General features: G+C 36.6%; 2 protein-coding genes across 2 annotated transcripts; both read right to left on the bottom strand.

Moving 5' to 3' along the window:
* Positions 1-14,268: 14,268 nt before the first annotated feature.
* On the bottom strand, positions 14,269-39,424 carry LOC134846254 (40-kDa huntingtin-associated protein-like). Its single transcript, XM_063863530.1, has 6 exons — positions 39,325-39,424; positions 38,953-39,072; positions 23,198-23,348; positions 17,566-17,673; positions 15,128-15,272; positions 14,269-14,735 (listed from the first exon to the last, which is right to left on the bottom strand). The coding sequence occupies exons 1-6, from the start codon at positions 39,381-39,383 to the stop codon at positions 14,407-14,409; spliced, it is 912 nt and encodes a 303-aa protein (XP_063719600.1). The 5' UTR covers positions 39,384-39,424; the 3' UTR covers positions 14,269-14,406.
* An 8,037-nt stretch (positions 39,425-47,461) lies between these two features.
* LOC134846228 (DNA replication licensing factor mcm2-like) lies at positions 47,462-50,643 on the bottom strand. Its single transcript, XM_063863496.1, has 2 exons — positions 50,291-50,643; positions 47,462-50,089 (listed from the first exon to the last, which is right to left on the bottom strand). Exons 1-2 carry the CDS (start codon positions 50,635-50,637, stop codon positions 47,743-47,745), a joined length of 2,694 nt encoding a protein of 897 aa, XP_063719566.1. The 5' UTR covers positions 50,638-50,643; the 3' UTR covers positions 47,462-47,742.
* Positions 50,644-72,089: the final 21,446 nt, after the last annotated feature.

The following is a 72,089-nucleotide window of genomic DNA, read 5'->3' as shown; positions in this document are numbered from 1 at the left end:
TGAAATATGGAGTTTTTGTGAAATAATCCGCATTTCTGTTTTCGTTACTTATTATATTATTTATAGATAATTCTTCATTAAGAATTGTAGATTGGCAAATATCTAGTAATTGGAGTATATTATTTACGCGATAGGCTTTTTCGTGTATTGGTGATATTGTAGCGTTGGTTTCACAATATCCTAAAAGTCCTAAAGGTAATGTTACTTGGTAAGGTGTGTTGTTATAGACATGTAAGGAAATGATATCGGAATTCGAATTTTTCAAATATTTTATGGATGAGATTGTGATTTTGAAAAATTTGTGAATAGGTTTGAATTCAAATTCTGACATATAAAATTTTTGTTTGTTTTGTTCTTTATCATATTGGTGAACTTGTTTGATTGAAAAATTATAGATATTTCCTGATAGTGGTTTTAGGTGTTTTCTTTGTTGGTTAAATATCGGGTAGAATTTTGAAAAGAATGGTGGTTGTTTATTTAATCTTTGAAAAAATGTTAAGGATGTTTCTTTTGTTTTTGTATATTTATCTTTGATTAATATTTTACTATTTAGTATGTTAATTGTTGGTATATACTTCGAAATAAATGGTATTCCAATGATATTATATTTAATATCAGTGATATGGAATATTTGTTTAAATGGCTTATTTAAAATTTTGCTTTGCTCCATTGTTCTGGTGGGGAGGAGAAATAATTGGATTTTTCCGTAGTTTATCAATGTTGATCCTTGTGCTGTTGCTAACTTACTGGAGGTTTCAAGAGGTGTTAGCTTTGGGTGTAAAGTTTTTATTTCATTCCATGTGGGGATGTTTATTATGTTTGATTCTGCTCCTGAATCAATTAAAAAATCTATTTCAAGGTCTGGTGGTTGAAATTCTTTATTTCTTGGGCTTTCTAAGAGAAATGGTATTGTCCAAATTTTTTCTTTGGGTTGTTCTTTTTGTATATTTTGATAAATGTGGTTTGTATTCAAGCATTTTGTTTTGGTATTTTTATTGGTTTGATTTGTAGTGTTAATCTCATTTGTTTCTTGCGTCGTTGGTGTGGAATTTATAGGTGTAGTGTAATAATTTTGAAGAAATTCTGATTGATTTTCATATATGTGTGATGAAAAGGGTTGTTCATATATGACAGATTCATAGTCATTTTCGACTTTTATCATATTGATAGAAAGAGTGTTTTCAGTATCACTTTCTGAATCTGATGATGTACAGTTTATTTGATTGAGTTGTAACGTATCAGTTACTGTGTCATCAATACCTGGAGGGTCTGATGTTGTTTCTGGATTAGATTGTACTTGATTGATTTGTCTTTGATGTTTAGGTGTACTACTTCTGTGGCGATTATTAGAATTATTATAGTTATTATTATTCCGGTGTGGTGATTGGGAATAATTTCTATAACGATTATTATAACTTGAGTGTCGATTCTGTGAATTATTTCGCGATCTGTTTTGGTAATTATTGTTTGGTCTGTTATAGTTCGATCTATTATATGAGTTATTCCTTGATTGATTGTTCGGGTAATTCTGGTTTCGGTTGTTTGAATAACTTCTATTTCGATTATAGGAGTAGTTTCTATTCCTATTGTATGATGAATTTCGTGATTGGTTGTTTGGATAGTAGTTATTTCTTGATTGGGAATTAGATCTAGAAACAAATCGTTGTGTATTTGAATTTGATCTGGAGTAGTTACTTCTACTATTTGGTCTATTGTAGTGATTTTGTGATGAATTATGCGTGTTTCTTCGTTCTGGTGATCTTCCTCTATAACTTGAGTTATATGGTGATTGATTTCTTGTATAATTTGTATTGTTCGGGAGTGGTTTTCCTGAACTGTTGTTGCTGTAGACTGTTTTGTTCGGTAGATTTTGATCTTTTTTCATGTTTTGATAGAATGATTTATTTGGTTCTTTATATTTTTGAGGTTTATTTTGATTGTCTTGCTGTTTTTGTCTACATTCGGAAATACTATGTCCGTATCGTCGGCAATAATTACACCATTTTTTGAAAGATGGTTTGCCTTTAAAGTTTGGGTTCTTTTCGTAAATATTGAGTATTTCAGTGATTTTTTCAACGAGGTCTGTCTCTGATTCCTGTATATTATTAATATTAGTGGGAGTCGTTTCAATTCTGTTAACGTATTGTAATTTCAGATTTTCCGTTTCTTCTAGTTTCATCGTGATTTCTGCTTGTTCTAATTTGTCTACTAGTTTTCGAAAATCTAAATCGGGTTCTCGAATTGAAGAAGGATGGGATGCTCTCTTTTTTATTGCTATTTTCCTTAATTGTGGTGTTAAGGTCATCATTAAGATTTCTGTCATCTTTGTGTTTTTATAGTCGTGTGTATTTAATGAATATGCTTTTCGAACTAGTGTTTCGATTCGTACTGCTATTTGCTTGATGGTTCCGTTTGGTAATCTGCGAATTTCATTACATAAAACTCTTTGTTGTTGTTTGTTTCTTTCGGAGTCAAACATTTTTGAAAATTCCTGTGTAAACCTTTTCCAGTTTGATTTTATTTCTAGGGGTAGTACTGAAAACCATTTTTAGGCTGCGCCATCTAAGGTTGTTTGTATTAACGCTGTGCGTCGATGTATCCAATTTTGATGTAATGGCGTATTAATTGGTTCAGGTCCAATATTTAAAATCAGGTTTGCTGTTACTGCATTTAAATAATCTTCTACAGAGTATTCAGGGTCTGTTCCTGTGAAAACCATTAAAGGTTTGTTTGATGTTATTGATGATCCACCCATAAGGTATGGATTCATTGTCATTTGTAATGATTCTGCTGCATTTGGCATTTGAGAAAAATTTGAAAGTTGGTTTCTTGTTATTTCATGTTGTTGGAGATAATATGGGAGTGGTATTTCATTTTGCATTTGTGATGCTTGATACGAGTGTGCAGTCATTGGATTTTGTTGTTGAATTGGTTGAAAAGATTGTGTATTAATTAGATTTTGTTGTTGAATTGGTTGTTGATGTTGTGCATCTATTGGTTGTGGAGAAAAATTTCTATGATTTGTACGTGTTCTCTGTATTCCTTGTCTACGATATTCTTGAGTATTTGGTGCAAATATATCTGGTTGTAAGAAATCATCATCTGAGGATAAATAATCCATTTGATAAGATGTCTGTTTTTTATTTTTATTTTGTTGAAAAAATGGATAATTTTCACTGTGATCCTGTGGAGGATTTGTTTGGAAATTTATTGAATTAGGTTGGGTCATTGGGTTATCCCAATTTCGAGATCTTGTATATTGGTTAAAATTTCTTTGTGGTTGGTTATATGTTTTTGATGGATGTGTATAATTATAATTATGGTCTGCAAAGTTGTTTTTAGTGAATGTTTTGTGTGTTTTTGATGGTATTGTCATGGTTCTGTATGTTTGGTAATCCATATGTGAATATTTAGGGGCAACCGAAGGTTTAACGGTTGATTGTAAGGTTACCTGTGTTTGTGAAGGATTTGTATTTCTTGGTGTTGTTAAATTTGGGCGTATTGGTGAAATACTTTGTTGTGTAGTTGTTGTGTGTACAATTTCTTCATTTATGAAGTGTGATGGTGTCTGGATATCTTGTTGAGTAAGATTCCTAGTTCCATTGAGGTTTTCATTGTGTATGACTGTAGAGTTTAAACTATTATTTTGTGTATCGGGCAAAAATGTATTATAGTTTAATGGTGTTGCATCAATGGTTAATGGTATTACTTTTACATAATCTCTTATGTAAGATATCGTACTTATTGCTTGACTTGAGATTGATTGTGGGAAGCTTATAAATGCGGGATGAGACCATTCGGGGTCCCAAACATAATCTGATTGTTCTGTGATAGCGGTATCATCGTTCGAGTTTTGGGGTCTAAAATTTTTTCTTGCTTGTGCAATTAAATCAATATTGTGTGTGAAATAATCTATTATGAACCATGCCAAAATTTTTTGTAGATCGTGTTTTGTATGTTGTGAAACGTCGTCTTTCGTGAAATTTTCTTTAATGATGTTTAAATAACTAGAGAGTAGTGTGATTTCATGTCGTACTTTCAAATGTTTAGATGTTTCTGTCGGTGAGACATTTGTTATTGGGATTTCGTTTTCTAATATCGAAATATAACTATATATTATTGCGAAAACTTCATTGGTGAATATGGAGTTTGCTTTTTGTGAGTTATGATATTGGATGCTTTTTATATATTCTGAAAAAACTTTTGAAAATTCTAAATCAAGATCGTCTGTTTGAATTGTATATTTTCTATTATTATGGTTTGGTGAGGTGAATTCTATGGAGTAGATTCCATACTGTTGTGTTATGTTGCATATATCTTTTAAGTAGTGGTCTATGATTTGTCTTTTGATTTTTACATCTGGGAACTCTGTTTTACATGGACTGATTCCGGGTTCAAATAAATTTAATAGTAAATTTTTGCAAAATATATGTTGTCCTCTATCAGTGGTTGCATCTACTATAAAAGGAAAGATTTCATCATCATCTGGACTTTCTTCACCTGGGGTGTGCGTTGAGCTCATTTTTTCGTTCGATGACTGTTAATATGTAATTGTTAATGTGTCGAATTGGTTGATTCCAATTGTATAAATGTACTGGTTTGTGTTTATACTGCTTTTTTATTCTTCTTTTTCCTCTTTTTGATGAATTTGAAGTTGTTTCTGAGTCAGAAAAATATAATTGATCGTGAAGTGGGCAATTTTTATCTATTGATTCTTTTAGTTTGTAAAGTTCGTCTAAACTGTTGGTTTCTGATTCTGAAAATGCGTTTCGATTTTTTGAAAATCTTTTTCGTGTTATTTGTCTTTGTTTCGTTATTATTTTTCTTTTTAGTGTTTGTCGTTTTGTTCGAATGTATCCAACTGTTTGTGTATGAGGTGTGATTACAAGGTCGTATTTTTTGTTATCTATTTCACAATTGTGTAAAACGATTGTTTGTTTATTTCCTAGGTTTTTAAATGACATAAGGTTTAGGATGACGGATGCAAAAGGTTGTTAAATGATTTCTATTTTCTTAAACTGTTAGTTCTTACGATTTTTTGGTTAGCTTAACCTGGGTCTGTTTGTTCAGGGTTGGAGAGAAAAGTATATCGATTCCGAAGAATGATTTTTTACTTTCTCGTGGCTAGTATAAGTTAAGGTGTTAACTTACTTAATCTTACTTAGGGGTAGTGATTGTGTTCAAGGGTTGGAGAATAGTAAATCGATCCACAAGGTTCAGGTATAATTAGAACGCGAGTAGTTCGTTAGATACTATTTTAAACTTACTAAGTCTAAGATTTATCCTGGGTCTGGTAAGAGGGGGGGTCAAGTGAAGGATGAATAACCGAAGTTCTTCACTGTTTATCCTAATTTGAATGATTAGTTTTGTTTAAAAATTTCTATTAGTCTTAGGTCTTTAGAAAGGGTTGGGTAGTGAATCGACGTTTGAGGTCGTTAGACACTAATTAAGTGGGTGGGGGAGAACAAAGTTGTTCTGTTTGATCCAAGGATAAGCCTTGATGATCAAATTTGAAATTTAATTAAGTAGAAAATGATTTAAGATCCAAGGATAAGCCTTGATGATCTGGTTTTAAAATTAAGTGAATTTAAGTTTTAATAAAATTTTAAATGTGTGTAAAGGAAAGATTTAGTGTTTTGATGATATTAGTGGGTTTATGATTGCTGTTATGTTTTAGATGATGGAGCTGGAACAACAGGATGATTTATGATTACTAACCATTTATTGTCATGCTACTAATTTTTATTTTTATTTTTCAATAAATATTTTTCAAACATGTTTTGTATATTACTGCAGAGTTTTAGTAAAACGATCTTAGATCTTTTTATCAATCGTTATTGTATATTAATAATTTTGTTTAGCGCCTGAAATGATTTTGAAGATTAACTTCAAGGTTTTATGTTTGCAAATGAAAATCTAAATTCATTGCTAGTAGTATTCTAAATATAAAAGTTTGTTCTGGTTTTTGCCTAACTATCATATAGCTATATGGCAAGTTTCTACTTTGTCGTATGTCGTCTCTGGTTCGAGGTCTTCTTCCAATTCCGGGTAGTTCTGTTATGGTTCGGAATATTGGCTCTGATCTATTGAGTCGTAGAGACATTTCGATTAAATTATTGTCGTATAACATTTTTTAAATGTTTTTGTCTAATTTCTAATCTATTTTGGTTAATTCTAAGCTATTAAGGTCTTGTTCGAGACTTATGGTCGCACCAGATGAGTTAGGACCGAGTTGGTTAACTCATAGAGTAATTTCGGATAGGGTACACCGTCTGCTCGTCACGCTATCTTATTTTCGGCCGGATAGATTCGTGCAACTTCTTAGTCTAATACCGATCCTAATCTTACTCTTATACTATCTAGTCTCAGGTTGTTTAACTAGTCTCTGCTAGGCTCAATAGATCTAGGGTATACTGGTTTATTGCGGCTGCTGAAGTGCTCGGGAGAGTCCAACTAATTTCTAAGTTAAATTCAAATCTCTCTGGTGCTGAAATTACAAGTAACTTCAGCACTTACAAATAAGTGGGTTGTTAGTTAGATGGATCATGATTGGTTAATATTAAATACTTTACATTGGTAAAATATCTAATTTATCCAATCATAAAATGTAGTTTAGATCAGGTTCCAATAAGTTGTTTTGACATAGTTTGCTTGGTCTGCGACCTACTGCGACCTAGAGATTTTCACGCACTAACCACTCGGCCACAGAGGCCTAATTGATTATCAACACTAGCCTCAAATTTGGCAATCATGATTATAGCAAAAGCGCCACCAAATAAAAGAACACTTTTTACTTTCAATGAACTTTTTTATTTGCGAGTTAGGTTGGAGAAAAAATAAAGTTCGTAGTAAAACACTAATTTCTTGCTAGTGTAAAAATCAGAAACCATTAGACCTGTGTTTTTAGCTCAAGAGATCAAAATGCAAATGAGGACTTTAAAGGCTCTAATATGTTACATGACACGATTCGTCTGACGTTTGATTGGGGTACCTATTTTTGGGTGAAAAAAACACCAACAACAAGGGTTCGTCGAAACAACCAGGTCAGAGGCGGTCGCAAAGGGGGGGCTCTGATAAAACAATGATGGACAAATTTTTTATCTTTTCGATAATAAAATATGACTTGAAGAAAGTTTAAAATTCAATTTACCGCCTAGTGATTAATAACTAATAAGAACAGATCTCTTTTGTTTGTTTATTGAGTTGTCTTTTGTTCTCCATTGATAGAAAATTCAAATAGAAACAAAAAGCAATTATTTCTGCTGTTTTCTTATATTTATTATAATGAAGGTGCTCTCAAACTAAATTAATTCGATTCTACAAAGTCAAAATGCACCGAGTGAAATATCAGAGAACTCTCTTAAAGTAGGTTTAAAATAAAATTGTTTATTCGAGATTCAATGAATAAATGGATTATTTGACGATTATTTGTGAGAAGAAGCTTCAACAGGAATTTTTAGTGTTTTGCTCCGTTTTTTTCTATCAACTTCTCGCTTCTCTAAATTAGATTACATTTATTTAATTTGCATGATATTAGTGCAACGTTTCAGTCAATTAAAATTGTAAACTAAGTCCCGGGTCGAGATCCCGCTCGGAAACGGCTCAAGATTTGAACAGTTTGAGTGGTTTTCCAGCAATATTTGAGCGGCTTGGGCGGTTTTTTGGAAAAAAAACGCTAAAACCGCTCAAATCGCGCTTTAAAAAACCGCTCAAAAGCCGCTCATTTCTTGCGGCTGTTTTTGAACGGTTTTTCACGCAAGATTTGAGCGGTTTTTGAGCGTTTCAATAAAAAAAAATATCAAAAGGCCCGGAAAAGGCAATGTGAAGCACGCCAAGAAGCAGTTGAACTACTTTCTACAATTAAAAAAACCATGCTCGTACGTACTCGACCCAAGCAAGATACTTTTGTGCAGTCTCGAGCACAAAAAATGTACTCGACCGTGCTAGACTCAAGCAAGATATTTTTCGAATGTCTAGACCACAAATAATGTGCTCGATTTTGAAATACCATGCTGTGCTAGAGTGGGCTGCATGCGATTGCTCACATATCAAAATTTATCATTTTTTCTCAGTCCGCTGAACGTTATCAAAAAATTTCGAACCCGATTCATTTTCAGACCTCGCTGCTACAAAAATGATAGAAAGAAAATATATTAGAATTTATTTCTTCATTTATATTTTTGCACAATTTAAAAATGAAATATCACCAGCTTTCGAGACTTGGAGAGGACAAATAACGGGATCTTTATTTGATCCACAAGGTTTTGCCCCCTATACGGTGAAACTTTATAATAACTCAGTTTTGTAATTTCATTTTTCTAAAAAGATTCTACAAGCCGTCTAACATCACATTTTTGAGAGTAAAACATGAAAGAGTACGATATCATTGGGATTACAAAATGTATATACCTGTCTTTAAGTGACGAATTATGTGAAACAGAGAAAAAAGAAATACGAAATTATTATTGTAAGCAGTTTTGCTTAAATTATTCAGCATAAAATTCGGAAGCTTGGAAAAGACAACTTAAAAATAAGTTCCACCAACTCTAGGCAGTTTTTTTTACGTCCGGAGATTAGTTTGAAAAACGAAAAGAAATTGTTTGTCAAAATTACCAAAAAAAATTATTTGGACATAAAATCTCAATATTTTGAAAACATAAAGATTCTGTATGTTCAAATTTACTCAAATTTATTTGTAAGTTCAAAATCCTAACTCCCATAGGGACATCAGTTGGCATTTAACCACCGGATGAAATGAAACAAGAAGAAAAAAATTGGTAATAATAAATAAATCTAACCAATTCGAAATTTTGTATCACATACGATCTTCTTGCTTATCGACAGGCAATAAATCAAAAGTTTTCTGTTTGTTATACGAATTACAAGCTCTATGCAGTATTGTGTATTTTTCAATTTTTCAAGTATAAAAACGTTCCGATAGTGAAAAAACATCGGATTTTCTTGTGGGTTTTTCAACTTTTTCAAAACTAAGCACTTCACTTGAAAACGTTCTAAACGTTATTTATTCATAGACATAAGAACAAAATTTGGAAGCTCAAATAAATTTCAATCATAAACAGGATTCTATGTTTTTATTTAAAAAAACGAGCACGTAGTATCTTATTTTTTTCTGAAAAAGATGATTTTTAAATTGTTCTTTTGTAAAAAAAATGATAGTTTCATAGAAAATAACAACAGCAACTATAAAGTAAAAAGCCAAGCTGTATAATAAAGACAATACATTGCTGCTAATAGTTGGCGCCTTGAAACATAGTGTCTCAGTTTTGATACAATACCACATTGTTTTCCAAGTCTTGATATAACAAATTCAATGTGATTAACGAAAGAAAGAAAACTTACAATCAGCAAAAACAGCCAAAGACTTGCAAACAGCTTTAAAATTTATATTACTAGCGTTTCATATAAAAATTGAAGAAAAAAAAAACACAAGTAGCCCATAGAAGTCAACATATGAGAAAATAACCTTTCTAGACTTAAATTTTGTGTTTATGATCAAAACATGCAGAGGAATTGAATAAAAGGTAACAGTTTTACGTTAAGCAATTTATTTTTTCAATTTACCAGAATATTGAGCTTTGAAAACGAAATGAAACCTTTTTATCTATCCCGCCCCCTATGGTACCTAGTAAAGAATAATCATACCAATTATGAAATCAAACATTAGTTAAATATATGCCTATTTTGTGCCTATTCAACTATTTCCCCCTTTTTTGCAATAGGGGGTGGAGATATTTAAAGAGAACGCGAAAACAATAAAAAAAAAGATAGATTACTTTTATTTTCTTATCCGCTTTCTTGTGTTATTTTCTACTATCGGCTAATTTTCACTCAGTATTAACCCTCAATTTTTACGGATGGCGAGATTAAACGTTTAATTGAAAATAAGAGGAAACTGTTTCATGTTTCTTTTTGAAAGCAAATGAAAGTTTTTGAAGCTGCGTAACTAGATGAGTGTTTTTGAATGTGTTTTTTTTAAGTGTAAAAAAGCCACTAGGTTGTAGATTTATTCGCCTACAAGAAAAAGCTCATTTGAAACATAAATTGCTTTTCTGTCAGCAAAGTTTTCCGACGACATTTTACCAACTGGCAGTTGAGCAGATTAAATTTTAGAGTCAACTTTAATGCATTTGGAATGCAAACTTTGTAGAATTTTCACGAAGCAATGCAAATCTTGTAAAATCTATTACAATTCTTGCACCATTTGTAATTTCAATTCAGGCTTAAAACTTTTCCTTGTTGCAATTAATTTCTATACATGGTCAATTCTCCGTTCTTGTTTTAATGCAGATCGGTAAAATAAGATAGTGACTAGCAATTTTGACTCAACTCCCAGAGGTTCTGGGTTGAATTCCGCTGCGATTTGTTTTTGTTTGAGACAGCAAAAAAAATTGCCACCTGCTGTACCACAGTTTCTTGTTTTAAAGTTTTACATTTTGCCAATCGTTATCTTGTTTGAAATAGTATTAATTCAGCTTTAATCATTTGTCGCTTTTTCAGCTGTTAATGCCATCGATGATTGTTTATAACTCGGAAAAAATTCCTAGTTGTAGTGAAAAGCAAGGCTGAAAATTTTTATAGTCAAGAATTCCAACCATTGAATCACTCTTGTTTGACAATTCAGATTTACTGGTTAAAACCATATTGTATATACTAGCCTCATCTCAGAGTACCGGTATCTTGAGAAAAGTACAAATGGTTCAACCTGCGCTTTGCATTACAAAATAAGGATATGAAACATTTTATAAACTGATTGAACAAAACTCAAGGCATAAAATGTTATCAAATTATTGTCGCAAAACATAGTTTTATCAAAATGTTATCATAGTGTTATCATGTAAAATTTTATCAAAGTAGTGTCACAAAATTAATTAACTGCAGTCTCAGTGTTCTCGGACTGCAAGTCTTGTAGAAATCTTGCCAGCAAACACGAAAATTTTTTCTAGGAAGATTTGCATTTAATGTTCGAGAATTTTTACAAAATTTGCGTTCCAAAATTCTTGCAAGATATGCTCCTTGCCTTGAACAAGTCAAAATTTGCCTTCTACTTGAAAGTTAATTTAAATTTTTTTGGTACATTCAGTGCTTTTTAGAGTTTCCACTAGTCTAGCCGTAACTTACCAAAATCTCACAGCGGATATTTATGGGTTAAGTTAACTCTAATGCAAGGATAACATAGAAAATTTGCATCAATTGATGCACAAACAGCGTTTTGAAAATTTGGTTCATTTCTTAAAAATCATTAAGCTAGATATGATGGGGTTATAGTTTGAAAAAATGAATAGAATGAGAACATTTTAACCAATATATAATCTTAGTATGAAAATTTATTGTCAAAAAAGCAATGCCAGAGAAAAAACTAGATAATTGCCCTAAATACGTAAATAATCATCAGTGAACATTTCTGCGTGATCAAGGGAAATCAGTCATCGCAAGAATCGTACAAGATTGTAGCTAAATTTTCATTCCCTTAATAACAATTTAGAAGTTTCAGTGATGATTTATATGTAGTTGATTTACGCATTCGCCAACTATCTGGGATTGCTTATTTCTGATTTTTTGAAAAAGAAATAAATTTTTATATTAAGAATAACAAGCGGTGAAAAAATTCTAATGACTTACTAATTTTTTTGATAACTCTAATCTACCAATTTTGGAAAAGTTTATAGAAATGATTTATAAATCTTTCAGACCATTGTAATGGCATGGATTCATCCAATTTTGGTATGTTTTCTGTGCCCTAGGGTAAGATAATCCAGCTGAGGCAAAAATATGTCAAATTCGAATTTTGCAAGAATCTTGTAACGCAAATCATAAAAACCTTAAAACGAATGCAAAATTTGCAAGAAAAAAATCAAGAATACTGTAATTGCTGGCAAAGTATCCTACAAGTTTTGCACTCAGAGATAACCGAAACTACAGTTAGTTATATTCAGTAACGACAACATTTTATATTTCTTAACAATTTTTTTCCGAATCATATAACATATCGATGGCATTAAAACTGAAAAAACTTTAACAAGATAAAATGGCCAAAAAAATTTCGCTTCGAGCAACAACTGATCAACAGCCGAGATGATAATAACATTTAAAAAACCACCGACACGCAGAATGCAAAACTTTAAAACAAGCGATATTTATTTCTATACATTACGATAGGTTGTACAAAAACGTATCCCAGCCGTAATCAACCCAACCTCTTGGAATTGTATCAAAACAGTTATCAAATGAATAACTTTATTTTAATTTGTCTCCAATCAACTCAAAATTTTAATACAAAGCACGATTCAACTCACAATTCTAATACAAGTCACAAATACATGAATAGAAAGGATAAAAACTTTGAAAGTCAATCATTTTCTGCCCAATTCAGAATGATTCCTAAAGTGGATGCAACACTCGGCAGCCATCTTTTTTTGCTCGACTTAATTAAATCAGTTGCAAACACCGAACAAACAGGTTTGAATCATGCTGAGATTAATTAAACATATAACTTGTATTTGCGAGCAATTTAGTGCTTTCCTGTAAATTTGTTTTCTTTTTTTCTTAGAAATCTTTCAGAAAACTAGCTTTCTAAAATAAAACCCCAAAATTAATTAAAATGAGTGGCGAAATAAATTCTGCATTTCACCGAAAAATCTATGGTTCAATTAGTCTTATCATTACTTTTATAAACTTTCAGTCAAAACACAAGCGCCGATACCTGAGTGGGTGAAAACTATCATAGCTCATATATCCTAAAAATTCTTTGAATTTCCAGAATCTTTTGTAACTGACATTTTATTTTGACATAACTAACCGGAGGCCAAACTAGGATTTTCTGAAGGGTGAATCAAGTTTCAAAAAATCATAGGTCTGTATTTTAGATCGCCCTACTTTTTTCCGTTTTCAGATCTCTCCTAGAGCATAATAAAGCCCCTATTTTATCAAAAAAAAACTGCCACGCTGCCGTTTGGAGCCCTTTGTATGTTTTTCACCAACCATTTATGTTTTTTTTCCGCCCGCGCATGTATTGGGCGTGGAGCACCGCGAAAAAAACCGCTGATTATCTTACCTTAGGTAAGATAATCCAGCAATTTCCACTGAACCGAAAAAAGGCAAATCTTGCTTTTTGTTGCACGATTGAAATTCTGCAAGAATCTTGGAAAGCAAATCATGTAAGAATCTCGCACGTTGAACGCAAAACTTGCTAAAAAAATCAAGAATACTGTAGTTGCTGGTAAGATATCCTACAAGTTTTGCACTCAGAGAACATTAAAACTAAAGTTTGCATTATTCGGTAACCAAGTTAGAGGACGCCTGGAGGCGGATAACACGCCTCCAGAAGCTCAGCAATCTCGCGAAATAAGTGGCAAAAAAATTCTTCATTTCTCCGAAAAATGTATAACTCAATTAGTCCCATCACTAGTTACATGAAATTTCAAATAACACACGAAGGCCAATACCTCAGTGGGTGAAAAACTAGCATATCTCAGATAACCTCAACTTTCTTTGAATTTCAAGAATCTTTTGTAACTTACACTTTATTTTGACATAACTAATCAGAGGCCAAAATAAGATTTTCTGGAGGGCGAGTCAAGTTTCATAATTTGATAGGTCTCCTTTAAATCGCTCCAAACTGTTTCCGTTTTCCGATCTCTCCTAGAGCATTATAAAGCCGCTATTTTGTCCAAAAAATGTGTCACGATGTCGTTTCGAGTATTTAGCACATTTTTTTCCCCAAGTTATTTCGCGTTTTGGCGCGCGCATACATTGGGCGTTAAGAACCTCGAAAAAAAACGCTGGATTATCCAACCTTAGTGTGAGATAATCCTGCAATCTTCGCTGAGGCAAAAATAGGCATCTGGCAGTTTTTTTTTGAATAAAATAGGGGCTTTATAGTGCTCTAGGAGAGATTGGAAAATGGAAAAAAAATAGAGCGATCTAAAAGACAGACCTGTCAAAAAAGTTTCGAAACTTGACTCACCCTCCAGAAAATCCTATTTTGGCCTCTGGTTAGCTATGTCAAAAAAATGTCAGTTACAAAAGATTGTTGAAATTTAAAGAACGTTAAGGTTATCTTAGCTATGATAGTTGAGATAACCAAACCGCGAAAGCTATCGAACCGGGAAAAAGTAAACTTGAGCCTGAACAATCATGGCGACCTATTCTTTCAATTCTTTCATTGGCAGCTAATAAAAAAATACTGGAAGTGGACTACTATTGAATCGAATTGGAATCACGCCGATTGATTTAGAGATTTTAAACTAAATTTATAATTGAATAACCACCCTAACTCTCCGCGACTATTTTCGCTGTTTTCGAGCTTCCATCGAAAACTTTTTCATAATGGATTTTGTAATTCCTACAAATTTCAAATTTCATAAATATTTTCTAAACACTCAGCAATCAGTTTGACTTGCAGTAAAGTGACTCTGATATTTCTTGCAGTAGAGTTCTTTCTAAGCTGTTCCAATAAGCATAACAAGAGTTGATTGCGACCTGAAACGAGTTCACCTCTCTGTATTTCACTGCCAACATTATAGACTGAATTGTGAAGAAAATTTCAGCGTTCAATTCTGCGATTGGGTTTGTGAAATGTACAGCTTCAAAAACGTCCCATAATTTCTGCTGGGGCTCGTACATTTTAGTGAGAGCATCTTGTGTCACAATTGAGAGCAGGACAAGTTGCAGTTTGCATCGCCCTAGAGTTGACCTATAGGGCTCCAAGGTGGTATCTGAAACAAAATTATCAGCAAATAAAAACTCGTTCCTGAATACCACAGTACAATTTGAAATAAATCACACTCAAAATTATGACATTCAGAATCGCAACCAACTACCCGTTAAAATCGGCTGTGATAAGCAAAATATCCCAAAATTCTGTCCAATCAAAGCCTAGTTGCGAAAAAATCACCACAGCGTTCGCTGCTTCAGATGATTATAATGACACTACCCTTATTTTGTACATGCCCGCCTATGTTTCGGCAAGAGTCTTCATCCTCGCGAGTTCTGAAAAGGCAGTTGTCGCGGACGGGGGTTGGTTGCGGTCCAGCGAATCGCTCTGCGAATTTCCAAATCCAGAAGACACCTCGGAGTTAACCAAAAAACCAAACTGTACCAAACGAACCTGTTCTAGAGTGTAGGTAGTGCATGTAGGCAATGAGGGTGTTGAGGGCTTCCAGATGGTCCTTGGAGAGCACCAGACACAGAATCAGACCCTCCATGCCTGTCATGAAGGCAGACGGGAAGCTCTGGTTGATCTCATTGCCACGCTACACCAAACAAAATTTGAGGCTTTTAAATGTACAAATCGACTCGAGCATTGTGGCCAAAAATTCGGAATAAAAAAACTACCAAATCCCAAGTTAAACGATGTTATTTTCCGAAATAAACATTGAGTTTCCTCTTTTCAAAACAGTCTTTTAGAAAATGACGTCGCCGTTAATTAATCAGGTAGACAATGAAAAACACGAAGGTTGTACGCAAAGTAGAGGCAGAATGGTTAAGAAAAAACTGTAAAAACAGCGACATATTGCATGTTTTTCAAAACATTTCAAAATATTATAAAATGGTTATATTATTTTGAAATATAACCATATGATTGAACCTCATACCAGATGATTGACACATTTGCAAAAAAGGCAAAATGGAACATTTTTGACGCCGTAGTACTAGCATATATATTTTTTAAAAATTATAAATTATTGCAATGAGAAAGAATCATAAGTTAAAAAAACTTGTAAGAGAAGGCGCGGTTGCTTTCTTCTGAAAGAAAGTTGAATGCAAAGACAACATGAAAAACTTCATAACAATTCCAAAAATTGTAAATAAAAAATATGAAAAATTTGAAAAGAATATCAAAAAAATCTGCTTAATTTCTTGGAACGCAATTACTTGCACACAAACAGAAACCATTTAAAGGACTTTCAATGAAAATAAAATTGTTCAAAAAATAAGAAAATTCCGTGACGTGGCAACTAAGCCGACAAAAATGAGCAGACAAACAGAATTCCGGCAAAAAATGGGTCACGCTGAAATTTTCCCGTTCCAATAGAACCACAGACTTTTGCCTTAAAATGCACAGGCCATTTTGTTTAAATGATTAAGTGAAACTACAGCAATGATTTAAATTAAACGAACAAAACATGAATTTTCAAACGCGTTTTTCTCAAATTGGGTTAAGATAAGACAAAAAAATGAGGAGAACAAAATTTGCTTAGAATCTCACCCAAAATTTTACCCTAAAATTCGTCGTTTTGGTGTTTTTAATTAATCAAGAACTGCGCTGAAACCACTTTGTTAATTGATGAGAAATAGATGTCACAAGAAACCTTTTACACAGCCCAAGAAAGTTCTAGAAGAGTTAAATCTCCAAAAAATTGCACTTTAGTTTAAAATTTGTTTTTAAGCAAAGATTTTGGGTTTTATATAGTAAAAATCAAATCTCTTGACTATCAAGCAGAAAAATTTTCTCTTATATAGGTTTTTGGGAGATTTAACCCTTCTATCATCAACCCTTTCTCATCAATTTAACCTTTTCTCATCAATTAACAAAGTAGTTTCACCGCAATTCTTGATTAATTAATAACACCAAAATGACCCATTTTTGGGGTAAAATTGTGGTTGAGAATTTCGGAAAAACAATTAAATCATATTAATTCTGGTAAAATTCTAAGCCACTTTTGTTCTCATTACTTGTTGTCTAATCTTGACCCAATTTGAGACAAACGCGTTGGAAAATTCAAGTTTTGTTCGTTTTGTCCGGATAATTTAAATCGGCTCTGTCATTGTAAACCTATTCCGTAGTCTATACCTTGTAGTCTATATTCCCATTTGAAAACGCTTGCTAAGCGCAATACAAGAGGCGAAGCTGCGCAGAGGCTAGCTCCCGAATAGAAAATGAAAGAAAATTGGAAACTAAATTTTTGAAACATTGAAAAATTAAATTTCAGTTAAAACAGTCGAGAACCAAAACTACCAGCTAGAAATAAGCTTTTAGCAGTTATCGAGCGGCCATTCAGCAAAAAAAAAACAAGCGTAAACGCTCATGCTCATTGAACCGAAAACAAAAAAACTCCCATAAAAATTGTGGTCATAAAAAAAATTTAGCGATTACATTTCAAAACTTTGAACTTTTACACCAGAAAGTAGAAAAACATGCTGAAAAAAAACCTGACCGGGACCCAAACTCCACATCGTAGAGAGCAAAGACAACCACGTTACCTGTTTACCAAGTGACAAAGAGTCTGGAAGTTGATAAGGTTCCATAATAAAGCAAGTTCAATTTCTTACAGATTGGTTAGGAAAGTTCAATTTGGTTGACGTAAAGAAGGTCAACAATTTTTTTAAATTCAGACATTCATGTTTTTGGCATCTCCAAAACATATCTGCTCTTTAAATAAGAACAAGCTGATTTTTGCGAAACTTTGCTAGACGCATAGTTTTTGTGTCTTTTTTACTAATTCAGCCCTATCACATCCTAAATTTCGATAACAAAACAGAAAAACTCGTCTGCCAGTAGTTGAAAATATATACGCTACCAACACATGTGTAAATGAGACTAGCCTGGAAGAAGATGACTGCCTCATCTGGCTTTTTGGCCCAAGTGAGTTTGTTGCCAATCTTCAGCAGCAGGACTCCAGCAGCCGACGTCTGACCTTGCTCAATGTAGATCTTCACAAATTCAAAAACATCATAGTCCATTGGTGATGTTGAGATAAGCACAAACACGAAATTGAGATTGGAAGTATTTTCTCAGACAATTTAATATAATTTAATCAAGAGAACCTATATATCTATTATCTATCTTTTATATATTCAAATGGGGGCTTCACTATATCGCCATGTTTAAGCTTTTTCAACATATTATTTAAACATGTTAACCGAAAATTTTTCCACGTTTAAGCTATATAGTATATTGATATACTGACGTTTTTTTTTTGTTTTCCAGTTTGAATTCAGTGTTTATTTAAACAAGTTTGAAATTCAAAACCCAATGGTGAGATGCGGTCGGGGTTACCCCAGGAGCAGGCAAATTTGGCCTCCAATTATGACACAAGCGAAGCTGTGCTTCGCAAAAACTAACGAGAACACGACAAAAAAGCAGCTTTATAATGTGAAAAGAACTAAGTAGAAGTAAGACTTGAAAAAGTAAAAATTCGGCTATGTCTCGCATTCGATCTGCGACCTAGAGATTATGAGTCTCCCGGACGAAACACTCAGCCACGGACGCTTAATAAATAACAAACACTAGCCAAAAATAAAGCACAGAACAGATGCTATGAAATTTCCAATACTACAGATCGTGATTATGCCAAATAAGTTAACACTTTTAAATGAATACTTTTATTTAGTAGTAATAGCCTACGCCCGCAAGTCTTAATACCCAAATCCTTTTACTTTACAAGATATATATTAAAAATTTTAGAAACCTTCAACAAAATCAAACTCTCAGCCCTGTATTGGATGCTGCGAGGATATTCTCAGGGGTTGCAAATCTTCCGTCCAAATTCGACATTTCAGATGCTCTTATTTCCGAAACGTAGCATTTTTTGTGATTTTTCCAAAATATTTCTTAGATATACAAAAATTGAAACTCCCAGCCATGTAGTTGGCTCCTGTTAGGATCATCTCAGGAGTTGCACTTCTCTCGTCAAATGCGACTCGTCAAATGCTTTGAGTTTCCGAGATTTGACTTGTTCAAAAGCTCTTTCCGGCTTGTTCAAAAGTTTTCAAAACTGAGATTTACAGCTTTACAAAATTGGAATTTCATGGTGCTTTCGTTGTAGTCTTAGGGGTTGCAAACTTTTCCTCCGGATGCGACTGCTGAAAGAAACCATAGTTTCAAGAAATGACTTTTCCGAGTACTTTTTTTAAAAATTCATCAACCTTTAATCATGAACCCTACAATGGGGTAATCTCACGTTTGACAGCTCATTTATTTTAGTTTCCGAGATATGCTACTTTTTAAGATGTTTCAAAACTTTTCAAAAAAGTTAATCTTAGAAAATTTTGCAAAACTTCGAAATGTTTATTATTATATTGGATTGATGTCAAGGTACTCTCTGAAACTTTATATCTGGACTCCAAATATGACTGCTCAATCATTTCAATCTCCTAGATATGACGTTTTTATGATTTTTCGAAAACTTTCAGAAGTGTTTTATTTCAAAAAACAAATCAAAATTTTAAATTGTCGACGCATGAGTGGGGTGAAGTCAGGTTACTACCAGCAGTTTCAGAAGTGGCCTCCATATTACTATTATTTCTCAAATTTTTGAAGTTCAAAAATGACGCTTTTTATGATATTTCAAAAAATATTATTTAACTAGAAAAAATTCCGATGTTTTTTAAATTAATTACATTAGATTTATATGTTGATAGCAGCAAATGATATACTTACGGGCTAATGAAACGAAATATCTGAGTCAAAAAAGTCTGATTCATGACTTCAGTGATTTTGGCAAAAAAAATGTTAGCAATGAAATTGAGATTGCGCAAATAAAATCATTTCAACTTTTGTTTTGAATAAGTGCAGTTGTATGCTGTCGGCCATTTCAGGGTTTTGTTTCTCAATTCAAAAAACGAAGATCTGAAACCCAGTAATTTTGATAATTTGACTATTTCAGTTTAAAAACAACCTTTAAGTTAAAATTTTGAAATCAAAAGCGTTGTTGCATGCCCGTCTATTGTTACGGTTGATTCCTTTCATAGTTTTTTATGTATTTTATATATAACCATTGTTCACGTTTATTAATATGTTTGAATCACCGGAGGTGCGTTACACGCAAAATTAGAATAATCAAGACAATTCAAAGCGTCTTATCAGCCCCCGCAGGCATGACAATTTAAATTCATTTTTTTCTAGTGCTGTAAATCACTATTTCGTGTTCAGAAATCAATTAATTCATGCGATGAAAAAACCATTAGCAACCGAATCTAAAAACTTCAGCATAACCAACAGACAGTTGGAAAGGAGTGAATTTTGAGTTTCACAGACAAAGAGATGACCTTCAAGCTCTTCGAACTTCTAGAGCAATTTATGTTTGACACAAAGGCTAAGTTGCACTTCGCAAGCAAGCGAGGAATATGATAAAAAGGCTCTAAGAAAGCAAAAGAAAGTGAAACGAAGAAAAAAAAACACCTTTAAAAAATTTTCTGTAGAGACTAGGAGTATCACTTTCTCACATCTGCTTGTGATTTGACTAAAATCACCAACAGACAATGTTGAAAAAGAGTCCACGAGTTCAAGTAAACAAAAAAAAAACGGAATTCTTGTTTTTAAAAACTGCAACTTTCGAATTGCCGAGAAGAAAAACAGAAGTCCCCAAAGCTCTTTGAATTTCTAGAACAGTTTATGATCGACATTTTTTGTTTAAATTAATTCAAATTGAAAAAAAAAGTAGATCAAAAAGTTCAATCACAATTTTGTGACTTTCACACACTCGCTATTCGATAGTGGAGCTTGCGTTTCTTTTGATAGAGGAAAGGAACTGAACTGTATAAAAAATCAAGAGTCAAACCGAGAAAAATTAAGTTTGAGCCTGAACAAAATTAAAGACTTCTCCTGAAAACAAAAATTGAAAAAAAAACATTGGGACCTAGAAACTCACTACGTTCATCGACTCTTAAACACTCGCCACCAATAAAGCAGCTATAGTTACTATCAAATTGTCAATTCTATGCAGCAAACACTCGGAGAAATAGAAAAAGAAAACTATTTCAATGTTCCGAATCTGAATCTCTGAACTGTAGATTGGGAATCAAACGTCCTAGTATTTGCGCCATGGTCGCTTGAAAATTAACTAGTGGCCCAACTAATGCTGGATCCAGAAATGTATAATTTCAAAAAATTCGACTTTACGCAGAACCATATTGATTTCTCTGCTTATGTAAGGGATTAGCCGCTTTTTTAGAAGCTTACTACTGATAGCTCTGTCAATTTTAAATTCTTCATCTCAGATTTAGATGCATAGTTTTCAAAAAAGTGAAAAAATTTCTAAAACAAAACGATCAAAAATCAAATGTTTTCAAAATTAAAATCCTTAAATTTGACTTTACTTGTCTCTAAAAAAGCAGGTTATAAAGATTGCAAGAAAGCAAGAAAGATTGTCACAACCGGCTTTTTTTTCGATTGAACGCTTAATATCAGATTTAGCTAGTTCTTGAATGGTAGATTTCGAGAATAGGAGAGGAAGAATTTTTTAAAAAACGGTTCAAAAAGACTTTTCCGAAGTCCATATCAGCTTTCTATCAAAAATAGGTTGAAAGTTTATATAAAAACCTTGTTGATTTGATTGAATTAACCATCAACCTCAGAATCAGCAGGTTAATTTTTGACAAAATTGAAAAATTTTCTATGGCCATAAACTCTTCTCAAAAGGTAGAACATAGCTGCTTGCGCAGAAAAGATTCACATAACCAGGTTTTTTTACGGTTAAACCCTCATCTCAGTTGTGGCAGGGCAATTGTTGGGGACAGCAAAAAATTTTCAAAAATTAACCAAATTGTCAAAAAATAGCCTTTTTTGAGGCCATAACTTTTTCTACCGAAATTAGCGAAAGGCCGCATATGAAGGGAAGATTCCAATGATGTAGCCATTTGATTGAAACCGTAATCTCAAATTTGTGCAATTAATATCAGACAAAATGATTAAATTCACAAATAGATCAGAAATACCCCTACTGAATATTTAGAAGGACGAAAAACGTGGAGATATATGAAGAGACGAGCAAAATATGCAGGCACAAAGGAGAGTAGCCAGTTCCTGCATAGGTACCACGTTTGTGAAAGTACTGAAACTTCTGCGAAAAGTGCTAACATTGTCCAAAAAATTCGCAAAACAAATCACTTACACAGAGGCGAAGCTACGCTTCGTAAACACTAGCGAGAACACGCCAAAAAAGCAGCTCTATATAGTGCAAGAGGAAAAAGTAGCAAAAAGCCACAAATTAGTAAGAATTCGGCTACGTATCGCATTCGAACCTACGACCTAGAGAATATGAGTCTCACGCACTAACCACCACTCAGTCACTGACACTTAATTAATAACAAACACTAGCCAGAAATAAAGCAGAGAACACATGCTATGCAATGTCCAATGCTACAGTGAAAATTCCACATGAGTGAACTTCTTCAGTGTAAACTTTTATTTGCGAGTTAGGTTAGAAAAAAAAGAAGAACGAATTAACGCTCACAAGCTGGCTAGTGCGAAAATTCCGAACATTTTCATAGTCCCAAACATTTTTCAAACGGGAACTAACACTAGCCAAAAATACAGTAGCAACATATGCTACTAAATTGCCTATAAATAAATAGGCTCAAATATGATTAATTGAAATATACATAAGAACCACCAAATGAGCACTTTTATTTGCGACTGGGGCTAGGAAAAAAATTTTCTTCGTTCTAATAAACTAGGCTTCGCATGTATAATAAAATTAACCCCTTCTTGAGAACAAATGATTAGAAGACATTTTTTTCCGCTGAGAAATCTGAAAAGTAAAATTAACTTCCAAAACTAGATTTTTCGTGATCTTTACACTTTTGCTGTTCGATAACGGAGATCGCGGAACAGTCGAACCGCGAAATATCAAATTTGAACATGAAGACTTCATAAAAAAAACCATCAAGACCTATAAAAGAGTCTTCACTACGTTCACTAACTCTTAAAACATAGGTCTTTTAATTAAAGCAAAATAAAAAAACATAACCAACAGACAGTTGGAAAAGAGTCAATGAACGCAAGTAAACAAAAAAAAAACTGACTTGTTTTTTGAAACAAATCTCAACTTTCGAATTTCAAAGAAAAAATAGATGCTCTCTGAAACTCTAGAATAATTTATGATTGACAGTTTTTTGATAATATTAAAGCCGTTTAAGAATAAATTTTTTAAATTTCGCTGAGAAATCTGAAACTTAAATTCCACAAACGAAACTAGAAGTCGATCACGTTTATCTGGAAACGTGATCGACGACATTTTTGATGTTCGATGGCATATTTTTTCTTCCAATTAACAAAGGAAATGAACTGAATTGAAAAAAAAATTAAGTCAAACTATAAAAAAAAAAATAAATTTGATCCTGAACAAATTTAAAGACTGAAAAAAAATCATCACGACCCATATAAGAGTCTGAATTACGCTCATCGTCTCATAAAAAACTATCCACTGGTATAATCTATTGTTCATTTTACTACCTTGACAGCAGCCGAGTATGCCTGGAGTGCAGCTGATAGATGTTCCTCGTAGTTCAGCTCCCCGCTGTCAAGATGGGCCCGCATGAAGTACTCTGCCGCATCTGTGTATGCCTTGGCCTCCTGAAGTCCATTGCCCATCGACTGCTCACACCTTGGTTGGAAAATTATTGACAACTTTTCATCTCTGCTTCACTTTCACAGACAGTTTTTCCAAACAAATGTTTGAAAACGGATTTTAAAAGAAAAATTCTACCTTTTTTGAGTTCTATGAACAAATTAAACAAAGGCGAAGCGGAGCTTCGAACGACTTGCGATACAACGCAAGCGTAGCACTGCAAGACAGCTAATAGAAATTCAGATAAAAATCATTAAATCGAAAAAATATTCGATAAAAAAAGAAGTTATTATGACAAAACGAAAAAATCAATTCCAGGAAAACAGCCGAGAAACACAACTACCAGCATTAAATAATCAAGAAAACATTTAATAAGTTACTATCATTTAGCGAGCAGTCGCGAAACCGACAATTCTTGGAAAGACGAAAACATAAGAAAAAACAAAAATGTGCCGAAAACAAATGAAAAAAAATCCATAAATCGTAGAGCTTTAAAAGTTAAAATTTGTACACCACAACCGCCACGAAAATTTTTTTAGAACACAAATTAAAAATTTCCTTTGAAATGACATAAACTAAATTTAATAAGCCGATAAAACATGAGCCGAAACCAATTATATAAAAAAATATTCAGAACCATATTTGGTAAATTGACGAAATAGTAGGAAGACTGTCAATATAAGTGAGAATAGTTTAACTCAGAAAAAACACTTTAAATTTAAAAATCAGGCCTACAAAAAAGCAAGAAAAAGAAAGTCCCACAATTCAAGTTTTCCCGAACAAAAATCACCTTCGCGCATCCTGAAAAAATGAATGTCCTTGAATAGAGCATCAGTACTTCGGGTGCAAAGGCAACCGTGCCACCTCTAGACTAAAAGCGAAGGAGCCTGCGAAGAAGTTTCTATAAAAAATCAACATCCCTTTTTTACAGATTAAAATGATCAAACTAAACGAAATTGAACCGAGAAAAAATCAGAACAAGCCCATAAATACGAAAACAAACTGCAATTTTTCTCAATTGGTTTTCAATCAAAAATTTTTTTAAAAAGTCATATGAAAAAATTTGCCATAATATTGCAGTTATATGACCTTTTTATATCGGCACTTAATCGATTTGGAAACAGCACGTTTCTAACAGATTTGTAAGAAAGTTGTTTAGTTTACAAAGGATCCAAAAACGCCACCCTGATGTTGGAGATCCGACTGCTGGCTTGCCAGGATGAGAATGGCGTCAACATAATCCTCCTATGGACCGATAAAAAGCTCAGAAATCTCCGAATTTTTGGTTACGGAGCGTTTGAAGCCGGTCAGTCTACTCTGTCTGCTTATCCTTTTATTATTTTATAACTCCGGTAGACATTCCAACAACTTCCAGAAAAATTTCCAATATTCAACCTCCACATCAATACCTTTTCAGTCTACGCGATCTTAGAAAAATTACTTAGAAAACAAAGTCGGAATCCTTCTCTTGGACCCATTTGTTCTATTATCCGCAAATACAGAGTTAAGTAATATGATGGTTTACTAATTGCAATTAATAAATTACTATATTACGATGAGTTGAATATTACTTGTAAGGGAACAAAGGAGGCTTTGTGTATCTCAGTGGTAGCCAGTGCGTCTAAACTACATATTTGTCATTTTACATTCCCAGACCCAGGTGTCCCCAATCACTCCGCATCAATTGCTGATCAGCTAGAACATGGGGACGCTCTTATACTAGTGGATGCTAACACACGCTCAAACCTATGAAACTCCTATGATGAAGTAAATCAGCGCGGTCAGGTTTTTCTCTGACGACATTACCGCGTCCACTTTTGCGCCCCTAAAAGATGAAAACCAAACTAAAAAACCTTTTCACGCTGAAAATTAACCAACCTCTCGCAATATTTTACTGGCGTTTACTCTCCGCATCATGGTACCCTAATAAATCACTAGAATCTGACAATTTCCACACTTATTGAACGTCCACTGAATAAACAGGCAAATTTGACATTCATTTCTTCGAGCCTGCTTGAAAGGCTTCACTGATATTGACTCGGGCCTCTAAGACGAAGCACCACCTTTAACAATCGCCGCAGGCCAGAAAATTCTCCGGGACCTAGTCCTCAGGTCAGCACGCCGCCTTATACCCGCTGGCCGTTTCATCCACACAATTTCTTCTTTGTGAAGAACCTTTCAGCCTTGCGTCAGAAAGTCATTCTAGCCGTCAATTTAGCCAGCCCTTAGACCGCGACCAAGCAATCCTTCTGAGTAGAAATGGCGCCAAGTGATGAGCTCCCTCAAGTGATGTGCTCCTTCAACGGTTCCAGGACTGGTAAGCACTAAAGAAAATCAGCTCTCCGGTAACTAGAGCCAAAATTTTAACAAAAATTTTACCAACGCAAGCACCCACACTTCGGACAATCTAATTCATACAACGAGACGCAAAATTGCCAAACTCTCTCCCTCAGGTGGCCCTACTTTCCCCCACGACAGACAAAACAAGCCACGTCGGAGTGTCAACCTTCACAAGCACCTGATCCTGATGCGCTATGCAATATCCAGATAAACCTTCCGGTCATCTAACCTTGTGCTACTTAACTTTTTTAAATTACTCGCTGTCTGAGAACATTATCTTTGAAATGTGAAAACTCAAAATTCACACCTTTGCCCAAACCAGATAAAGGCTTATGGCTATCAACATCATACAGACCTATATCAAATCTTTGCCCAGCGATTGAAATTTTAGAGAGGCTCACCCATCCAAATTTTACTAATCATCTTCCAAATGCCAAGCATCCACTTGATATCCGCTCATTTCACTTTATAAACACTGCCCTGTTAACCGTTGAATTATACGTCACAGAAAGTTTCAACCAGAATACCCATTACGCACTGTTACTGCAAAGTTTATGCTTTGAAAATTTATCCTCCCGCAGAGTTCCCCTGGTTCGGTACTGTTACCCAATTGTTTTTTCATTTTACGCCTATGACGTCTCACCTGACCTCACCTCCAAGATCTCTGATATCGAGAGATCATCGAACTTCTCAAGCGGCTACCTGAAACATCTGTACTTTTTTTTAACTACGAGGAAAAAAATTTCGCGTCCACTAAAGAATCACTAAACTTGTTTTCGCCGTACAACAAAGAGTTTAAAAAAAACAGCAAGTAAAATCTTATAAAAACGAGCCTCTGCCACTAAGTCAAAATCCCAAATTTTAGTTGTTACTTTTGAGACGACCTTCAGTTTGCCCCTTACTGCAAATAATATGGTGACAAGGCCAGGCACAGGATAGGAGTCGTGAAAGCCTTAGCAGGTTCAAACCAAAAAGAAGTATACTAAATTACGCATTCCCTGCAGAGTCCCACGATGCCAGTAATAACAAACAAATCACCTCCGGGCTACCGAAATCAAGAACTCCAAGTTATTACTATTTCAATTTCATGCACAGTGAAAGTGAGAGAATTATTGTCAAAAACAGCAAACTTCTCAAATTTTCATCTCCACCTGCCGTTCCAATCAGTCGAGCAGTTTCATCCACCTTCACATCTTTCCCTCGTTAACAACGTCATTCTATTCTGAATCTTGTTGATTTTAAAAACCGAGACGAAGTCTCCTACATATTAAAAACTTTGAAACTATTTAAAAACTTCAGCACACAAAGCAAGCAAGCAAATTCCTTCCTAAAACTCCTGGTTTTTAGATTATTCAAATCACTCTTGTCGACCCCTCAGATCAAAATCTCTCCAGATCAATCCACTGTAGGCTCTCCCAAGTCGGCTTTTAAACACTTACATTTCCCGACCATACAGCTCCCTTCCCACCTCTAAGACGAATCTATTCCCTTGTACCCTACACTACTAGCCACCTATTCAACTGTCCCCATAGCCCCTCCTATTTACCCCTGCAGACCCGTGGCTTCGGCCGGTAGATGCCGCAAGTTTATAGACCTGAAGACGGACAATCCAAACCCTACCCCAGGCTAATAACAACAAAAATCTTTACAGGAAAAGAAGTGAAGTTTCCGATAAAAAGACACTTGCTCCCACGAATTGCATCACCTTAAAGCTTTTTAATCTCAAATTTTATTGAACAAGTGATGCTTCATTTGATAAAACCAGCCTCATTTGAAAAAACTGGATCGAAATATGGTAACTTTTTGCAATTTGCTACGAAATCTTCAGAAACTTATCTTCTATATTCGGCGAAAATCATTTTAAAGGGTTTTTTGAATATCAGAAGACTTCCCAAAGCTACCTGAGTTTCAATCTGTACAATTATTTGATGAAAACTAAAAACTGAGTTTGCAATGGACCCAAAAGAACGTTGTTTTAAATTTTAACGCTCTATAAATGTAACAATTTTCATTTGCAAAAAAGTAGATTACTTGAAACGTGAATGAAATAAACCATAAACCTGTGGCACGTGATCAATGTAAAATTGCAGAGGCAGAGCCTTTTTGATCTGTTCTGTTTATTAAATCATTGCTAACTCGAACCTGACCTCCGGTGCTTCGAATTTTCAACAATTCAAAAAACTATTTTTTAAGTGTACTCTGATAGCACCCAATTAAAGGATTCGTAATTAAAAATTTTACAAAGTTTTTATTCAAGTTTTTTCTACAAATTTTGAAGAACAATAAAATTTTGTGAAGTTTTATTAAAGTTCTTCAAAAAAATTAAAATGAACTAAGAAACGTCACATCTGGGAAACTGAAATCAAAATAGCAGTCGCATTTAGAAGCAAGATTTGCAACTCCTGAGAGTAAATAAAAATTTTGTAAAATTTTTCATTCGAATTTTTAATTCAATTTCGAAAAACCATAAAATTTTGTGAATTTTTTTTATCTAAGTTTATAATGAATTAAGAAACGTCACATCTGAGAAGCTGAAAGCAATTGAGCAGTCGCATTTGGACGCAAAATTGGCAACTCCTCAGAGTACTCTTACAGTACCCAACTACAACGTTGAAAAATTCAAACTTTGAGAAGCTACACCTTAAGTTTTCTAAAAGAGATATTTTTTTGAAAACCAGAAAAACTTCATATCTCGAAAACTAACAAAATTCGAGCAGTTTTTTTTGATGGCAATATTGGCAATCTTTGAAAGTACACAACTACAGGTTTGGGAATTTCACTTTAACGAATTCTTTTGTAATTTGAGTTTTCTGAAAATTTCCAAAAAAAAATACAAAAGTAGTCGTATCTCTCAAACAAAAATGATTTGGGCATTCTTAATTGGAGTCCGAATTTGCAACCCCTGAGATTACTCTGACAGTCCCCTAAATACAGATTGGGAATTTCAAATTTTGAAAAAAATAAATAAATTTATTTTTCATGAATTTTTTTTTGAAAAAATCACAAAACGTCATATCTGGAAAACTGCAAGATTTTGAGAAGTCTTATTTGGAGGCGAAAATCGCAGTCCTATTTGGAGGCAAAATTCGCAACTCCTGAGAGTACCCTGACAGAGCCTCACGACAGAGATAATTTCAAGTTTTGTGAAACTTTTTTCACCTAAGTTTTCTGAAAAATTTTGAAAAAAATACCAAAAAACTCATGTCTCGAAAACTACAAGAATTTGAGCAGCCATACTCAGAGGCACGATTCGCAGCCCCTGAGAGTAACCTCAAAGATTCCAATAACAGGATTGATATCTAAAAAAAGTTTTCGAACTTTTTATTATCTAAATTTTTTTTTTTGAAAATTTCGGAGAAAATCATAAAAAACGTCAAATCTCTAAAAATTACAAGGATTTGAGCAATCATATTGGGAGGCAAAATTCGCAACTCCAGAGAGTACCCTGACAGAGCCGAACTACAGATATGATAATTTCAAGTTCAGCGAAATTTTTCATTCTTAAGTTTTCTGAAAAACTTTGAAAAAATCCTAAAAAAACGTCGTATCTCGAAAACTAGAAAAATTTGAGCAGCCATATTCAGAGGGAAGATTTGCAACCGCCTGAGATTACCCTCACAGACTCCAATAACAGGATTGAGATCTCCAAAGTTTTGGAACTTTTCAACATATAAGCTTTTTTGAAAATTTCGGAGAGAATCATAAAAAAACGTCATATCTCGAAAACTACAAGGATTTGAGCAGTCATATTTGACGGCAAAATTCGCAACTCCTGAGAGTAACCTGACAGAGCCTCACTACAGAGATGATAATTTCAACTTTTGTGAAATTTTTTGCATCTAAGTTTTCTGAAAAATTTTGAAAAAAAATCCGAAAAAGGTCACATCTTGAAAACTACAAGGATTTAACCAGCCATAATCAAAGGCAAGATTCGCAACCCCCTGAGAGTACCCTCACAATATCCAACAACAGGATTGAGATCTTCAACGTTTTGGAATTTTTTGCAAATCAAGTTTTTGAAAAAAATTTTGCAAAAATCATAAAAAACCTCATATCGCGAAAACTATAAGGATTTGAGAAGTGAGAGTTGAAGGCAAGATTTGCAACCACTGAGAGCACCCTGACAGCACCCAACTACAGGGTGAGAATTTCAAAATATTAGAAACATTTTTTTAAATTAAATTTTCTTTTTTTTGAAAAATCTCGAAAATTGCCTATCTCGTAAACTAAAAGAATTTGGTTATTCCTATATAGAGGCCAGAATCGCAAAACCTGGGAAATCTCTGACAATATCCTACTATTGGGTTGCTAATTTCAAACTTGATGAAATAAACACTGAATTTAAACTGGAAAGTCGAAAAAACTTTAACCATTGCAATATTCGATATAGCTTAAACATGCAAAAATAATAGGTCGAAAAAGCTTAAACATGGCTAGATAGTAAAGCCCGCATATAAATATATAATAGATAGATTCACAAACGTGTAACTACATGACGCACGCACGTCTATGCGCGTTGACTTCTGCCTTGAACGGGTTCCGCTCGCAAACGGATTGCAGACAAAAGCCAACACTGGTGCGCGCATGGACGTGCGTGCGTTTATGTAGTTACGCGTTTGTGAATTTGTTTTAATTACTGATTTGGTTAACTATAAATTAGGAAGGATTTAATTTATCGAGCAAATTTTTAAAAGTCCAAGTTTGAATTACCTATGATTTAATTATTAAAATAGATTTAAGTCCAAAACTTCTCTATAAATGCGAGCTTGAGTTCCATGCAGAAGCCAACGCACGCCTACACATTGACGGGCACGCGTTTATGCAATCAAATATGTACGCTATCGTGTATTTGTTTTAATTACTTCTTTGGTTAATTATAAATTAACAATGATTTAATTTATCGAACAGATTTTGAAAAACTCCATGACGTCAGTACTGTTCCAACGTCAAAAACAACCTCATAGTCTTGCTACATGGTCTTGTTTGTGACGTGAGCGAAACGGACTGTACAGTATAGAGAAGCGTTCTTAAAATTTGCTCAGCTCGAAAATAATGTAAAAATAAATATATTTTTTTTGTTAGTTTTCACCATTTTAAAATCAGATTCGAAATCTACACTGAAAAAGCATTCAGAAAATGTATGGGTTGTTTTCGAAAGCGGGGATCTGATAAGATCAATTTCGCGATATTCGCTTGAGCCAAAGTCATTCGCTGCATTCGAACTTTTAGCAGGAGAGATAAAAACTTATCATCCATCAGGCCTTGGATTTGTGCAATTGAATAGTACAGAAGGCTTCTGTGCTATATCTCTTCAAACGAGGATACGATTTAAGATAACCTTATTCGAGAACAGAACTGAAAAGACCAACAAATGAACCTGCCACCAGTGAATACCCGAAACCGATACTTAGATGATTGGTAAGACGTGGACAAACTTTATTACTCTTTCCTGAAAAAAAATGAAAAACAAATATTGGGAAAGAAAACCAAAATACATTGAAACACAAAGGAACGTGATTGAAGAGGAAAACTCATCCATTTCGCTCATTATTACTGCATAATTGCTCGCTTACACATGCATGTTACGATACTTTTAGGTCTAGCCCCGCATCTGATTTTACACATAAAAATATCCAGATGTTCATAGGCTAGATGTAGCCCTCAACTAAATACGAGAGTTTGCTCGTTTAATTGAAGCAGCAACCTCAAACAACACTTGTTTGAATCGTCAGTAACAACAAACCATGTCCGGGGGTAACACAGGAAAACCCCATGTTATTATCAAATAAAATAATCATGATGCAGTAGAAAATAAACAATACACCGGTGCATAAATAAAAACAGGAAACAAAATATTGCCCGGAAAACCTTTCAACACTTCTAACACTACTTTCACTTCTCGGATGCCTTAAAATTTATTGAACCACATTGGCTCAAAAACAGCCAACAGAAAATTGTTCATGAGGTCAAAAAAATATCATTGATTTAATTGATTTGAAATATAGACATGCTGTATTTAAATAATTGAATCCCGTCCCTACTGAAAGAAAAGCTGCCAAAAAACTATCAAAAAATTCGCAGCTGCTCTTTTGAAACTGAACGACTGGCCTAACTTTCAGTGAATATATATGCTCATTTGCTTGATTCAGATGGCAACTCGGATATATAAAACCAGTTCAAGCCACATCTATAGTTAATGCCAAATTGTTGGCAACATCGATCACCTTCAGCAACTAAAACGGTCAAAAGCGGTTCATTTAAGCTAATTAGTTTTTCGAAACAGATCTTTACGTGCTCAAATGAATTGCATATGGTTTCAGATGCCCAAATGAGCAGTTTCAAATTGATTAACTTGGTTCAGATTCGCTGACCTTAAGATTATTGCTAACAAGTTTGCATTAACTATAATTGCATTCGAGAACCGTTAAACATCCCTAGTTCAGTATTTCAAAAAGCTTTGAATTTGGCATTTGCATTTGTGGTCTCTTCATCTTCATTTTTGTCCAATAAGCAAAGTATGTTTGAAATTTTTCTAATTGACTTCGCTTGAACCGTTTTTTTTCTCAGCAGGCGATTAAAGCGAAAACAACTTGGACACTTTTTTAAGTTCTTCTTCCATACCGTGAATCGATTGGCAATAGCCTATGTTTGTCCAAGAACGCCATTCAAACAATGAAACTGCATATGCATGTCATTCAAATAATGAAAGCATGTCATTCAAACAATGAAAGCATGTCATTCAAACAAGGAAATTTGTCAAATTATTTCATACCGTAAATCAGCTCGCAAAAAAACCAGTTGTTCTAAGCAAGCCATATAAACAATAAAAAATTAATGTACAATTTTCATGTGATTTCATCCCTTAAAAATATTTGAAAAAGCATAAGCGATTAAAAAGCATAAGCGACTAAGCTTTGAAATAATTCAAATTATTCCACAGAAAAAATCGGTTAGCCAAAATTTAAACGTTTTTTTAGCAGAGTATTGAAAGCACTGGAGCATGCATATGCCAAGTTATTCCAAAGAAAGAATCGGTTTACGAAATGGAGTTTTTCGAAAACAACAATGAAAACGAGTCGTGAAAAATTTTTCGAAGGCAAGCTTTTCAAAAAATGAAACTTCAAAAACATAGCCAACAGACAGGTGGAAAAGAGTCAATAAACGTAAGCAGGGGCGGATTTAGGGGGAGGGGGGCGGGTAACCTAACAAACACCAAAGGGTTCCCCCTTTGAACAATTTACTTAATTTTTTTTCAAAAGGCGCCTTCGGCCTTTATATCAAAGAAAATTTTGAGGTGTGAAAATGCGTCTTTTTTGAGGCCTCAAATTGGACTCATTTTTTCAACTCGAGGCAACCTGCCTCATTCGCAGTATATATACCCCGTTCAAAACTACCTAGCTCATTCTAAAATCTTCTTCGCTGGACTTCACACTGCACTCTGGACTGGACCCTGGACTTCAACCTTCCAGATGTCAAAGCGGACTGCTCCCAAGGACTCTAAGGCTTCTGGCTTCAAGACGCTCAAGGCTTTCTTCACCAGTGGACCCAAGAAGTCACCACCTTCATCCACTGCAACCACTCCTGAGCCTGACAACCCTGGATCTTCCACTCCTGAGACGCCCATACCTGGACCTTCAAGGCCCTAGAGCCATTGGCTCCTTTAGCCACCATTAAAGATGATGATCTTTCATCAATTAGTTCTATATCTCCGCTCTCTGAGCAAGCTCTACACTCTCCATCCTATATTGACCTCGGCATCTACAACTTCAGCTCACTGGACATGGACAGGGACATCAAGTTTGCACTGCTGGACAACCCCAACAAACCCCCACTGCAAGTCTGGCCATACGAGCTTGTGACGAAACAAGGAGAACAAGAAAAGCGAACTCTTGGCCCACAGCACCTGGAAAGATACCAGTTCCTGACCTACTCCATGATCCAAGAGGGACTCTACTGTCGCTTCTGCTTCTGCTTTGCCGACCTGGAAGAGATAAAGAAAGCGGGACGCTCAGAAGAGATTCAGCTGGTCAACAAGCCGTTCAAGAAGTTTGCACGCCTCTCAAACTACTTGGATCCACATCAGAAAACAGCCTATCACAAGAAATCACTGGAGAAAGCGCAGGACTTTCTTGATTCTGTCAAAAACCCAATCAGGAACATCGAAGTGAAACTGGATCGCGCAGTTGCAAAAGAAATGGAGAAAAACAGGAAGTTTTTGGCTCCAATAGTCAGCACAATCGTTTTCACTGCCCGCCTGGGATTGCCTTTCTGTGGCCACCGAGAACTGACTCTGGTCAACTCATCGAAAGTTCTTCCGATAGGCCGTGCTTTTGCCCTAATTTCTCGAATCATCATCTTACTTCGCGGTTCTGCAAAGCGTTCTGATGCTTTCTGTGAGAATATACGGAAATTGCAGCCCGAAGCTAGCAAAACTGCAATCCCAAAGATGTCTGACACTCGATGGGTTGAACGACACGATGCTGTTCTGACTTTTATCCAGCTGAAGCCTTCCATTGAAGCTACACTAGAAGACATCAGCAATTGGCCTGGGGAAAGCTGTGCTTCTGACTGCTGTGCTTATCTGGCTAGCATGATGCGGTCAGAGTTCCTGATTGCCCTGATGTCTATGAAGCACCTGCTGGGGGCGACTAAAGCTACCAGCATTGCTCTTCAGGTACCTTCGCTAGAATTGCCTCAGTCAATGGATCACATCCGGAACTTGCGTCACCTCTTTCAACAATGGCGCGATGGTGAAGGTAATGGCCGCTACGAAAAAGTCCACTCTGACGCCGCAAAGCTGGGCGATATTTAAATAGAGGGTAGAAGAGGCAGACCTCCTGTAGCATCATCGGCTTATGATCACTTCAGACAGACCGTTTAATTGCCCTTTCTTGACTTTGTCTTGATGGATCTCAAGGAACGCTTCGTTGGAGCAGCTTCTTCTTGTGTCTAAGTGTGCAAGCTGCTACCCCGTTGGATAAGTGAGAAGGATGCAAAGGAGGAAGATTTTGATGATCTGGTCCAATTATACGAAGGAGTAATTCCAGATGGTTACTTCTCCAGCGAGTTCGAAGTTTGGAAAAACATGTGGCGCTTACCCCTGTACACCGATACCCCAGAAACCTTCACAGCTGCACTCAGAGTGTGTCACAAAGTCACAATGCCAGTAATTTTTACTTTGCTCCAGATTGGTGCTACCCTCCCAGTGACGGTATGCACTGCTGAGCGCTCTTTTTCGAGCATGAAACTACTAAAAAGTTACCTCCGCTCCAAAATGGAGGACCGACTCTCAAACTTGGCGCTAATTTACATCCACAAAGATGTAGAAATCAATGATGAAGAGGTCATCGACAGATATGCCGCAAAAAATCGAAGACTCAATTTTGTTTAATTTTGTTCATTTTCATATTGCAAAAAAATCATTGTTTTCGTCAAACTTTTCTCAATCCGACCCCCCCCCCTCAAGAAAATCCTACATCCGCCCCTGAACGTAAGGAAACTATGTTTTTTTTTTTAAAAAACCTGTACATTTAGAATTTCAAGTAAAAACCTTGGACTTGAAGCTCTTTGAATTTCAAGTACAATTTTTGATTAAAAAAACTCAATTTGAGACAAAAAATCCCAGGTAAATTTTTTTCCGCTGGGAAAACGGGAAATAAAATTCACTTTTGAAATTCGAAAACAAATTTCAGTCAGTCAAGCAATCTATTTCAGCGATGAAACTTCAAAAAAACATTATGAGGCCAAACTATGCACTGGATAGGAGCACAATTTTGTGTCTGTATGCTCCTGGATTCCGGAGACAAGTCTTTAAACGGCGCAGAGACAATTCAGCCACAGACAATTCAGCCACAGACAATTCAGCCAATTTAAATTACAGACAATTCAGCCAAAAAAATTCAGACAATTCAGCCAAAGACAATTTGGCCTATTTAGATTAAAGAGACGAGATAAAAGGAAAATTTAAAACTTTTCTAATTTGATTAGAGTCCGAAGGCTTTCAACACTTTAACAAAGAAATGTGAAATATAAAATAACAAATTTCAAAGATCAAAACAAACTTGCTATTCATAAAGTTTTGAGATATATGTACATTGAAGGTACAAAGTTTTAAAAACTTCTCTATATGGTCTCGATTGTAGTTTTTTGCGTTTTGAACGAGTTTCTCATTGGCGAGTGAATACTTGGGCCTCGGTTTTCTAATAACATCACAGGACATCAGTCTCTCTACATTTATTTCGGCATTTTTTTGCTCATCTTTGAAAGGTGTGATCAGCTTGGGGAGGGCGGGGTGCTTTGTCGACACGAATTTATTGAAGCTGCCATTCCATGCCTCCAATGCATTGTTCGTACGAGGTTCACCGCTGAGCACCCGATTGAAAACGTTCCAATCGGCAATGTCAAATTTTGGTTTGACGCGTCTGTTCTTTCGACAGGCACCAATATAGGTGTCTTCAAAATAACCCGATAGACGCTGAAACTCCTCTGAGGGATACTCTTTTCGGAGAGCTTCAAAAGCGAAAATAGCGTCGTCAACGGGAACGAATGCCAAGCAAATCATTTTTTTGACATTCAACCGAAACTCATCATCGTCCATGTACTTGCGCGTAAATACCAGCTTCTGTACATTGTGCCATACTGCCTGGCATAGATGGAAGAAACAGAATTGAATTTCTGTATCAGGCTGCATTTCCCTTATGGCGTTGACAGCGGCTTCAAAATCAATGACTACTTTTTTCCAAATTGCTCTAAGCAGCCAAAAAGTTTTTCATAAGTGTCTTGACTCTTGTTGGGTAGCAGAGCATACACCAAGGGTATAACTGCGTTTTCGATTACACCATGAATAATATAAACTTGGTAAAAGACATCTGGTGCCACTGAAAACGTTCCATCGCATTTCCGACTGAGAAAACAAATCAAGCGCTGGTAATGTTGCAAAAAATAAAACTCGACTGTCCGACTTACCAGAATTAAAATACAGGAACTTATCACCGCTGTGTGTGAGTTTGAGAGGTTCAGGAATTTCGTCGACGCTCAAGGTTTTTTGGTTTTGGCATTGTTTCTAAGGCTTGCTGCCTGATTCGGTGTATACTCCGAAGAGATGTTGAGTAACTCGGTATTGTAGGCGCGGTACTGGTTTCTGGTTGGACAATATTTTAATCGCAATTAGTTTATCTTTTAAAGAAGTTTAAGTTTCTAATTAGTTTCTACCAACTACCCAAATTACCTAATAGGCGGTTGCACCCTCCCCCGCCTAAGGCATGATCAGAATATCAGCGTAACTGTGTGGCCAGTACGTGGTAGGGGTGGTCAACACTTTAACTGATATCCTTTTTGACCGCCTGTAAAACTCCCAATCTCGGTTCCACTTTCGCGTAAATTGGTTAACTTTTAAGTATTGTGCAGTTTTTTGTTGAGTTCGATTTTTGCTTAGGTACTATTCTAAAATTGGAAACATAATGAATTGCATAAAGTTTTATTATGTCTAGGTACTTTTGTTTCTGTTAATTATATTTGTTTTATGTGCATTTGAAAGGAATTAATTATAAGTCGTCTAATGAAAGCTTTGATGTTTTGCCGCATGTGAAAAGTTTTTGCGCGCACGTTTTAAAACTTTAAAACTGTCTGAATTGTCTTTGGCCGAATTGTCTCACTCATTTTGACTGACTTGTCTGAATTTGAAATTGGCTGAATTGTCTGTGACCGAATTGTCTGAACACCCTTTAAACATGTTTAAATTTTGTCGGAACGATCAAAGAGAAGTAAATAACAAAAGAAGAACAAAGGGAGCGTCCATGTTGCGGAATCCGCTTACAATGCACAAAATGCACAGTTTGGCCTCGTAATGAATTTCCAAGAACGATCCGGTTCGCAAAAATTACTTTTTCTGAGAAAGGTGTTCAAGGAAAAATAATTCTTTCATAGAACCAATCGGCTCTAAGGGCTCGGCTCGCAAACATTTATGGGTTGTAAAGAAACTTTTTCGAAGCTTCCTTGCTTCAATAGCATGCTTACGAATGATTAAATAAGCTATTTAAGTGAAATATTTTGTCGGTTCTCAAAAATCAGTTTTGAATGTCGTAGAACAAAGAAGTTGTTATGACAGGTTTGGTCGTTTCAGAAAATGTGGTCAAAGCTTCGATCAAAAAGTTGATAAGTTGACAGATGTTCTCTGGCCTTGAAATTCAATTGAGATTATCTTGTCTAAACAGTTAATTGTTCAAAAATTGTTTCTAGAATATTTCAGACTTTAGATAAACACCTTGCGTTCATATAAACACTGCGTACATAGCGCATTTTGAATCTGTTATTTAAAAGCAACACCAAAATTCTATGGACTCCATGGTTAAACGATTTTTACAGGAAACAAGGGTCAACATAAGGCGTTGGGGACAACATTTAAGCGAAAATCGTGAATGTTCTAGAAGTTTTTTTAATGCAAAATCTGGATGAGTATCAAATTAGGGCCTTTCTTTAGGTCAATGCTAAATGTCTAGACAGATTGTCTTGAAGTTTTGAGAAACGCCTTCAATTACAAGACTTGAATGACTAGCGTCAAAAACTGAAATTCTCAAATCTAGAGTTGGATGCTGTCAGGGTACTCTCAGTGGTTGCAAGTCTTGCCTCCAAATATGGCTGATCAAAACCTTTAAACTTCCCAGATCTCACGTTTTATAAAAATGCACAGAGTTTGAAACTCCCAACCCTAAAGCGGTGTGCTGTTAACAGGGTGCTTTAACGGTCTTTTTTTAAGCGCAACGGAAATTGATTTATGAAAATTCTCGCATCGATTCATCATAAAGAATGTTACGTTTTTCAAATCATCGCTTGAATGACCCGATTAGATAAACTGAATTTTTGCCAATCCATTTAGAAAACAAAACAAAAAACAGCCATAGTTTGAATGACTGAGAGAAACTTTCGAACCGATTCACGGTATGCAATAGATTTAATTTTTTTTATGTTTCATCGCTTCAATAGCTTGCTTTGCAAATTTTGCTAACCAGTTTAGCTACACGTGATAGTTGGGCCCCTTAAGTTTAAATGGTTCGCGTAAGAACCATTATTACGCCTTAAATTCTTCGCAAACATGGTCCGCATTTGTTTACTTGTTTTTAAATTTTCTAAAATTTGCGTGAGCCATCTTTCAATCTTGCTTCTAGGACCAAACTATCATACCTGTACCCCAGTTCAAACTAAAATACATTTGAATTAGTTCAAAGATTCAAGGCCTTCTGCGAGCCGATTGATCAATGAAGACCTGCTTGCTAGTTTTATTTAATATAGAAAATATAGTTACTTCGCGACGGCCAATGAGCAAAAGGCAGCATACTGTGGGCACCTCTCCTCGTCCAAATGCTTGGCTAGTTTTGTGAAATGATCGAGGGAATCAGAGAAGTGTGTTTTCTTCAGATACTTCCTGAAACGAGACTCTTCTTAATAATATTATTAAAGAGAAGGCGCGAAGCTAAGTTCGCTCAATTATAATTCAATTCCCTTATGAGCTCAACCGTAATAATTCAGTCAATTAAAAAAATCTTATTTTTTACTTAAACGAAACTACAAAGCTTTGGTTTGAGTGCCTTAGAAGCATGCAGGATTCTAAATTATCTCCAAAGATACAGCTTCTATTTATAATTGAAGAAATAAAAACTGGAAAAAGATTACTTACTTTTTCAGACGAAGAGATAGTTGCTCGTACATTCTCCAAAACTCGTCCGCGGTTTCCATGTTTTATCTTAGTGTGACGAAATGATAATCTGAAATATATGTCTCCTTTTTAAAAACACTTGTCGGAAATTTTTCAAATTGATGAATTGCAAAAAAAGAGATGGGGCTGATATAAAGCTAATTAGGAAAAAATGCACTTAACTAATAAAACGAGTTCTCTTCAATCGTGCAAACCCGCATCGAGCAAACAGAAAACTGGAGAAACTTATATCTGAAGAGCACCCGTTTATTTCAGCACCCGGACTAATGAGGAAAAAATCACCTTTTTTAAGCAAATTGTCGATCACGTTTTTCGTGACCTTTACCGTTTTGTTGTTCATTAGTGGAGTTTGCCTTCCTTTTAACAAAGTAAATGAACTGAAAAAGACGTCAGAAGGCAAATCACGTTTTTCATGACCTTTTGTACTGTTTTGTTGTATGATAGTGAAGTTTGCCTTCCTTTTAACAAAGGAAATGAACTGAAAAAGAAATCAGAGGTCAAATCACGAATTATCAAAGTTGAGAGGCAACAAATTTTAAGACTTTCCGTGAAAAAAAAACAATTCAATCATCAAGATGCATATAAGAGTCTTAGTACGGTCATTGATTCCTAATAAATAAATATAAAAACCTGTCAGATATAGAACATTTTCCAAATAAAAGTTGAGTAACCGATACATTTCAAGCTCGAAAAAGCTCATTTGACAAACTTGGCTACTCAAAGATGTCAACAGTGAAAAAAAATTATGCATTTATTGTTCCGACCATTGAAAATGGGGAGGAACTTTGTATTAGGTTTTTTTTCAATTTTTTCTTTTCCACGCAAAATCAGGTGCCACATATAATCATCGGACTGGGTCGACTGATATATCATTTTAAAGCCCTCTAAGTCGTGATTCGAACGACTTTCGAAACTTTCCAAAATAATTCCTTTGTGATGAAAACTTTTCACATTATTTTTAAGATATTTTTTTCCGTTTTTCTAGTAACATTTCTACAAAAGCTGTTTTACTATGACTGTAGAAAATGCCTACGTTCTAGTTTTTCGTTCAGACCATTTTATCACATCACGCAAAAAAAACACTAATTTGAAGAAAAAAATCGTATTTTTTAAGACTATGGTCGGAACATTCTGTGCTACTTGCACAGTAATCGATCACCCTTGTTGACTTTTATTATTGAGTGCAAACTGAATCAATTAAAATGCTATAAAAATTGCTCACATTTAATTTATACCAAAACGAAAAGGAGGTGCTGATAAAATTATGGGACTGAACTTATAGCACTATTAAAAAATTTGACAGAGAGGCATTGCAAAGCTTCAAAAACAAAATTGTAAAAAAATCAAGCTATAAAATTAGTGAAATCAAAATTTTTACGACTCATCCCTCCTGAAACAAGGCAAAAGCATTTAAAAAGCATTTAAACTATGGAAAATAAGCTGACTCAACCAATACAGCAATAGTCAACTCGTTCAACAGAAACAAATAACTATAACGCTTGCTAATCGCAAGGGTAAAAAATTATTCAAAGTCAGAGTTGGTACATTTACTAACAACAGAACAATTTTCAACTATAGTAAAAATGGATTGAATCAAATAAGAAACCTAAGCTTTGGACAAAAATGCTTGAAAACATATAAACAGAATTGCATTAAAAACGGAAAATGAGCAGACAGAAATTAGGACGAAAACCAAAAGCCCGAAAAAAATCAACAATTTATCAATAAATATATTTCAATTCAACGTTTTAACACAATACAATAATAACTCTAATGAAACGAATTTTCAAGAAATTGAGCATGTCTGAGCGGCAACAGAAAATTAGCAAGAAAAAGAACAGCAGTTTGTAAAAAAAATTCTAGTTCCCGATTACCACTCACTAGCTCTCACAGGTGGAAAAATTGCAGTCTAGAATAGTAAACACATTGAAAAACTCCGCGCTGTAATTAAGCTGACAGAACACGATCAGAGGCACTAATTTATGTGGTCTCAAGCAAACACGTAACCTTTTCGCGAGCCGGAAATATTTTTTAATCGGAACTTGATATGCTAATCAAGTTAGCCGATGAGTCCAGAAGAATTCTGGAAAAAAAACTATGATACTAGGATCTACATTCCAATCAAAGCCCAAAAAATTCTTTCTACCTTTCAATCGTATTTTAAAGAACTGAAAACGCTTCTTTTTCGAACACTCCTTTATAAAAAAAAAACCTTTCCTAAATGTTGCAAAATTAACACCTTCAGAATTTTGCTTGATTTTTGGGCCAGGTATAAGTTATCAACAATGCATTTGAATGAGTTGATATCTTTCAGTTGATATTATCCCTCTTTCTCCCCTTTTGAACTGCATATCCATGGCGGATCTCCCGAAAGGGATCAAAGCGGCAACGCCCTCAGCAGCACTTTATCAGTTGGCAGATAAGGAGTAGTCTGCTGGAGTAGTCTGCTGAATTACAGATAGCACTGAACGTCATCACCGAATGCGCAACAGAACACCATGTGATGATCTCAGTTTAGAAGACAGAAGCCGTAATAGTCTCGTTCGATCCTCGTGAAACAGCTGGCAAAGCCCAGCCACCGATAACTCTGCTGATATGGAACATGAACAAGAAACAAATGATGATGATGGGAGTACACATCGAATGACAGCTGAGGTTCGGCAACCACACTTAAAAAGCCTGCAAAAAGCTCCGCAAGCGAAACCAGATGCTCCAGGCGCTGGCAGGCAGAGACTGGGAGATGAGTGCTACGGACCTCAAACGACTCTGCTAACCATATGTCAGACCCGGCGGATTGTATGCAGCAGAATTGTGGGGTGGTTTCCCCACCTGGAGACCTGCAACTAAAGGGCAGCGCCCTCCATCACAGGAGCACCAAAGGAATCGCAAGCCGATCAAAAATGGCCAAAAAAGCGCTCACGACGATCAAACAAGAAATCAAAGACTCTACGGCTAAACTGCTGATCAGATGCAGTCAGTTCTCCGAAAACCACCATCTCCATGCAGTGAGACAGCCAGGACCACGCCAGAGACTCAAGTCAGAGGAGAAGACAATCGCCAGGACTGAAGATCTATTGCTCGAAGACGCCTAGCTACCATCGCAGAAGGCAGAGACCCGAGAGAGGCCCCAAACATGGACAGGGATGACCACCGCCTAGAAGACTACCTACATCAAGTCCCAGTACATCACTTCTACCGCAGAGCAACCCATGGCGAGCCAATGCCGAGAGATTGCAGAAGTACAGCAGAGGAAGTCACCCTGCACAAACTCAGGCTGAATAAAGCTCCCTTCCTACAAGCAACGAAACATAGACACGGACAAATGGATGACCCAAGCTGCCCCTACTGTAATAACGTAGAGGACTCAGAACAAGTTCTCCTGCATTGCACCATCTGATATGGCGAGCGGAAGGCTACCTTTGGCGAAGCCCCGAAACTAGAAGTCCTACAGACAGATACAACCGCCGCCGTGGAGTACCTTAGGAGTATTGGGGTCTACCTCCCGTCAGCACAGTGCACGGCCTACAATAAATAACAACAGCCACATGCGATGAAAAAGTATCCCGGTTTTCGGTCAAAAGAAAAACTGATGTGAAAATCCGCGCATTTGCCATAACTTTCAATAATCTCAAACATGTCAACAGTAGGCACAATCCATCTATTCTATAACACATTTATTCTTCTTTAAAGTCATGACTAATTCAATTCAAGGTAAGAATCGTTTCTATAGAAGTTGAGTATGTGATTACGTAGCCACCAAGAGCAAAATATGCAGCTCAATTTTGAGTCCTGTGAAAAATTTTTGAATGAGCAAAGAACTAATAAACTGATACCTACTTTTTTGTCTTACCAGTATAGTCGTACTTTTGATCAAAAAACTTTTAATGAGATTAAACACGGATGGCCGGTTACTGTGCAAATAGCCCAGAATGTTCCGAACATAGGCTTAAAAATTACAAAAAAGTTTTTTCTAGGCATATTCGACATTCATGATAAAATGGGCACACTGTAAAACTGTTTTCGTTAAAAAAATAAATAGGCAAACGAAAAAAAAATTGTTCAAAACCAAAATTTTTCCAATTTGTTAAACTGTTTGGGGTTTTAAAAAAAATTTGAAAAATCTTGCTTCTCGAAGTGGCGCAAACATGCTCCAAAACACACTTAAATCGAGCACAACTAATTTATCACGGCTCAAAGTAAGCTCTAATAAGCTATGTCTTTATGGCTAGCTCACTTTATTTGCGAGATTAGACCAAAAAATCAAAAACTTCAAACTGGTTTTTCTCGGACCAGAAAATGTTTTCAAATTTTTTAACGTCTTTCGATCACTAAAATCAACTTAAATACAGAGTTCCTTCCCATTTTCAATTAATGGAGCAAAAACTCTTCCGAGTAATCGTCAAATTTTATTGTTTCAAATCATATTATCACTTGGGCATTGGAGATAGCAAGAATCATTCTGTCGAAATTGAAACCAAAAAAGCAACACTATTCTTTCGCATACTTTAATTTTCATCTTATGATTCCGCATCTGACTAAAAATACCTAAAATATTAAGTATATATGTAGGCTTTTAAATATTCCATGTGTAAAAAAACATTCTCTATATCTCTTAACTTTGCTGATCCCAATGATGAGTCCCATATTCAGTTGCGTGCCAACAGGGCTCCTAATTTTTCCAAAGGGTAAGTGTCTCGTGAGGCGACAATTCACAACCGGCAAAAATACGTAACAAGTGTCAATTCGCAACAGTAGATTAAGCGGAGAACTCGGATTCACGCGTCACATTCCTCTCGCGCCGGCCGTAAGCACAGAGAAGCAAGCTTACTCTGCTTGCAAATATCATGTTACGAATTGTCGCAAGTTACGAAGTGGCTTGTTACGAATTGTCTCATTATCTATGTGTCAGGCGAAACGTCAATTGAATGTAGAAATAACTAATGTATGAATAGATAGATCGCATTTTTCAAAATTTTTTTGCTAACTTAAATGTGGACGGAACATAATGAAGTAAAACTCGAGCAACGAACCATTTTTAATGTTCTGACCATTCTCAAAGAGTGGAGAGAGACTAGTAGCCAGAAAGGGTTTTTGCGCACATTCAGTAATCTCAAAACAAGCTCGCAAGGTATATTCTAGGTCTATAATTCGGTATTCGGATTCCAATAAAATTTATGCTTTTTAGGACCATTCACATCGAGAGTAATAGAGCGGGGCATTTCGTTGAAGTTCAAGGCATTCACTTCCATTTATCCAGTTTACACGTACTTTTTTCTCTCTAAAAACTAAAGAAATTATTTGCAATGATTACTACGTTGCGCTCATTTAATTCCCCTCGCTAGGTCATCTGCATATAGATAGGAATACGTTAAATCATTCATGTTCGGAAATCATTCATCTTTATATTGGGATACTTTTATTCAATTTATCTAGAGACGTCAACTAAACACACATAGCAAGACGAGCTAGCCAATAAAAAATTGAGCCGAAGAAAAAAAAAACTTTTTGAAAAAAAATGATGAACAAAAAAAACATCTATAAAAATCCCAAATCACGTTTTATCTCGAATGAAATTCAGTTAGGAGGAAATATGTCAAAAGGGCCAGATGCCGGTCTTAATCGAGCATTAGAACAGTTCTAAGTCACTATCAGCATCAGAACATATTTTTGCCCAATAAGTTACACAATATGAGGCTCCAAGCCGATATAGCACACGTCGAAACTTTTGAAATAAATCGACTTTTAAAAAATTACAGAGCCGAAGCTAAGCTTCGCACCACTTGTGATACAAAAAAATTGAGAAATATCAAAAGATAATGTGTCTGAAACGAAGTGAGAAACTTGGATGAATTCTGTTAATTAAATCGTAAGCCTGGAAAATGCAATTGTTTAAAGGACTAAATAATTATCTACAACATAAGATGGATTCGGTCAACACAAACTCCAATCATGTCTTTCTCATACATGTCCTACAGGAACAATTGAACTTACGAAAAGGCCCTATCCGTTATTTGCTTTAAACTAAGATCTCAAAAAATTGGAAAAAAAAACTACAAAAAACCAAAGCATAATTTTCAAAAAATTTCCCCAAAAACAATTGAAGAAAACCTGAAAAACTCTTATGGCTTAAAAATACCCAACTGCATCAAACTTATCTATCGATTATGAAGTCGATACGCAATGTTAGGAGAGCTGGTGGATCGCAATGTGGAATAAAAAAAGTTAATAATAATAAAGAACAGTAAAAAATACAAAAAAAACGAATTCAGAATTCTCAGCTAGGAAGAACTATACTACTGAATCTCGTGCAAAACTTTCCACAAATCTTCGTAGACAAAACAGTCATGTCAAATTACTTTAAAAAAGCATTGTGGATTTTTTCGAAATAATTTTGATATATTAAAACAATACGCTATGCCATCAACTTGAATCGCTTCCAAATAAAACAGCTCAATCCTAAAAAAAAACATTTAACAGTTAAAAATTATAACTAGTTCTACGCACTTTTTGATTAAAAAATTCAGAAACCAAGCATCTAAAAAACTGAAATTTTGCAATTTATTTTAATTTCAGTTTTCTTCTTTTCTAACAGAAAGTTTTTGAATGTAAAAAAACTAAGAAAACCTGCATTAAATTTACCCTCTGAAATATGAAAACAGGACCAAAAAAATTGACATGAAATAACCGAAATAAAACACCCGGCAAGTAGGCGGACAAAAATTGGTACGAAATCAAAAAACCGACCAAAAAATCTATTACTGAAAACTTTTTTCAGCAGTAGACCAAGTATCACTTCAGTAGCTCTAGACCAGCTCTTAAATGTATAAGTTGGCTAAAAGCCAACTTGTTTTTGAGTGTAAAAAAACTAAGGAAACCTGCATTAAATTTAACCCCTGAAATATGAAAACAGGACCGAAAAAATGGACAAGAAATAACCGAAATAAAACACCCGGCAAGTAGGCGGACAAAAATTAGTACGAAATCAAAATACGGACAAAAAATCTATTACTGAAAACTTCTTTCAGCAGTAGACCAAGTATCACTTCAGTAGCTCTAGACCAGCTCTTAAATGTACAAGTTGGCTAAAAGCCAAAAATGTATAATATATTTTTTAAAGTTGACAATTTTTTCATATTGAATTTTTCTAATTTTAAAACGGAGGGCTTAAAAGGGTGATTAAGATTTTTCAATTTTTCACCGACCTCAGTGCCGACCGACATCTACCAAAAACTCGAATCCGAAGAATTAATTTACAACTCTTTGCGTAAATGGCACATATTTCGCCAATGCAGTAACCATGCTATTAATTAGCAATACAGCGTTACACTATCCATGTATTTAGCCGGTATGAAATATACTGATGACCATTCGGTGAACAAAGTTGTTAACGTGTAAAATGTCTAATACCCGATTGCAATGCCCTTGCTCAGCACAAGGGTAAAAAAGTAAATTATAAAAACTGAGTTGGGTCAAATAATTATACAAATCAAAACAAATTTTAACACAGAGGCGAAGCTGTGCTTCGCAAACACTAGCGAGAACACAAAAAAGCAGCTCAATAAAGTGAAATAAAAAAATAGAAATAGGCCTGGAATTTAAAAAAAAAGCTCAATCCTAGCGTGCGACCTAGAAATTTTAAAACTCACGCCTTAACCTCTCACCCACGGACGCTAGACAAAAAAAATAAAGCAAACAGATGCTATGAACTTCTAATGCTACAAATCGTGATTATAGCGAAAGCGCCACCAAATGAGCACATCTAATTGCGAGTTAGGCTGGAAAAAAGAAGGTTCATTCTAATAAACTACGCTCGCAAACTCAGTTGTTAAATAGAAATTTTAAATACAAATAAGCTCAAAGTACGTCTGTTGCACTAACCTTCTAACAGAGGCTTCCAGGAGATGAGTCTTATGAACAAAGTTGTTCACGGCAAAAAATTTCTAGTGCACAATTTCAATACACCTGCTCTCTCAAGTATCATAACGCATGAAGTTTGATTTCAGGGCTAGCTTAAAAGCCAAAATTGAACTAGTTTTATGATTTTCTTAAAGTTACCTCGTGCTGAAAACCCCTTTTTCAATAAGTTAATTAAGTTCGTCAAAAAATCAGCAGCATAATTGGTTTTTTCTATTCATTATACAAAAAATATCAGTCTAATATTGCACTTGGTTCCATTAAGGCACTTAAAACAACTTCACTACAAGGCGTATTCAAGGTTCAACTGAACAAAAGCTCAAGCAAGACAAAGAACAATTCATTGCGCAATTCAGAAATGACGAATCGACATTAAAAATACAAAAGTGAACTTTTAAAAGTATAGAGTCAGATGAGGTTATGTTGCTCTAAAAGCGCAACTGATTCCTCTGATTCGAGGAAACATTAAAAGGCCTGAATGATCAACTTCTTTTCCTGGTCACGTTTGAATCTATTCGCTCTGAATATCTCACTTCCGTAGAATGAATTCAGATCTCTGATATTTAGACGTTGGGCTCTATCAGCCAGATCTTTTTCTGGTATCTGCACTGTATCAATATCCACTTCCTCTCCTAATCTGTTTCGCTGGTAAGTGACGTGCTCCATGACCAGTGCCTTCAGCAGGAACAACAGGACCTCATTGTTGTCCTTCTTGTAACTCAGATACCTGTTGAAACTTTTGCACATGCTCTTCATGATGCTGTACTTCTGAGTCTCAATGAAGCTCTCGAGCATGATTCGAATGGCCATATTGACGTCGTCGCTGCTTACATAATCCCTCAAGTGCAATTTGGCATGGGCTTCCGAGAGCCGAATGACGCTTTCAATGTGACGAACAGTTATAGGGATACTTCCCGTAACGGTCGATTCTCTTCTAAGATCCGCATACATCTTAGCGAGTTTGTCCTGGTCAGCGATTGTCAGTTTAGGATGCACTCTTTCTCTTGCGTATTGAATGTATTTCTTCAACAAGTCCTGAGGTACCAGCCTAACCGTTGAAGATCGAGGTAGTTCAATTTGGGTTTCTTCCTCGCCTGCATTTGGGTGATGCTTAACGTGTGAACTGACTACAAAAGAGGCCATAAGCTCGTCATTCACAGGGTCTACCTGATCTCTGACAATACAAAGAACGTCGAATCGAGACAAAATAGGTTCCGAAAGGTCAACATTGTCCGCGAAGGTCAACGTAGGATCATATCGCCCTCCTATAGGGTTAGCAGCGGCAATGATTGAGCATCTAGCCTGGAGGGAAGTCACAATGCCAGCTTTTGCCAACGAAATACTTTGCTGTTCCATCGCCTCGTGAATCGAAGTTCGGTCAGCGTCGTTCATTTTATCGAACTCGTCAATCAGACAGATTCCTTTGTCGGCCAACACCAAAGCTCCTGCTTCCAGAGTCCACTCCCTAGTTACTGGACTTCGCTGCACATAGGCTGTCAAACCAACAGCTGAGGCTCCTTGTCCTGTACTAAACACTGCCCGATGAGCAGTTTTCTCAACATATTTGAGGAACTGTGATTTCGCAGTACCAGGATCTCCGCAAATCAAAATATTAATATCGCCCCTCAAGCGATGCTTCTCACCTGGATTTTTGGGCTGACCGCCGAATAATGCCAAAGTAATTGCACGTTTTATATCCATGTGTCCGTAAATTGACGGAGCAATCGATTCAAAAACTCTTTCACCGACCTGTGGATCTTTCGACAGTGCAATGATTTCGGCGATATCCTCGTCCGTCAATCGTGCGAAGTTGGACTTTTCATCCTGCTTGTCAATGTAGTTTGCTTCAATTACAGTTCCGAAAACAGGAAACCCGTGCGAATTATTAAGCGAGCTATCGTAACTATTGTGGTAGATCCCAGTCAAGTCGATTTCATCTCCTGGTTTGCACGTATCACAGAGATCTGCCAAAAGAATAACATCTTTTGATCTTGGCAAACGACCTGCGGCGACCTTACCTGGACTCTCTTGAATTGTTATTTTCTGATAGTTTCTGTACAGCGTTTCCTCCACATTGATCTCAAACGGTCCTCGGCTCTGACATTCAGGACAGTTATTCGGCTTTGTATCCTCTTCCTGATTTTGGTACAGTGGACCAATCACATAGTGACATTTGACACAATCATATTTGACCAAGTTAAGCTGCGGCAAAACTCCTGAAGCACATGTCACGACACCTTGGGTTCTCACGAGTTGGTTCAAATGCAACTGTCTCAAAGATCTCAAATCTTCATTAAGGGGTAAGCCAGTAATTCTCACAAATATCTGCTCGTGGATTTTGTTATACTCGGGGTACATGACCAAGATGATTTCTTTCGCAGCGTCGTTAAAAATCTCCAAAACCTCTCGCGGTGCTTCAGGTAAAAACAGTGCCAGGGCTTGTTCACGAGAGCCAATCAACGAGTAGGAAACCGGTAGACTTTGCAAATTGTTGTTTACCATCTGGCGAATGACTTCTTTGAAGACCAGTTTTCCCTTGGCATTCATTGCGGTTCGGAGGAAGTTTTTAAAGCGATTCTTGATCTCCAATCTATTCGCTCGCATCGTGACCCACTCTTTTGTGGAGTGACCTTTGGTGTCCTCCAAATTTTCAATACTTTCGAACATCTCGTCGTCTATTTCTCCCTCGGCCGCCATTTCCGCTCTTCTTCTGCGTCTCAACGGAACATCCGCTTCCTCTTCTTCGTCTTCCTCGTCCGAATCGAAGGCCAAGTCAAGACCAGTTCTACGCTTTCCCTTTTCCGTCATTTCCCTGTACAAATAGATCATATCAAAGCAACAGAAGAAAGCGAAATCAACAAAAACAAGTTATGCAAGCAAACTCATTACTATAAACTGAAAAACGCGGTGTGAAAAACTCAATAGTTTTAGGGTGATCAGTCTTGAGTTTTTCCAGCCATGGAATGTGCTGATTGTTTTTCATGGTAAAAAACTTTAGTTTTAGACTACTTACTTTCGGTCTCGTTTGCGCATTTCCCTTTCAGCCGCTGCTCGTGCCGCTGGGTCAAACTCACTCAAGTCATCTTCCTCGTCTGCCAGACCCTCTCGCTCATAAGTGTCCAGTTCCGGAATGGCCTGATAGTCCTCTTCCATTCGGTCTCCAATCAGATCCTCCCCATCTTCCTCTTCTTCGGGAGGGGCGTCATTGTCCCCAAAGAGATCCTCCTCTTCGAAAGGAGCCTCAGGCTCCGCCGGAACAGCCGAAGCGGCAGTAGGTGGTGCCGCGTTACGCCTCTGTGACCGGGCTGCACGCACGTCATCCACATCATCTCGCTCAGCATTGGGATCACCACGAGCCATTTCAAGTTAACTGAAGTATCGGACGCATATTTTTAAAATCTACTTTTAGGATAAATTGAAAAATGACCATGTAAACTGCGCAGTTTTAATTTGTCCAACCGAGCTATACTACGGTTAGATTAGCCCGAATAATCTCTTTTATATGAGTTTCTGGGGAGGAGGACGAGAGAAGATAACTCAATGGGTTTTAAAGGCAAACTCATTACAATTTGAAAGTAGTTGCAGTTGCAAGACAAGATGCGACAGATTCTGTAAATAATGTGAAAGAACAAAATTTGGAATAATCTCGAAGCACGGAAATATTTTTCGTATTTAGAAATAACTAGCAGAACACCTGTTGCAGAATTTGAATCAATTATCGCTACATTCATTCATAAATTATCAGCACGCGGAAGAATGTACTTGGGTTATATTTTAACAGTTAGCTATATTTTGAATGAGTCAATTTTTCAATGTAAAATAGAAATCACCGACAAAAAATTCTAATACGACTCCATCAAATTTTCAAGCGCTATTGACATTTAATGCTAATGTAGACTGTATCTTAAACAATTGCATACAAGGCTCACAATTCTTAAACATGTAACATAGGCTATAACATGACAAGAAATGAGCCACAAATTAAATACAAAGACAGAATTGATTTTTTCCCTTAAAAATGATGGGGGAAGACGTGTGGTATGTTTAAACATGCGTATCAGAAGTTAGAGCCTTAAAAATGTGTTATCTAACTTCAGGCGATCATTGCTTCGAGGTAAGTTATATAACAATGGTTAGGGCTGTAGGTTCTATCTTCGAAGCTTCTGTATTTATTTTTCCGAAACTTTTATTTAAAAAAACTAGCGCATGACTTTTTTACGGAGCTTCAAACCGATTGCTAAACGTGAAAAGACCTTCCTGAAGTATATTAAAAACTTAACATTTTATGCAACTGTAAAAATAGACTGTTACCATATAACAGGGTTTTCTATTTCATAAATAAAACGAATTATGCAGTGTCAACTTTTAGGTTATCTTTGTTAAAATGTTCATATCCGCAAAACTACTGATTTTCACAAGCTTGCTTTTCAAACTTAAAATAGACTCTAAAGAGGCGGGCGGCAAAAAACTGAACTTTTCGTATTTTTTGAAAATACTTCTCGAATGTCATTTCCCGAAAATTAAAAAGGCGCTCATAATTTCTGTCTACATATGTTACACTTTGAAGTATCCTGAAATCAACCCACTATAGGATGTAAAATTCGAGAAGTCCTGATAAACCAAAACTCTCAAAAAATGATGAAAAACGTCAAACCGAGGTATTTAAGTACTTATATTTGGATGCCTGATTTGCAAATCCAAGATGACTATTCCGAGACTCATAACTTATATAATTTTTTTTGACGTAGTCGCGTATGCAAAGGAGCGCTCACAGCCCGTTTTTGGGATTGAACCTAAAATCTCAGATATGGGAGGGCAGTTTTCAAAATTTTAAAAACGGTTAAAAAATTTACCTTTTGGAGGGCAATAAAAATTGTGAGTAGCCGCTAATAATGCAGGTGAGCTTCCCACCAGCCGTTTTTTTTCCAATGAATCCAGTTTTCGAGAAAAATGAAGGTTCAAAAAACTCAAAAATGTGACTATTTTGAGGGCCATAACTTCATGTATAAAAAAATTGGGCGTAGCCGCTTATGCACGGGAGCTTTCCAAAATCCGTTCTATTCATTGAAACCAACAGTTTCATAATTGTGAGGGTAGTTTAAAAGAAGAAAACCATGGGTTAAATATTTCCCCAACAGATTTTTTCGAAGGCTGTAGACAGAGGGCTAAAGTGAAAAAAGACTAGGGAAAAGAGCAGGCATACATGAGAGTAGGCAGGTTTTCCATTGATGCCTTTTTTGAGAATTAGAGGTAGAACAATTTCCAAAGCCTCTCATAAAACACCCATTCCCACACACTTTCACAAGTCCTTTCTTTATCAAGCAGGAATTCTAGAGAAACATGCCAAGCAATACATTTGAAATTTTCGAAAGCATTTGGGCATTTTGAAAAGCATTGGAACCAAGGTTGCGAAGCGGAGAAAGCCGGCAACCTTTCAACAGACACCAGCTGAGCCAAGAGAAAAACTGTTTCTATAACAAGAAAACTTTTTAGAAGTTTTAAGCATCCCCTGAAATTACGATCAATAACACTTACAAATACCATGAGCAACCAAATTTGAAATCGGAAAAACTTAAATTTGAACTCGGAAAAACCTGAAGCAGCCCACCACAGGGCTGCTAATTTCAAACTTTGCTAAATAAGAGAAATTTAGTGAAATTTTTTTTATAAAATGCAAAAAATGAAAAAAAAAACTGCTTCAACAGTCGTGTAATGAAACCCTTACATGACCTTACCAAATCGCAATTGAGTATTCGTATGGAAGAAAGACGTCTTACACTTTAAAATTTGACACAGAGGCGAAACTTCGATTCTTAAACACTTACGAGAACACAACCAAGAGCAGCTCTATAAAGTACTATAATAAAAACTAGAAATAGAAATATTCCTCGAAATATTTCTCTCATAAAAAGTAGCCACTTTTGCAGAAAAAAATTCGCTCAACCGCTTATTTCGATTGAACTTTTAATCTCAGATTTGATAGGATAGTTTTTGAGAAAATTCAAAAAGTTTCTAAAAAGCAGGTCAAGGCCGGTAAAATACAGAAGATTCCCAAAATCGGGTTCCTCGATTGAACACTAGACCTGAGAATTGGCATGGTAATAGTCACAAAACTTCCACAAAAAGGTCAAAGTTTCAAAACTTTCATATGTTTGAAGGTCATAACTTTTTTCAAACATATTGGGCTTAGTAAATTACAAAGGCAAGCTTCCAAAAACCTGTTGTGTCGATTAAACCTATGATATCAGATTTGGCTGGATAGTTATCGAGAAAAGTCCAAAAAAAGGTCAACAAATCAGTTGAAATTTCCGAGAATCATAGCTTTTTCTTTCAAAAAAAAAATTGCGCGTTGCCGCTTATGCAGAAGAAATTCATTCAACCTGTTAGTGTGATTGAACCCAAAAACCCATGTTTGCAAGTGTAGCTCTCTCGTAAAGTCCAAAAGTTTTTAAAAAAAAACGGTAAGAAATAAAAAAATTAACTTTTCTGAGGACCATAACTTCTGTGTAAAAAATCTTGTGAGTAGCCGCCGGCGCAGAGGAGCTTCTCACTTCCCGTTATATGCTTTGAACACGCGGCCTCCGGAACAAAAAATCACAGACTTGGAAGATAAGTTTGAGAAAAAGAAAAATATATATCAAAAATATCGGTCAAATATTTTCCCGACTAATTTTTCGAAGACTTAGACAAAATGGTGAGGCAAAAAGAGACCAGCGGAGTACGCAGGCACACAATGTTGTAGGCGGTCTTTCTACGGAAACTCCTTTTGGACAATCGGTAGAATAGTTTTTGAAAACCAAATTAAACCAAATATCTCAGATATGACACGGTAGTTTTTGAGAAAACTATTTTACAAAAATTTTAAAAAACTAGTCAAAAAATCAAAATTCAACGGACGCAAATCAAATCTGAGATGAAATTTTCATTTGAATCGGTTGCGATGATTGATCCTGCAGAAGCATACATGCTCAAACTATCAAGATCCGGACGGGAATCGAAACCCGGACCTTAGGTTCCAACGGCGACGGCATTGCCACTAGGCCAAGTGCGAAGGTTCCTGGAAAATCTTGAGAATTTTTAAAAATCAAGGTGAAAATTTGTAAGAAAAATGGTTAATGGAAAAAAAAGTTGAATGTGAATTTTGAGGAAACTGTTGAAAAAAAATCGATCTATCTGCGTAAACAATTTGAGCAGTCAAATTTGAAATCCAGATTCGAAGTGTCTCGGAAAACCATGAAGCAGTCCACCACGTGCTTCCAATTTCAATTTGTTAAAGAAAGACCGAAACAATTTTTTCAAGGTTGCACGAAAAATTAAAAAGTGTATAGTCAAAGCATTCACGCTTCAACAGTTTTGTGGTGAAACTCGTAGATGGCCTTTCATAATCGCATTTAATTGTTCGTATGTGTAGAAGACGCGTTCCTATGTAAAATTTTGTATTAACAAAATTTAAATTAAAACATTGCATTTAGTAAGCATTAAGAATTATTGGCATTTTAGATGCCAACGTAGTGACTTCTTAAACAGGAGCGAAATACCAGTTGAATAAATGATAGATAAAATCAACAAATGCTTACGTATACACCAATATGTGCGACTTTGTTTGGATAACAAAGCCAAAAGAAAAGTGGAAAACTATGATGATAGCAACGAAATTGAAAAACAAAATTATTGTCTTTTCTTTAAACATTAGACGCTTCGAATTCCGAAGAAAAAACTTCACGTTCTAGCTCTTAGAACTTCATGCAGTGTCAACTTTTAGGTTATCTTTGTTAAAATGTTCATATCCGCAAAACTACTGATTTTCACAAGCTTGCTTTTCAAACTTAAAATAGACTCTAAAGAGGCGGGCGGCAAAAAACTGAACTTTTCGTATTTTTTGAAAATACTTCTCGAATGTCATTTCCCGAAAATTAAAAAGGCGCTCATAATTTCTGTCTACATATGTTACACTTTGAAGTATCCTGAAATCAACCCACTATAGGATGTAAAATTCGAGAAGTCCTGATAAACCAAAACTCTCAAAAAATGATGAAAAACGTCAAACCGAGGTATTTAAGTACTTATATTTGGATGCCTGATTTGCAAATCCAAGATGACTATTCCGAGACTCATAACTTATATAATTTTTTTTGACGTAGTCGCGTATGCAAAGGAGCGCTCACAGCCCGTTTTTGGGATTGAACCTAAAATCTCAGATATGGGAGGGCAGTTTTCAAAATTTTAAAAACGGTTAAAAAATTTACCTTTTGGAGGGCAATAAAAATTGTGAGTAGCCGCTAATAATGCAGGTGAGCTTCCCACCAGCCGTTTTTTTTCCAATGAATCCAGTTTTCGAGAAAAATGAAGGTTCAAAAAACTCAAAAATGTGACTATTTTGAGGGCCATAACTTCATGTATAAAAAAATTGGGCGTAGCCGCTTATGCACGGGAGCTTTCCAAAATCCGTTCTATTCATTGAAACCAACAGTTTCATAATTGTGAGGGTAGTTTAAAAGAAGAAAACCATGGGTTAAATATTTCCCCAACAGATTTTTTCGAAGGCTGTAGACAGAGGGCTAAAGTGAAAAAAGACTAGGGAAAAGAGCAGGCATACATGAGAGTAGGCAGGTTTTCCATTGATGCCTTTTTTGAGAATTAGAGGTAGAACAATTTCCAAAGCCTCTCATAAAACACCCATTCCCACACACTTTCACAAGTCCTTTCTTTATCAAGCAGGAATTCTAGAGAAACATGCCAAGCAATACATTTGAAATTTTCGAAAGCATTTGGGCATTTTGAAAAGCATTGGAACCAAGGTTGCGAAGCGGAGAAAGCCGGCAACCTTTCAACAGACACCAGCTGAGCCAAGAGAAAAACTGTTTCTATAACAAGAAAACTTTTTAGAAGTTTTAAGCATCCCCTGAAATTACGATCAATAACACTTACAAATACCATGAGCAACCAAATTTGAAATCGGAAAAACTTAAATTTGAACTCGGAAAAACCTGAAGCAGCCCACCACAGGGCTGCTAATTTCAAACTTTGCTAAATAAGAGAAATTTAGTGAAATTTTTTTTATAAAATGCAAAAAATGAAAAAAAAACTGCTTCAACAGTCGTGTAATGAAACCCTTACATGACCTTACCAAATCGCAATTGAGTATTCGTATGGAAGAAAGACGTCTTACACTTTAAAATTTGACACAGAGGCGAAACTTCGATTCTTAAACACTTACGAGAACACAACCAAGAGCAGCTCTATAAAGTACTATAATAAAAACTAGAAATAGAAATATTCCTCGAAATATTTCTCTCATAAAAAGTAGCCACTTTTGCAGAAAAAAATTCGCTCAACCGCTTATTTCGATTGAACTTTTAATCTCAGATTTGATAGGATAGTTTTTGAGAAAATTCAAAAAGTTTCTAAAAAGCAGGTCAAGGCCGGTAAAATACAGAAGATTCCCAAAATCGGGTTCCTCGATTGAACACTAGACCTGAGAATTGGCATGGTAATAGTCACAAAACTTCCACAAAAAGGTCAAAGTTTCAAAACTTTCATATGTTTGAAGGTCATAACTTTTTTCAAACATATTGGGCTTAGTAAATTACAAAGGCAAGCTTCCAAAAACCTGTTGTGTCGATTAAACCTATGATATCAGATTTGGCTGGATAGTTATCGAGAAAAGTCCAAAAAAAGGTCAACAAATCAGTTGAAATTTCCGAGAATCATAGCTTTTTCTTTCAAAAAAAAAATTGCGCGTTGCCGCTTATGCAGAAGAAATTCATTCAACCTGTTAGTGTGATTGAACCCAAAAACCCATGTTTGCAAGTGTAGCTCTCTCGTAAAGTCCAAAAGTTTTTAAAAAAAAACGGTAAGAAATAAAAAATTAACTTTTCTGAGGACCATAACTTCTGTGTAAAAAATCTTGTGAGTAGCCGCCGGCGCAGAGGAGCTTCTCACTTGCCGTTATATGCTTTGAACACGCGGCCTCCGGAACAAAAAATCACAGACTTGGAAGATAAGTTTGAGAAAAAGAAAAATATATATCAAAAATATCCGTCAAATATTTTCCCGACTAATTTTTCGAAGACTTAGACAAAATGGTGAGGCAAAAAGAGACCAGCGGAGTACGCAGGCACACAATGTTGTAGGCGGTCTTTCTACGGAAACTCCTTTTGGACAATCGGTAGAATAGTTTTTGAAAAAAAAACTAATTTTTTTGCGATAAAGTTATAACAAGTGGTAAAATTTTCCAAAGAGTTAAAATTATATAAAAAAACAATCCCATACAATTCCATAAAATGTATTTTTTTTTCAAACAGGAGTTGTAGGCAAACAAGCCAATCAGGACATTAGAAATTAAAATTAGCAACTGTACAATTTGCGGAAACAAAGCCGACAACCTTACGCCGAAAAAAAAATGATTTTTTAACGAAACTTAAAAAAGTTTCAAGTCCCCCTGAAACCACCCTGTAGTAAACAGTACCCACTCAGTAGTTAAATTTGAATTTTCATGAAATTGAGCATGTCAGTATTGATAACAGCAAGTGATTCAACTGATTTGGTTAAACTAGTTGTTAACTAGAAAACAAAGTCCATGTTCCGATTTGATAACGCGTGCTCATCGCAAGCGTAATTGAAACATTTAATTCAGCAAGCTTAAACAATACTGGCCTTTTAGATGTCATCATAGGGAGTTCTTTAATGGTGTAAAGTGAAAACCCAATTGAATAATGGATGGATAACCAGTTGAACCGCATAAAGGGTTGAATACCAGCTGAATACATCAACAATTGCTTAAGTATACAACACCGATATGTGCGACTTTGTTTGAAAACATAGCCAAAATAAAAGTGGAAAACTGCAATGAAACTGAAGAAAAAACTATTGTCCTTTCTCTGAACATTTAAGGCTTCGAAGTTCGAAGAACAAACTTCACGTACTAGCTTTTAGAATTTCAAGCTACTTTCATGATTAACCTAACCCAATACCAGAAAGCTTCGAAACTTAAATTCATTCAAGTTTTTTGCGCCATTTGCAATTTTTATAATTGGAGAGCAAAACCTCCTTTCATTAAACGAATTTCAAAACTGAAATTAATAAGTAAACAAAAGTCAGTCAAATCACGAAAAGTTGAAATTGAGCGGGATAAATATTTTCGACTTTTTCCTGAAAAAAAGAACACACCCGAATAAGTGCCTTCACTTCGTTCATTGGCATTTAAAAATTCACTTTGTCACAACACGATCTCCTCCTGTGTCGTTATTCCATCAATCAGATCTCAATTTACTGTTCTCCCAAGTCTCATTAAGATTTTAATCGGAACATCAAGAAACGCAAAATTATACTCAAACAGCTTGAAAAAAGCATAATAATACTTTAAATCACTCTAGTTTAAATAAACCAATCGAAACTACTTCAATTGCATATGATCGGGTTCGAATCCGGAATGAGATAGAAAAGTCAAGGACAAGACCCATCTCATTCCGGACTCGAGCCCGATCATATGCTATTGAAGTAGTTTCGATTGGTTTATTTGACATAAATTTTTAGACATGAAGTTATGAACCACATGAAGAATAGTCAAGTTTTTGATTTTGACAGTTTTTCGATTTTTTTTTTACTTTTCCACTGCACTTTTCTTCTTAACTCTAATTTACTTTTTCATAGAGAGAGCGGGTAGTGGAAAGCTTTCTTCATTAGCCACCATTCTCTATTTTTTTTACCCCAAAAGTTATCGCCCTCAGAAAGTCAAGGACAAGACCCGAGGGCGATAACTTGTGGGGTACAAAAATTGAGAATGGCGGCTAATGAAGAAAGCTTCCGCTACCCGCTCTCTCTCTCTCTCTCTCTATTGCACCCACAATCTTTTAATTGTCAACGAATGTAATTAAAGTAAAGTAGAGTTAAGTAGAAAAGTGAAGTGGAAAAGTAAAAAAAATCGAAAAACTGTCAAAATCAAAAACTTGACTATTCTGAGGTTCATAACTTTAGGTCTAAAAATTATTTGGACGCACTCGTATATGCAGAGAAGCTTCCTACACAGAATTTTTTGGATTGAACCTAAAATGTCAGATATTGAACGGTACTTCCAATTACCATTTATTGCCATTGAATCCTACCTCCGATTTCAGAGGGTACTTCTTGAGAAAGGAATAAGATTCAAAACACAACCAGACAATCAAAAATTTGACCATTCCGAGGGCCATAATTTATGTGCAAAAAATAGGCACAGTCGCGTTTTCAAAGGAGCTTCTCACAACTTTCTTTGATTAAACCAAATATCTCAGATATGACACGGTAGTTTTTGAGAAAACTATTTTACAAAAATTTTAAAAAACTAGTCAAAAAATCAAAATTCAACGGACGCAAATCAAATCTGAGATGAAATTTTCATTTGAATCGGTTGCGATGATTGATCCTGCAGAAGCATACATGCTCAAACTATCAAGATCCGGACGGGAATCGAAACCCGGACCTTAGGTTCCAACGGCGACGGCATTGCCACTAGGCCAAGTGCGAAGGTTCCTGGAAAATCTTGAGAATTTTTAAAAATCAAGGTGAAAATTTGTAAGAAAAATGGTTAATGGAAAAAAAAGTTGAATGTGAATTTTGAGGAAACTGTTGAAAAAAAATCGATCTATCTGCGTAAACAATTTGAGCAGTCAAATTTGAAATCCAGATTCGAAGTGTCTCGGAAAACCATGAAGCAGTCCACCACGTGCTTCCAATTTCAATTTGTTAAAGAAAGACCGAAACAATTTTTTCAAGGTTGCACGAAAAATTAAAAAGTGTATAGTCAAAGCATTCACGCTTCAACAGTTTTGTGGTGAAACTCGTAGATGGCCTTTCATAATCGCATTTAATTGTTCGTATGTGTAGAAGACGCGTTCCTATGTAAAATTTTGTATTAACAAAATTTAAATTAAAACATTGCATTTAGTAAGCATTAAGAATTATTGGCATTTTAGATGCCAACGTAGTGACTTCTTAAACAGGAGCGAAATACCAGTTGAATAAATGATAGATAAAATCAACAAATGCTTACGTATACACCAATATGTGCGACTTTGTTTGGATAACAAAGCCAAAAGAAAAGTGGAAAACTATGATGATAGCAACGAAATTGAAAAACAAAATTATTGTCTTTTCTTTAAACATTAGACGCTTCGAATTCCGAAGAAAAAACTTCACGTTCTAGCTCTTAGAACTTCAAGCAACTTTCATGATTAACCCAACCCAATGAGAGAAAGCTTGGTTAATAAGCAATTTATTTTTTCCGTAGGGGAATATGGAACTTCAAACACAGAGGCGAAGCTACTAAATAGTCAGTGAGATGGAAATAACAAAGTGGAGAAAAAGACTGGAAATACAAACATTTCAATCCCAGAAAAACAGACGAAAAACACATCCATAGCATAAAGCAAGCTTTTAGTGTTTTCTGAGCATCCACTAAGTCACTAACACGCGGCAACACACCAATCAAACCAAAACAAAAATGTCAAAGGATATTGTTGTCATAAAAAATTTTTGAGCGATTAAAAAATTTGAACTTTTAACTTTCATACTACCAGAAGACCTGGTTTATCGGAAAAAAAATAATACTCATTTTTTATTCTTATACCGATTGATATTGAATGATTTTGCTATACTGATGTGGCACGAAAAAAGTTACTACAAAAGTTGGACTTTGCCAACAATCTTTATTGTTTCTCTACTAAAATAAGTTAGGAGAATAAAAATACTGAGATAATCAATTTTCCCAAGGAGATAACATTCATTCTATAAAAAATTGAGGAGTAGCCACTTCTGCTTAATCAATTATCGCAACCAGTTCAAATGAACTTTTGACCAGAATTGATTGTGGCAATTTTAAGAACATTCAGTTTGTTTCTAAAAAAACGTTCAAAAGTTTTAAAAAACAATCAAACTTTCCAAAATCCAAAACGTTTCTCTGCAAAAAAAGCAGGTTATGTCCCTTTAAGCAGAGAAGATTTTGAAAACCGGCAGCGCGATTGAACACAACCTAAAAACATGCCCGGTAGTTTTCGCGTAAAGCCAATAAATTTCCAAAAAACTGTCAAAGGTTCAAAATTTTGACTTGTTTGCAGGCCATAACAGTTTTCTAAAACAAACAGGGCATAGTCAATTAAAAAATTGGTTTTTAACAACCTGTTCATTCAATTACACCTATGATACCTGATTTGGCATGATAACTAGCGAGAAAAACCCACAAAACGGTCAGCAAATCAAAAATTTGACATTTGCGAGATTCAAAGCTTTTTATGTGAAAAATTAACCCTATCCCCTTATGCAGAAGGAATTTACTCAACCTGTACATTCGATTGAACCCAAAACTTCAGATTTAGCAGGGTAGTTTATGAGAATACTCGAAAAGTTTATAAAACGGTTTAAAAAATTTTAAAAATTGACTTTTCAGAGGGCGATGACTTCTAGTGTGAAAATTTTTGCCCGTATCCGCTAATTCAGAGGAGCTTCCCATTACTCATTATCCCTCTTGAACCCACAAAATCAGATTTGAAAAGTTTGGTTTCGAGAAAAGTCGGAAAGAATTACCAAAGGGTCAAACATCAAAAAATTTATCAAAGCTTACCAGGGAAGCTTATCAAAACAGTTATATTCCTTGAAACCAAAAAAAAAACCTATTTGAGAGCGGTGGTTTTCGAGCAAACGAAAAATCAAAATATGGGTCAAATAATCCCCCACACATTTTCGAAGGCCGTAGGCAGAGGCGTCGAGTAAAAAAGATTCTAGGAGAGTATGCAGGCACACATGGGAGCGGGTGGTTTTTCAATTGATACCCTTTGTTTGAGACTCAGTAGAAGTTTGTGAGACACAAAAAAAATTGCGAATGTGAAAAAATTTTCCAAAATGAAAAAATGAAATTTCAACAAACCGATTGTTAAACATACAAGATACAACCGACTTGAAAAGTGTGGAAGGAAGAGTTAAAATCGTGTTTCCCCTGAAACTACCCAGAATTAGGTCATTAAGCCAATGAAAAATAGGCAAAAACAGTTTGGGCCGAGATATTTTTAGCGAAACAAAAAAACAAAGAATGAATTACAAAGTCAAGGTAAGTAAAATTATAGTTGAGGCAAAATTGTTGGCAAAATCTTTTAGATCAACGAATCTGAACGAAGTTAATTCACATAAAACTGCCCATATCGACGTCGGATTTTAGTGTCTCACAGATTTTCTAAGTAAAAACGGTTTACGAAAAAATAATTAATCTAAAATGCTGTGGTTTTGACCAATTAAACTGCTCTGGTGACCTTTTCGTAAAATTTGGCATTATTTATGCAAACTGCAGATGTAAATCAAAAACTAAAATCAACATGCGCGCAGCAAATAAAAAACAATTCCAAAATGTGACAACTAAGCCGATAAAAGATAAGCAGACAAATGATTGGCCGACAATTTTTATTTGAAACAGAACATCTCCCGTTTGAAAAAAAAAACAGGTCCTGGTCAGATTCGAACCCAAAGCCTTTATCGTCCCCGGCATATTAGTTACCTCCAGGCTAAGTTGCCCGGGAACGCTAAGAAACTTGAGTACATTATGAAATATGGCAGAGATGAGTCCTGGGAACACAGTTGTTTGCGGGAAAACAGCCTCGTACTCGATTGCAATTACCTTGCTTATCGCAAGGGTATAACAAATTTTCGAAACTAAAATTTTTTCAAGTTTTGAGCGGCATTTTATAATTGGAGAGCTTAACTTTACTCTTTTCATTAATCGCAGTTGAATATTGAAAAAAGTAATCAAACGTCAGACCGCGAAAAATGAAATTTGAGCGGGATCAAATACTTGGACGTTTTTCCTGAAACAAAACGAACACGTCCGAAATAATTGCCGTTCATTGACATTTAAAAAATCACCCCGTCAAATAACACTTGTGTCGTTAGTTGATCAACCCGAATTCACTTTACATGCTCTCCCATGTCTAATTAAGATATTGATCGGAACATCAACAAATGTAGATTTATACTCAAATACAGCTTTAAAATTAAAAAGGCATAATACTCATTTAAATTACTCTAATTTTAAATAAACCTATCAAAGTTACTCCTATTGCTCCCCGGCATTCGCATATGATCGGGTTCGGGTCCGAAACGAGTAGGGTCTTGTCCTCCGCTAAAAGGATCAAACCTCGCACCAGGAGGTACCGAGCCATGTGGTATTCGGCCAAATTCTGGTCCATATGGTCCAATATTAGACGGATGCATCCCTCGCTGGGGCATTGGAAAAATCATTCCTCCAGGACCAGGTGGCACCATTGGATACAAATCTGCCCTCCCGTAATCAACTGGATAAACTCCAACAGAAGGTTGAATTGGTTGCGCGCCAAGCAGAAATGGCGGTCTGTGGGCTTCAGAATTCTGATCGGGATTCTGTGATTTGTCTGTATTTGTTCCGATTGACGTTGCTTTCGTTTCTGTCTTCAAAAGGTTGGAAAAACTCTCCTTCAAAATATTCAGACTCATGAATAAATTGTCAGCTGAGCAACGTGATGGATTAAGCACTTGCGTTATTTTTACCTCAGCTGAATTGACGCTTTCGTTCAGCGAAGTATGAAACATCAAGCTGTTTTCGCCTACTTTGAGTATTTTACATTCCAAATTTGTCGGCTTTCCATTATGCGAATCATACTTTAATATATATGGCTCCTTAATTTCTTTCCAATTATCAGGCAACGTAGTTTTTCCATTCATTTTGAATCCTTCAGTAACACAAAAGAAATGAAATAAAGCAACTATCAACTCAGCTTCGTCACATGTTGTGATCAGTTCATCCGTAAAAAAGAATTGGTATCCGCCAGGAAATTTATCAGAATCCTCTGACGAGCTTGTCATAGTTATCTTTGAATAACAAGCAAACAAAATTAAAACAATTACTAATTTAATTATTCAAATCTAACGCTGCCTAGGAAAAAACGAACACTACCATAATCATAAAACTCTTATCTTTCACTACTTATTCTGTTGCGAGCCAATCAAAGCAATAGATACAATTGGACAACAGCTCTTAGCAACATCTATAATAATATTGCTTAATTGTTTGATTTCAACTCATGTAGATTATTTGAATAACTTACCTAGACCTAAAAATGTCCAGGGCTTCAATAATCGCATGCATAACAGCTCAACGAATCGGAATCACCCTTACTCACGGACACATACGAAATATCAAAGTCCTAACATGCTAAACAAACCATCCTTTTATAAGGCGCAGGGCCACTATCGCTTAAGCTAGTTAATAATATTTCAAAAAAACTGATATTGGACAATTTAACAGTTTGAATTTACGTGATTTAATTTTGAATTGTAATCATGTTTCAAACTAGCTGACATCTTTTTATGTATTGAGACAATAAAAATATTGTTTCATATAACGCTTTGAATAACCGGGACGGAAAAACATTTCCATGGGTTGCCTTTAATTCAACAAATAAGTGCGAATGCAATAAAATTGTAAATTCAAACAAAATCAAAGCAATAGATACAATCAAAGCAAACGATTCCAAAACCCCATGCACTGTTCTTTTAAAACTATAGATTTTAAGAATGCCTTTAAACTCTTTAAACCTTGGATAGTTTTTTTTTTATTAGCTGATTTGTAAAATCCCCACTAACCGCTTATCATGGGTTAGTTCAGTCCCCTAAAGTCCAGTCAAAATCTATAGCTAATGTTTAATTAATTTTAGAGGTTAAAAGTATTTTAATCTTAATAGTAATTTAGAGGTCAACTGTGATTGGCTAATTTTTTATCATGATGGTTTAGAACCAAATTGTATGTGATTTATTGTAAATAACATTTGTAAATTGATGTTTTATCGTCATTTAGAGTAGTTTATTGTAAAAATCCTGACGATGCACATAGTTGCGAAAACGTTTGAAATTTACTTTTTAGCAAAAATTTCTTCATCCTTTTTTTACCTTTATGCTGCGTCAAGATGAGGAAAACAACAAAGAGTGTACAAGCAAAGATTGCTTAAAACCTTCAGGACTGATAAATTGGATTAGATGTGATTGTTGTTCTAGTTGGTATCATATCAGTTGTGTAAATATTTCTCTTAGCGACTCTAAGAAAACCCAATGGTTTCAGTGTCCTTTATGCGTTGATGTAAAATCTGTTAATAAAGCATTAATAGGTAATGATTTAGTGCTAGACAATTATATTAATACAGCCATCTCAAATGTCCGAGTACTCAAGAGAGTACCAAAAGACTCGCGTGTTCCCTTAGCGGAAAGTCTGTCGGACAAAATAAATGACATCGCCTACAATGTAGAAGATGTTACAAAATGGCTAATTTTTTTAACGTCGTTCTTGTGTTTTTTGGAGCAACCGAAAAACAGTGGACGCAAACAGACCACAAGCATGAGTTCTTTGATAAATAAAAAAATTCGAGCAAATGACGTGTCACTTCCAAAACCCCATCCCCAAGTTTCAAGCCCGCCTCTGAGTGACCTCGAGCAGAGAATAAAATTAATAAGTAGTAAGCTCGATGAAGGAAATGTAAAAGGAGGAATAAGGCTTGCTGCTTCGGATGACAAAATAGCTCCATTTTCAACTGATAACTATCAAAAATTGTTGTCTAAGCATTGCCAAGATGTGACATTCGACCAGAATGGACAAAATGCAATCTCTGCAGACTTCGAAATTTTAGCAGTGAACCTTCCGAGTTAATGATTTTGAAGGATTAACGACGTTATTCGGATGATTAGCAGAACGGTGAAGGTCAGGATATTCCCGTATTTTAAAATTTTAAATTTTCGAAGTGATGACGTAACATTTCTGAGAAACGTCAGAAACGGCCATTTTAGCAAAAAGAACTAAGAAAAACAGAACAACTTTATCTGTGATTGCGAACAGAACGGAAATCGAAATTAAAGAAAACGACAACGAATTACAGAGAACGTTCCGAGTTGCAACTATTGTGCTGCTACAATAGTTGCAAGGCCGTTGCGAATGTAACATTCGTCTACTGCAGTCACACATGAGGCTTAAGAAAAATAGGCCCTATAACCATTGGCTCAAGAGTCAGGGACACTATCTCTTGTGTTTTTGTACCTCAAATCAGTCGGAGCCAATTCGGTTCGCTTGTGACATGAGACTACGACCCGTTACAGCTTAAAGGCTACTAAAATATCCCCCCACTCTAGAATTAATAACGTCCCCATACTCAGGTCTCTAGATACCCAAAATACATGAACACCGTTAAAAACCGGGTTGGAACAATCCGTTAAGTTACTTTTTATTAGACAGTGGAACTTTGATCCATTTCAGATGGATCAACCTAAAACTCGCCTTACCTCAACATAACAATTATAAAACACACTCTAGAAATTTAAATTAGTACTCACATTGTAGCACGCTCAAGAACCAGGAAGTAAATAAGTCGGTAAGCAACTCAAGAATCAATAAAGTAACTAAAATGAGTTTAATGTTAGTCAGTTTTAATAACAAGAACAAGTTTGTACTCTAGACTGCGAGTTCTCGTGAACCATTGGGACACTCCAGCTGTCCACCTTTCCACCGAAGGTTCACTCTGGTCCATTTAATAATAGTACTCCAGTCACAACAATCCAGTTCGTGGGAATGCGCTCGTCTCTGTTTCAGATGGGACAGCTCTACTCTCGATTATTATTGCTACTGAAATTGCGAATAGCAATTTCCCACTGATTTTTCTAGCAACTTTCCCGCGATTGTCACTCGATCGTTCTGACTTCTCTTTTCTGATTTTCAGTTATCGCGAGAAAATCGTGCATGACAGGTTCCATTCGAAATTTTGAAAAATTAAATTTCACTCCAAAATCAAGTGTTTTTTGCTTCTCTCAAGGTCAAACTTCCGAATATGACCGACTGGCACATACTCCCCGGACTCGAGATCGATGTCCTCATCGCGTGCTGTCTTCTGCCAGTGAGTCCCAGAAAACCGAGTGTTACTCAAGATACAGTGCCAGTGGTCATTTACAGAAGTTTGCAGCAGACTTAAGCTTATCTACACCCCAAAATTCACAGCCATGTAAAATTTTCACACTATCGCTAAACAGCAATCAAAATCTGCACACACCTGCACCTTTGAATTCTTGCTTTCCAAGCCAATCATTTAAAATTTCTTTTGTCCTACTCAATCAGGAAATTGTCATGCAGCATTTTGATTTATATAACAAATATAGTAAATTAATAACAATATTTGCTTTGTTAAAACTTCTTTTTCGTGAATCCAAGTTTCACCCGGATCCACGCTCAAGCCCCCCTTTCCCTCTCAAGAGTATCATCCCCATATTGAAGGTTTCACTTGCCAATGGCAATTCCAGATTCTTCCGGGGGGACGGATTCAGGGGTGGGGTGGCCGTATCTGCCCAATTCTCCTCGCTCAAGTCTTTCAACAGCTCTTGAGTGGTGAGCTCCTCCCCTGATGGCCCTGGTTCAGGCGTATTCCCCACTTCCATGTCTTCACCGGCTTCACTGAGAGTTTCATCCATACTCTCTTCTTCTGACTCATGTCTCCTTCTCTCGAGAATTTTCTGAAATCGGTCCTCGACGGGTCCACTCCTCTTGTCTCCAGGCGTGTCCACTGACAGTGGTGATGGTGTCGTAGGATCCAGCTTTTTGTATTCCGTCAGTGCTACATGCAGTTGACCTGCTGCATCTAGTTCTGTTCCCTCCTGTCTTATTTCCACCTGTTCCAAGCCATAGGGTGCCTTATATTTTCTCGTGGCAAATTTCATGTCGTCCACCAATGCGACGTGCCCCTCCATCACGATCATCCTGCCATCATCCCATATGGGTAACATGTTCTCAAGTCCCTCCTTCTCTAGAGTTCTCAAGACCTTCCGCACCTCATATCCTGGGGGCTGCGAACCTCTACTCTTTTTCGCTTGCGTCGTCCACGAATTTACCTTCGTCTCGCTGGTATGGAAGTAGACCGCCGCCGTGTAGCCGATGAACAGGGGGTCCCAGCCATCAGTGAAATCCTTCTGCATTTCCTCCGTCGTCATCCTCGCCATTATGGAGGGAACTACCAAGGGACTATTCATTCCTAAGGTCATCCTCCTGACTATTGGGAACTCAGGCATGGTGGCTGGGAGGATTTCTTTCTCTATTATGGTCTCCAGCTCCCTCTTCACCAATGCGAAGCACTCCTTCCAGGCAGGAATTCTCAAGATTTCTCGTCCGTCTGCCGTCAATGGGTTCAAGTTCCAGAATTTGGGATACATTTCGATGGGACCCTCTCGCTTGCCTCCCATTCTACATTGCATTTGCCCCCTGAAGTTGTACACTATTAGCTCGGCATCTTTCACCTTTCCAAAGAGTACCGTGTTGCTCATTCGCCCTCTGAGCACCTCCTGCTGACACCAATTTAACGCCGTCCCATCCAGTATACTGATAAGACTCAAGTGCGTTACAGAGTGACGATACGTTGTCACCAGGGGGTCTGGGAACGCGTACGTCACTGCTGGACCATAAATGCAGGTCACCACCTCCTCTAGGCCCCGGATTATCCCCATTGGGTCCGACCTCATTGCCAGGCATAGGTCCGTCAGCAGAGGCATCCCTCTGTTCGTCTTCTTCCATTCTTCTCTCGAAGTTGGATTCTCATCTTCACCCGTCATGTGCCGATCTTGCATCATGAGGTATTGTACTAGCAACGTCTTCAACCCTGCGGCACACTTGTAGGAGCTGGTTTCAATGCTCGTGTGGACTCTCCCCATAGACAGAGGCTCTCCATATTCCATTAATCGATGAACCGACACCAATTCCCCATGGGTCAAGAGTACTAGTGCCAGGTACCCATCAACTCGAAGTGTCTCCACGCCTCGACTAAACATGTATGCTGGGCCCATGTTGAACAAGTATCTGGGGTAGACCAAATACAGGGCCAAGAGCAGGCTGATGGGCATGCCCAGTATCTCCTGCACGAAGGCTCCAAAGATAGTCGCCGTGGTACCGAATATTCCTGCCAAGAACTCCTTCTCCCAGCAAGGACTCAAGAACTTGAGAATCTCGTAATCCCTCCTAGTCTTCAATTCGCCTTTGGCGTGCTCTCTCCAGAACCCTCCAATCGCCACTTCATTGGCGGCCGAGACAAATCTAGCCACCTTCATGTCTCTTGTTTCGGCCAGCTCCAGTTGTTTCTCCAGAAAACTCCAGACTTGTTTCACGAGGGGTGGTGCTTCCTCCCTTGTCTTGTTCGTGGCGTTCTCCAGCCTTGGTGTCAAAAATGGCCACCAGCCATTCTCTTGGGTCAAACGATATTTCATCGATTCTAATTGCTTTTCCGTCTCGGCCACATTTCTTCTCTCGTTACTGGGACCTCTAGACTTGCTGGTGGAGTTTGTGATCTTCACGTCCATACTCCGAAACCACAAGCTGGCCGTTAATTTGCTTATCGCCGGGTGATCGTCCCCGATGACTGGGCTGAACTTGAGTTGCCTGGCAAAGTTCGATATCTCTAGCAAGAGCACCTCGTCTAATACGATCAGGATGTCGGCTAGTCCATAAAAGCCCCTCAGTGCATGAGATATGTCCGCCCATGCCGCCGCCAATTCTGACTTGCGAAGCCTCAGGTTCGATGGCTCCAACTCCCGATTGGGAGCCGCCATTAGAATCCGCCATTCATTCCCTTCTGCTATCAGGATCAAGACCGCGTACACGAACTGTAGGGCGGGTGGCATATTCGCGTATCCAGGGGATGTGGTAAACACCACCTTCGTCTTGGACCCGAATCTCGAGACAACATTCTCTTGCACTTCATTCATCGCCGCAAACAACGCTTGAATGGCTTCCCATATCTTCCTCGATGTCGGAATTTCATCGCCCTTTAGTTGCTCAAGAAGTCCCATCGCGTGCAGGTGATCATTCATTCCTGCAAACAATAGCAGCTCAGGTTCACAGGGCATCTCCGACTTTATTGCCACCACCAGAGTTAACATCTGATTTAAATCAGCTCCTGGCAAAGAGTATATCAAAGTCTCCGGCCAGAACAACTTGGGAGACGTTCTTTCGAAGTCTGATCCCGCCACAATGACTACTCTCGCAGCAGCTGGATCTGCTCTATCATAAACTGCCAGGGTTTTGGCCAGCTGGGTACTCCCACAGGGCTTCCCGTACCTGGGATCTTTCGCCAATTTCGAGCCTTCGTAAGCGGCATCTGGCAATCCCGTTCCTCCCGGATTGAGTAGCTTGTCTACCACCTTTAACTGTGCCGGGGTTGCCAACCTGATCCTGGCGATGCTAGTTCGGTACTTGGGAGGTTCTGCTATAAGTCCAGGACTCCCCAGCAGCTTGAGAGGTCTGTAGTTAATGGGTCCCATGATCGCTTTTGTGGGAATTCCAGTCAGGTCTGTGGTCTCCATCAACTTCGCTCTCGAGAAGTGCGCCTCATGAGCTTTCAACCAGTCCACGCAATGATGCCCATTCAAGTCCTCGTGTGACACTCGTTCGACCCCCAGGGTTTCCGCCAATTCTCGCCTGCATTCCAAACTCTCTAGATCCAGTTCTTTCACCTTCTCAGGATATCTCAAGCGAGCGGTCTCCATAGACTTCTTTTCCCGTTTGCTCTCCGCCACTACCACTGAGGATATCGCCGAGCTTGGAGGTGTTGATGACGTCACCTCCTCAGACTCCATTGGCGTGGCACTCTGCAATCTGGTCTGGCTGCTCCTTGAACTGTCTCTAGTGTCAACTCTCGGTCCCAAGCGACCAGACAAGGCCCTTGAGGCAAGGAATGGTGGGTTCGGAGGTGGTCCTAATGTGAATTGGGCTGTCTCTAGCAGATCCGCCTCTAGCGCGTTTATGTGTTCTTGGAAGACGTCGTTTAGCCACTCTGCTCCCCTTGGTCTATCAAATAGGATTCCATCATTGGAGGTGTCTTCAGGGAATCCCTCTTTCTCCATGCGCTCTGCCACGTCCAACAGTCTGACAGGGAGCACACTCTTCCGGTGGATGTCTCTTATCACCTTGTTTAGGTTCCGCACCTTCTCGTTCATCTCCAAGGCGTGCTGATCAAACATCATGTTGTAGGGGACAGTACATATCGTCAACAGGATGGGGTCCATCTGAATCCTCAGTTCCTCAAGAAGGCAGCTCACCTTATCGTGCAGCCTTGTTATTTTCCTCGCTTCACCCCTTGACACATCGTTGGTCCCGACCATCAGGGTCACCGTGTATACTTTGGTCATCCCCAGCATGTCAAGCGTTGCCAACATCTGTGGCGTGGCAGCTCCAGCGAAACTCAAGATTCCCGTCTGCCAGTGCGATCGGATCCGGGTCAACACCCGCACCAGGCTGTCCCCTACGATTAGGTGAACCGCACCTTCTGGTACCCGGGGTGGCGCCAAGTACTGCACCCAGGCCGCATCATGAAAGCAGTCTCTCCTAGCTTTCTGCTCCGCACTCCAGTCCAGCCGATTGTGCCTGTGGTACCTCCCCTCTGTATTCTTCTTATAACTCGAGATCACGACACTCCTAACCGGCTGTTCCCTCCACGTCGGGGGAAGCTCCGGTCTTGCCGAACTCTCACGACTCTTTTGTCGCAATATCTCGCCCAGTTCTTTCAGACGCGATGAGCCGCCGCTCACCTGACTGTCACTCGAGGTCGAGGTTGGGGTATATCCTGGCAGCTCCACATCCATCAGTGGGCGTATGGGTTGCGTCTCTAGGCTACGCAAGGAAGACGTTGCGTCATTCGGTATCCAGACTTCCAACCCTTCACTCATGTGTTCTCGGGCCTCGCGGTCAAGGTTGAACCATGCTCTTGCTCTGGGGGCTTCATCCACCTCCATACGTGACTCTGGCC

The sequence above is a fragment of the Symsagittifera roscoffensis genome, chromosome 5 (genome assembly GCF_963678635.1).
Source record: "Symsagittifera roscoffensis chromosome 5, txSymRosc1.1, whole genome shotgun sequence".
NCBI classification, from domain to species: Eukaryota; Metazoa; Xenacoelomorpha; order Acoela; family Convolutidae; genus Symsagittifera; species Symsagittifera roscoffensis.
The sequence above is the reverse complement of the archived record's forward strand: the minus strand, read 5'-3'. Positions and strand labels throughout refer to the sequence as shown.

Coding starts and splice junctions, on each gene's coding strand:
- LOC134846254 (XM_063863530.1), bottom strand. CDS start 39,383: ATGGAAACCGCGGACGAGTTTTGGAGAATGTACGAGCAACTATCTCTT. Junction 23,349..38,952: donor TGCTCATTGGCCGTCGCGAA/GTAACTATATTT, acceptor TTTCCAACCAAG/GTGTGAGCAGTCGATGGGCA. Junction 15,273..17,565: donor AGGCAGTCATCTTCTTCCAG/GCTAGTCTCATT, acceptor TGTTTGGTGTAG/CGTGGCAATGAGATCAACCA.
- LOC134846228 (XM_063863496.1), bottom strand. CDS start 50,637: ATGGCTCGTGGTGATCCCAATGCTGAGCGAGATGATGTGGATGACGTG. Junction 50,090..50,290: donor ATGCGCAAACGAGACCGAAA/GTAAGTAGTCTA, acceptor CTATTTGTACAG/GGAAATGACGGAAAAGGGAA.